Here is a 60,948-nt window from a genome sequence, read left to right as displayed (position 1 = left end):
TTAATGTCGTTTTGCCTGCAGTTGAGGGTTGCTTTGGTCAAACTCACCTCTGAATGTCGTTTTACCTGCAGTTGAGTGTTGTTAAACTCACCGCTGAATGATCACGTGCGTTGTTAAACTCACCGCTGAACGCGCTAAAACTTTGCGGGGACTTTGATATCAGATTGCGAAGAGTTTGAAACATCAAAAACCAGTTGGATGGCCAGATAAAAATGATCTGGGTGCCGCCATTTGACTCGCCCTGGCATAGATAATATTTTGTAGCCCAATGAGAAAAAAGGGAGTAAATAATTAACACAAAATGAACAGCATTAGCTGCTACGTGTGAAAAGAAACCGGCTTTGGATGTATTATGTTCAGGACAAACGTAATAGCACTGCAATAGATTGGAGATATTAGGTTAAGTACCAACGTAATAGCACTGTTTATATTAGGTTAGGGACCAACGTAATAGCACTGCTTATATGTTGGCATGTAACGTAATTGCGATTTGCAAAATAGTTTCCTCAGAACGTATTTCATGTGATACAGGGTTGAAAAAATAGGTATATCAATGGACAATATTTTTTTTTATTTTATTTTTTTTTTGCCCTCAAGTGTTTAACCAGGATTAACACAATACAAATATGTGGTTGCAATAACAATTACAAAATAAAATAATTTTTTTTTGTTAATTAAAGCATTTATTCAATACCCCAAATTAATTATATTATTATTACAGTATAGGTATTAATGTATTGGAGATTAAAATGTAACAAATCATGCCTTGTTTTAAACAAACACTAAAACATGGATGAAAATTATCTTGATAGAATGATTAAACAATCTTTCTCATCTTCACATCTACAGAAGACTTCCCTGCATTGAATTATTATTTTAATTGTCTTAGTTTTCATTGATTTCTCTGTTGTCCTGTCTGCATTTGTTCATTTCCCATTAAAGAAAATATTCACTTTTGCCAGACCAGCTTGAAGATAACTCAGAGTGTCTTTATTGGCTTCTTCAGCTACTGCGGTTCTCCTCATTTCCTCCAGCTCTCGGACCCAGTTTTTTTTCCCAGCCTCTCTCACTCTGGGAATGAAGAAGTCCAGATGCTGAAGAGTGAAGGCCGAGTCTGGCTTTAATGCGATCTGAGACAGATGCTTGATGGTCATGTAAGCTTCAGTTAGAATAATTGACTTTTGTTTTTCTATTTCCTGCAGATTTTTGTCAAGATAATCCATTACATCGAAAAACCTCTTGGACTGTTCTTGAGCTTTTTCATATTCCTTTTTTATGGATGTATAATCCAAAATCATGCACACGGCGCTGATGATGTATTTCTTGTTTTCTTTGACGTGTTTGCTGTGGTGGCACTTCCCTGTGCACACGGTACAGTAACCGTTTTTCATGACTTCACATTTGCTGGGATTCGAACCCCACCAGCAGTCAAACTCATGGCAGTTTTCCTCACAGACGGTGCAGGTCGTCGCCTTCCTGCTCTTCCATGAAGCACTTTCAATGGGAACCTTCTCTTTGACAGTCTTTTTTACTTCAACAGGAAAGTTTTGACACAGTTTAATCTTTTCATTGTTTTGTCTCATTGCTTTCTGGATCTGAATTTTTTCAGACTGTTTTGACTCTTTCTCTTGAATTCGCAGCTGTAAGTTGCAGATGGACGCTTCAAATTGAATGCGCTCTATCAGGACATTTGAAGTCAACTCTAAACTTTTTCTGTTATTTTCATCCAGAGACTGAAGAAAGTCCTTCATGTTGTCCATGCTGTCCTCCCAGGCGTCTCTTTGAGCACGAAGGTAACGTCTCTCAGTGTGACGGGCCTCAGCCTGCCGGTTGTTGAATAAGAAATAAACAGGTTGGCCGCTGTGGTCTCGTCTGCAGGGGATTCTAGCTTTATTAATGGCAAAAATAACATTTTGGGGTGGCAGACCATCAGAGTGACTGATTAAAAAAACTATGTTGTTTACAATGTCTTTTCCAAACAAAGACAGAATTGAACTGATCACATAGTGTTGTCTGTCTGTGAGACGATTCTTTGACGCTTGAATAACAAAACACACGGCATCAACTTCACGAACTCCATCTTTGATCTTAAACAGAGCGGATAAATTCTCAGCAACTTCCAGATCTCTTTCCAGTCCTCTAGTGTCTCCGTAGCCTGGAGTATCAATGATGGTGAGAGATATGGGACTCCTTTTATGAAAGACCTCATACATGGTGATTTCAGAGGTTTGTGATTGTGATTGGTCGCTTGCTTCTTCTTCTTCTGTGATTTCATACCACTCTTCATCCTCAAACTTCACTCCCAGTAAGTAGTTGACCATGGTGTTGATGATGGTGGTTTTGCCAGTACCGGTCTCTCCTACCAAGAGCACAATTCTGTTTGGTTTACTGGTGTCTTTTGTCCCAAAAGTCCACTTTCGGACTTTTCCATTTTCATCGAGCACTTTTCTCTCCGTATTTAGGCAGTGTCGTTTTGGAGGGCTGTGACGGTTTCTGTAAAATATGTCAATTGTTTTATATTTACCACAAGGTCAGCTGTCTTCTCATGTCACTTATGTCACTTTACTTTTAGGTAAAGATGGCCAGAGTTTGTATATTAATTAATTTGACCTGAATAGTTGTAGGGACCACTTTTTATTATTTTTCTCAATTTATATTCTGACTAAAAAAATGAAATAAATTGCATGCTACATACAAAAATTACCATAGAAAGTAATTTCATACAAAACTAAAATGATACCAAAGTATCAAAACATTTGTTTCTGTTCTGGGCAATGACTAAGTCCAGGGAAGTTGCTAGGGTTAGAGAAGATAAGGACTGCTGGCTGAAACAGGTACTGCTCAACATTATATAAATAGAGTGCGACAGTAATGAGTCCTACAGCCAGGAAATTATTAACATTTTTGAACTTCTATTTCCATTGTCCAGAAGTCAATGTTTTTTGTTTGTGTGTTTGGTTACACTCATGAAATAAACTTTGAAGGAAGTTTAAAACCATTTATGTGTCATGAAAAATGTGGTTGCAATGTAGCAAGTTGCCAAATGGGTCTGCAAAGGGTATCAGGGGCATTAAACGTCACCATGCCAAGTGATCTCTTTTGGCTATGACAAACCAAGCCGGCAGTTGGGATAGTTTTTGCAGGGTGTTCTGCATGTTGGCTCTAGTCAGACACTTGTTGGCAGCAGTTCGTCTGAATTAACATGTTTAATCGGCATCCAGGAATAAATCACTTTGATTGGCTGTTCAGCTTAGCAAATTTAGTGCACAAAAACGAAAGTGATGAAACCAAGCAATCCATGAAGTCAGGAGCACATACAGAATGGTCTTATAAATGTACATTTCATCTTTTCTGAACATTCCAATGTCTGAATATTTTAATAGCATGGTCGTACCCTTGTGTAAGGGTGTAATCTAGGATTTAAGTGTAATGTTTTCGACAGACTTATTGCATATTATATGTAATTGGTTTCAAATGTATCACAGATGAAGTTCAAATTAAATGCAATTAAAGTCTGTCAAAAACATTACACTTAATTCACACTTAAGTGTATTGTTAACTGACATTAAAGTATATTTTAGTTCACTTTATTTGCTTGTCAGTACATTCAACAGTGCAGTTTAACTATATTTTTAAGACACTAGAAACAATTATGAAAATATATATAAAGTTCCATTAAAGTCCCCCTTAAATTGTTTAAAAAAAATCACTCTTAAATATCAATTTATTGCTTTTATTTTACTTAATGCACATTATATGTAATTGATTTCAAATGTATCACAGATTAAGTGTGCCGAAAACATTGCATTTAACTCACACTTAAGTGCATTACTTTTAAGTATATTATTTGTGTAATAATTACACTTTTATAAAAGTACACTAAAGTGCACTTTTTTTTTCACAAGGGTTGCAGAACTGCCGCTCATGTGCGAAAAACAACACCAAAACTAGCCAAACGGATGCTCACTGATGGTCAGCTTGGTATGTCAGAGCCTAATGGTATGTGTCCACTGCTGTGGAGAGAGTGAAGCAGAGTGGGCATTTTCAATTCATTCCAATGAGAGACTAGCTTCACGCTTGCGTGGTGGATTGTGGGATTGAGAGCAGTGCGGAGAACACATTGAGAGCAGCAGAGAGCATCCAAAAGTTGAGAATCGCTGTGAGATGTTGGTACCCTGGTAACAAATTTTTGTTCTAAGAACTTTTTCCAAAGATTCTGTTTTGGTTACTAGACCGTTATGTCAGATTGAAAATAATCCAAGAAATTTGAAATGAACATTTGCTTTGAAAGACATTTGTTTAACTGTTTTCCACCCCTTCTTTCTACCAAAAGGTCCATTTTGAGTTCCCAAAGGCTCAGAGGGACTGATAGTGATCAAGGCCTGTAGGCCAAGATGTGTGCACTCCGGGGGTCTATGAATTGTCACACCTTTAGAACAATGGGGAAAGTTATAATTATCTGATTGGTCGGTTTGAATGTCTCACATTTGGGTTAAAGTCACATGGTCAGGCAAAGGATAAAAGAGGATTGTAACTGTTGCTCTGGCTATTTTTATGCTCTGCTCTTTTATGCTCTGGGTCTCTTTCTTTGGGGCTCTCTCTCTCTTTATCTATATTCTCTCTCTGTCTGTCTCTCTATCTGTCTGTTTCTCTGTCTGTCTGTCTCTCTGTCTGTCGTAACATTTTACATATATGCTGGGTACAATTATTAATATAATCATCATCTCATACAACTATTTTGTAACTATTTTAAGTGTAACCATATTCTGTCATTAAACCTTTTCAATTACAAATAATGTGCTAACTAGTTTTGAATTGGTATTGACTTTGAAGTGCTACCTATTGCAAAACAATATTGTCACTCTCTATAGCAACGCTCTCCCACATATTAAGCAATTGTAACTGCGCTTATTTCCGTCGTTGGTATAAGTGGCAGTGGGTGGTAATAGACAAGAAATGTACAGTTTTCTACCATCTTGCTGGCAACGTTTCTTTAGTTATTCGGCAGTCTTGCAGTATGACCCCCTGCAGGAAATTGTCTCGGTTACGTATGTAACCCTTGTTCCCTGAGTAGGGAACGGAGACGTTATGTCGGATGACGACGAATGGGGTTTCGCTTAGAAAGCCTATCAACTTCGAGTATTACAAAACGAGCCAATGGCAAAGAAATGCCATGGGTCTGCGGAATTTGCATAGCGTAACACTGCCTCACCTCGTGGGTATAAAAGGAGGACGCTGGCAACATGCAGATATGTTTCTTCGCTGAGGAGCTAAGACTGAGCTCAGGCGATCCCCGCGGTACAGCGGAAAGTGGCAGGCAGACGTAACGTCTCCGTTCCCTACTCAGGGAACGAGGGTTACATACGAAACCGAGACGTTCCCTATCGTTGTCACTCCGAGTTACGTCGGATGACGACGAATAGGGTTACCAGTCTAATCACGCCACCTTCACAGCTGTCTTCCAGGGCCCTGCGTAAATCTGAGATCCCTGTCGTGAGACTAGCACGGACGAAGGACTCCTATTTAGCACAGGAACACTGAGGTACACTGGGGGGCATATCCCATAGCTTAGAGGAAATATGCAATTATTGCCAACCCAGAGGGTGGGGAGACTTAGAGAATACACATATGACCCGGAGGGATGCATATGGAGAACACTGGGTGTCCAGCCGCAGGTGGAATATTTCAACCCTAGGGGCAGCAAGGTGGCTTGCCAAGGGAAAGACACATGCTCAAAGAGGCTTACAGTGGAAAGACACATGTGGGGGTCGCTCAGGGGAGGGACCATGCACACGGGAGGCACCAAGCCGACGCGCAGGCAATAGACACTGACTTTCGGGGAAGCTCACCTGAGGAGAATATCGCACGTATTCAGTCCGTGGAGTGGAATGGCGAGTAAGGGAAGACACCTGAGTGATTCCAGTACTAGCTGGTTGAAGCGAGTAAATGAGAGGACACTGGCTCCACTCGGAGATTGTAGAATCTGGCGAATGTGTTCGGTGTCGCCCAGCCTGCAGCTCTGCAGATGTCTGCTAGCGAGGGTCCATGCGCTAGAGCCCAAGAGGACGCCACACTCCGGTGGAGTGGAAAGTCACACCAAGGGGGCACGGTCAACCTTGCTGTTGGTATGCCAAATCCGTCCACTATCCAGTGAGACAACCTATGCTTGGAGAGAGCCTTTCCCTTCAGCTTCCCACCATAACAGACAAAGAGCTGGTCAGAGGTCCTGAAACACTGCGTTCTGTCTACATAGGTGCGGAGAGCACGTACTGGACAGAGCAGTGCCAAGGCTGGGTCTGCCTCCTCCAGGGGCAGCGCTTGCAGGTTCACCACCTGGTCCCGTAAGGGAGTGGAAGGAACCTTGGGCACATATCCAGGCCGGGTTCTCAGGATCACGTGAGAGTAAGCCGGCCTGAACTCCAGGCACGCTTCGTCAAACGGAGAATGCGTGCAGGTCCCCTACCCTCTAGATGGAGGCCAGTGCAACCAGGAGCGCTGTCTTCATTGACAGGAACTTAAGCTCCACTGATTGCAGAGGCTCAAAGGGAGCACTCTGCAGGGCAGTTAACACCACTGAGAGGTCCCAAGAGGGAACGAGAGGAGGGCAAGGAGGATTTAGTCTCCTCGCTCCTCTCAGGAACCTGATGATCAAGTCGTGTCTTCCCAAGGACTTACCTTCAACAAAGTCATGCTGTGCAGCAATGGTGGCGACATAGACTTTTAGGGTGGAGGGAGACAGCCTTCGCTCCAACCCATTTTGTAGGAAGGAAAGCACGACACTGATCTAACATCTCCGGGGGTCTTCTCGGTGAGAAGAGCACCAGTTGACGAAGAGGTTCTATCTGTGCGTCCCCGGTACTGGTCCCAATCAGCTGAACCGACTGAGGATGGAGTCGCCAATCTCCCGGGAGGGGCTGAAGCCGTGAGAGCTCGTCGGCTGCACAGTTCAGAGCTCCGGGGATATAAATGGCATGAACGACCTCAGATGCTTCTGACTCCATATGAGGAGGTGGCGGGCGAGTTGCGACATACGGCGGAAGCGTAGAGCACCTTGACGGTTGATGTACGCTACGGTGGCGGTATTGTCTGATCGGACTAGTACGTGTTGATTCTTGAGCACGGCCCGGAAGCGGCGCAGAGCAAGACGTACAGCCAGCAACTCGAGGCAATTGACGTGCCATAGGGGCTGGGGTCCTGTCCAGGAGCCCGCGGCAGCACGTCCATTGCACATGGCGCCCCAGCCCGTGGTGGAGGCATCTGTCGTTACAACAACATGCCGGGAAGCTCGTTCCAGGGGCACTCCGGCCCGTAGAAAACTGAGGTTCGACCACGGGGTGAAGGTCTGACGGCAGGTTGGAGTAACTGGTACTCGGAGGGTGCCGTGTTGCCATGCCCACCTCGGGACTCGGTCACGAAGCCAAAGCTGAAGCGGTGTCATATGAAGCAATCCGAGCGGCGTTGCCGCGGCTGCAGATGCCATATGCCCCAGGAGCCTCTGAAAAAGTTTCAGTGGAACCGCACTGGCACTGGAACTGTCTAAGGCAAGTCAGCAGTGACTGCGCACGCTCGCTCGTAAGCTGCGCGGAAGTGGCGACCGAGTCAATTTCCATACTGAGAAAAGAGATCCTCTGTACGGGGCAAAGTTTGCTCTTCTCCCAGTTGACCCGAAGGCCCAGATGGGCTAGGTGCCGGAGCACTAGGTCCCTGTGTTCGCAACCTGGTCTCGAGAGTGAGCTAGGATCAGCCAGTCATCAAGCTAATTAAGGACGTGAACCCCGTGTTCCCGTAGGGGAACAAGGGCTGCCTCGACGACCTTCATGAAGATGCGAGGAGACAGGGCCAACCCGAATGGGAGAACCGCGTACTGATATGCCTGCCCCTCGAAAGCAAACCGTAGGAATGGTCTGTGTCGAGGGAGAATGGAGACATAAAAGTAGGCGTCCTTCAGGTTGATCGCTTCAAACCAATCCTGGGGCCGCACACATTCGAAAATGCGTTTGGCCGTGAGCATCTTGAACGGCAGCCTGAGAAGAGAGCGGTTCAGCACGCGCAGGGTCCAGGATTGGCCGTAACCCACCGGTTTTCTTCGGGACAATGAAGTACGGGCTGTAGAAGCCGGACCTCATTTCGGCTGGAGGGACAGTCTCGATCGCACCCTTCGCCAGTAGGGTAGCAATCTCTGCTCTCATGATAGGGGCATTGCCAGCGACCAAAGTGGAGCGGACTCCCCTGAAGCGGGGAGGAGACCGCGCAAACTGAATCGCGTAGCCGAGCCTGATCGTCCGAGCGACCCAGCGGGACAGGTTGGGCAGCTCTAGCCCGGCTCCCAACGACTATACCAGCGGGGTCATACGAACCACAGACTTCCCACCGGTGGTGCAGCAAGGCAGAATGACTGGCCCAGACGTGGATGGCGTAGCGACCCGGTGTGGGGGCACAGTCATTAACCGTGCCCTGACAGAGGAGACCAGGGAAGGAAGAACGTTCCATGGGGGTCTGCTCTGCCAGGGGGCTGGCGACAGAGGCGGATGAGAGCGGCGTGGTCTGGGGACGGCGCACACTGTCAACCGGCTCTGGGATAGAGGATGACGAGGGGTGCACGGCTCGGGGGCGGCGCACCGTGTAGTCCGAGAACTCTGTGTGCTCAGGGATGAACATGTCACTTCTTGCTTTAACCACATTAGGGTGCTGCCCACCAGGGGGTGAGCAGTGGGGAGTGGAAAACAAAGGATTCTCCCCCGGCCCTCCACCGGGGGAAGGAGTGGTCCTGCTACCATCTCCTGAGAAGTGACCATCATCCCTGAGCAGCCCGTCTCAGAAGCGCCGCTTGGCCCGGCGTTTAGCGGGGGGCGGGGCAGGAGAGGGCTGTGGCGTCCCCCTGCGGCCTCCTGAGCCAGCCCGGGTGAACGGGCGGGATGGAAGCCGCGGGAGGGCGCCTTCGGCGGAGGGCAGACTTAGGGATCTGAGCGGACGGCGGGACCGTCGGGGCAGAATATGCCTCATTCTGCTCACGGGCGTTTGAGAGCTGTTGTACAGCCCTGAACCGCACCGCCGAAGGGCAGACCTGGGATATGAGGGTGTCGGGCAGACGGGACTGCCGGACATCCTGCACATCTATCACTGCACAGATAAGCAGGAAGCGCGCACTCGCCGGGAGATCACCGTCACACCAACACCAGAGAATCTCGCTCGTCTGTAAGAAGCTGATAGTTCAGAGATGGCTTGTGGAGTGAAGAATTAACTTGGCCCCGAAGCGGAAGCATATCTGCATGTTGCCAGCGTCCTCCCATTTATACCCACGAGGTGAGGCGGTGTTATGCTATGCAAATTCCGCAGACCCATGGCATTTCTTTGCCATTGGCTTGTTTTGTAATACTCGAAGTTGATAGGCTTTCTAAGCGAAACCAAATCCGTCGTCATTCGACGTAACTCGGAGTGACAACGAAAGGGAACCACCCTTACAGTTAAAATGTTCAGTTTTCTTAATGTTTGGTGACTGTTTTTTAAGGTTTGTATGAGGCTCCTGAAACATTATTTCAACTTAATTTTTATTAACGACAATAAAGTCCTCCTCCAAAACTTTACTAATTAATTAGATGAACGTTTTAGTACGGAGCCTGGTAAGTCATCTATAGGAGATAAACAAAAACAAATCTGTGGCCACAGTTTTGCAATCCACCACACAGTTTATAAACTGTACACAGATTCTTAAATTGTTCCCTCGGTTTAACCATCCCTGTGCTCTGATTTGGAAACCGTACCTTTGATTTTTCAATCTGTACCCACAAATTCATAATCTGTGCCCATGCTTTCGCAATTCATTCCCACAGTTTTACAGACTGTACTCATTGATTTGTGGTACGTCCATCATTTTAGAAATCTGTGCTAAAATGTCAACTGATAGTGGGTTTTACCGATAACGATAACGAAGTTGGAACAGACTAGCCGATAACCTATTAATCAACTGATAGTTTATAAAATGGACACTTGATGAAAACAAACAAAATGCTCCAAGTAAACCAGTGCTGAACTTCATTACAAAACTAAAAAACAGTGCTGAACCATGAAAATGTACTGTACTTTTTAAATGAAATATAATATATAACATTTAATGTAAATATTTAAGTATACCTTGATCATTCATGTTAGTTCATAGTGCATTAATGATTACATTAACTAGATTAATCACATTTTATTTGTGATGAATCGCGATTAAAAACAAGTTGTTTTTTTACATTTTAATATATTTTATAATGTAATAATTTCAGTTAATCTCTAAATTAATATAGAAACAAAAATAAAGTATATTTTAAATGTGTTTAATGGCATCTTTCTATGAATGAAGGCCAGTATCACTGATACTACAGCTACTGATGTCTCAATGAAAATGATTTTAAACATTAATTATAGCCATTCAGCATTACAGTGTAATTAAAAGCTGATTTTTTTTTATATTAGGCTTCAAAAATGTATTTTTTAAAACTTAAGTAAACTTATAACAATACTCACATAAACCCACAATTAATGTCATATTTAACTTTGGCCTGTCTAACAGGTAGGAAATATACAGAAACGTCTCGGTTACCAACGTCACCTTGGTTCCCAGAGAGTAGGGAACGAGTATTGCGCACGTTAGCTTACGCTATGGGAAAACTCCTTTTCTCGAGATTATTGAAGCAAAATATTTAAAACGCAGTAAAGCTGCACAGCAGACATATAGCTGAGCGTCTAGCGCGCTCATTGGCTGTGCTGCGGCAACTGCACGAACCTATGACGAGTCGGCTAGGATGCGCGAACCAATCAGGTCGCTTTGTGTTAGAGCGCGTCAGAGCCCGCCAGTATGGGCGTGGCTTATAGCTATATGAGCCCCCATTTTCGCCATAGAATTCAGGTTAAAACGACTGAAGCGATCCCCTGATCGAAGCACAGTGGCACGGCGGGTTACGCAATACTTGTTCCTTACTCTCAGGGAACCGAGGTTACGTTAGTAACCGAGACGTTCCCTTTTGAGAGGTCTCTCGTATTGCGTAAGTTAGCTTACGCTATGGGAACCACTTTCAAAACGCCGTGCATGCTTAAAAACTTCGCCCCAAACTATAGCCTAGGGCCAAGCGCCCGAGGCTCATAGAAGAGTAAAGTTATGAGTCCTAATAGAGGCCGGATCAGTAATGAGCCTCATAGGGAAATATAGGTATGGGCCTTATAAGAGGCCCAGCCGGCCACCGTACAAATATCTTCAATTGGTATTCCACTCGACCATGCCCATGATGAGGCCATGCCTCTTGTGTAATGAGCTCTGATGCCTAAGGGACAATGGAGGCCCTTAGACTCATAAGCCAGCGAGATAGCATCAACTATCCAATGTGACAGTCTCTGCTTCGTGACCGCGAAACCTTTGGTGCAGCTTACGAAGAGCTGTTCTGACTGCCTGAAGGGGCAGTACGCTCCAAATAGACTCTGGGAGCCCTCACAGGGCAAAGTAGATTCTCGTCTCTTTCCTCTTGCCATAGCTGGTTCCTCCAGAAGGGTATATCAAGAGCACTGCGCATTAGCTCTCTCTGATCCGTTCAATGACCTAAGGTAACATTGTGACAGGAGGCAATGCATACAGCGGGTGGCTCGGCCAGTTCTGGGCCAGCGCAGCTTACATCTGCTTACCTCCCTCTCTTTGGAGAAAAATGCTTGGCAACGAGCATTGTCTTCTGAGGCAAAGAGGTCGACCTATGCCTCACCGAAGATGCTCCATATAAGCTGAACCGTTTGCGGGTGAAGAGAACATGATTCTGGATAGCATATCTGCACTCAGAATGCCTGGCACATGCGCCGCTCTCAGCGAGCGCAGGTTGAGCTGAGCCCATAGCAAGAGGTGTTTGGCCATGGTGTGCAGGTTGCTCGACCTGAGCCCACCATGGCGATTTATATAGGAAACCACTGACATGTTGTCCGACCGGACCAAGACGTGGTGACCTTTTATGTATGGGAGGAAAGCTTTTAGTGATAGAGCAACCGATCTCATCTCTAGAGCAGAGTGCCCAACCCTGCTCCTGCCGATCGACTGTCCTGTACAGTTTATATCCAACCCTAATTAAACACACCTGCCTTTAATTTTCAAGTGATCCTGAAGACCGCTAGTTCATAAACGCCAGTGGAGAACTGGCCCCCGACTGAGCCTGGGTTCTCCCAAGGTTTTTTTTTTCTCCATTGGGTCATTTCATGGGGTGTTAGGACACCATTAGGTCACTGGATGGAGTTTTTTCGGTTCCTTGCCACCGTTGCCTTTGGCTTGCTCAGTTGGGGATATTCAAATTAATTAACCAATCATACCATTGATCAGCTCTACCAAACTAGGATGTCTTTTTTTCCAGTAATAAACAAACATTGTTAAGTTGTTTTGATTGATACTGTGAAGCAGCTTTGATACAATCTGTATTGTGAAAAGCGCTATATAAATATATTTGACTTGACTTGACTTGACCTTAATTGGTTGCTTCAGGTGTGTTTGATTAGGGTTGGAGATGAACTGTGCTGGACAGTTGATCGGCAGGAGCAGGGTTGGGCACATCTGCTCTAGACAGTTTGTGTAGGCGCCTCTCCGGGCTCGACCAAAGGCCGGAGATGGGCCTTCCCTCATATAGGGCCCCTCAACCTCTGATGAAAGCATCTGTCGAGATCACTTTCCTCTTCGAAAACACGCCCATACTCACACCAGACTGATACAAGTCGGCTGCTTTCCAAGGGGCCAGGGCTCTGACACAGCCGTGGCTCACTTTGTTGCGCAAGTGGCCAGATCGCCACGCGTGAGCCAATACACAGGGTTTTAACCAGCGCTGGAGAGGACGCATATACAGTAGACCCAGCTGGAGTACTGATGATGCTGAGGCAATGAGACCTGACATCCTCTGAAATATCGTGAGAGGCGTGCAAGCGCCTGCTCTGAACGATGCCGCTAGATGCTGGAAGTGAGCGCGCCCTCTGACGTAAACTTCGCTCTCATCTGTATTGAATTTATGACTGTCCCCAGAAAATATATACTCTGGCTGGGAGACAGTGCGCTTTTTGAAGCATTGATCCTGAGACCTATCTGGGGCTGGGCGATATATCGCATCACATTGTTATGCGCATCTCGTCAGTAAAGCCGGTTCCTTGATTACTACTAAATCGCCTTCACTTGCTTTCAGATGGAGCGGCATTTACTACAAAGAGCCGTAGTTAACTGACAAGCTGAGCCATATCGCATTAATATCGCGGACGTATCGTCAGCGATAATTAATGCGATATGGCTCAACTTGCCAGTTAACTAAGGCTTTTTGTACACAGCAAAAACTCCAGTGTTAAATTAACACTCCTGGAAGTGTATATGAGTCCACAGTCAAGAATGTTAAAGTTAATGAGATAATTAAGTGATTAATTGAGTGATGATTGAGCATTATTGAAGACACCTGGAGAATCACTGAAGGAGAAAATCTAAAATTGTTAGCCACCGTTATGGCAATCATTGTTTGCTTTAGTTGGGCTCTTGACCCTTATATTATTAACTTTAGATTTTGTTTGGCTGTTGTTTCTGAATTATAACTGCCAGATGAACAAAGAAAAAAGTGATCTAATGATGTTGGTTATATTATGACAATCATCATTTGAACTTTGTTTGTGATTTATGCTGTTGGTTACAGCATAACTTTGATTCTGCATAAATATCCAGAATTTTAGATTTAACCAGAATTTTAGGATTTCTTAAAAGTTGTTTTTAAAAAAACTTTCTTTTAGGCACACACAGACGTCAAGATTCAGTCTATGCATCTCAACAATGGTGACGAGCAGAATATTCAACTAGGAAAAGTAAATTGCATAGACAATTCAGATCATAATTTATTCATACCGCAATGCATGATGGGAGCCATTAATGAGTTGTGATTGGTGGCAGCCACTGCAACATGCTTTATTATTGTCACCATTGTTGAGATTCACAGGCTGATTATTGATGTCTGTGTTTCTAAATATATTCAATTGAAAGTGTTTTGATCAGAACAATTTTTATTAAATATTTTGGATTATAAGAAAAATACTGATAACCATATACTGATAAACAAAGCTATTGTTAACAAGTTAAACCAAACTATCTCAATAAGTTTCATTTTTCAGATCACAGCATGATTATGCCAAAATATAACCAACACCATCAGATCACACTTTTCTCTTTTCATTTGACTGTTATAAATCATTTACAGCAGACAAACAAAATTTAAATAGAAAGTATAAGGGTCAAGAGTCCAACTAAAGCAAACACTGATCACCATAACGGTGGCTTACAATTTGTGATTTTCTCCTTCAGTGATTCTGCTTGTTAACATCAGGTGTCTTCAATAATGCTCAATCATCACTAAATTAATCACTTAATTATCTCATTAACTTTAACACTCTTGAGTGTTAATTTAACACTCATATCTGCATCATATCTTCCATCTGAAAGCAGGTGAAGGTGATTTACTACTAATCAAGGAACCGGCTTTACTGACGAGATGCGCATAACGGTCAGGGGATCTCTGGATAATCCGTAATTCGTTTGTAATTATAAAACGAAAATACCGTTTTTCTGTTTTTTATTTCCAAACGAAAAACCAAATAACCGTTTTTGGTGTCAAAATCAAAAAACGAAAAACCAATTAAAAACGGCCCGTTTTTCGTTTTTGGCGATCATTTTATCGTTATTCCTTTTTGAACAAAGAATGAAGAGAGTCTTTGAACTTCAGTCAATTTGTTTTTCGTTTATAAACCAAAAACGGAAGTCACGTGGTATATTCCTTTTTTGGAAGCGAAAGTAACCGGTAACACTTTCAAAATAAAAGTAGGCTAACTATAGTTAGCGAGGTGATTGTAGACTAAAACTGAACTAATATAACGTTTTTTAGTACAACTAAAGTAGCACTGGGTGTGAAAAAAACACTTTAGTTAACTGAAATAAAAATTTAAACTAATAAAATAATAACTCTGGCTGTTAGGGAGAATTAAACATTTGTAAGACCATTGGTGACCTGCAACTTCAGATTAAGACAAGTGAACTCATTTTATATGTAGCTTAGGATAGCAGGTAGCCTATTTATTTAAGTTTCTATTATTGAATTCACATTTTAGTTTTGTAACATATTTATAGCCCTTCTTGCTATGTGGAAGCTCAACCATTAGAGGTCACTCTACCCCCTTCTGTGCACCGACTCTTTCTGTGGGACAACAGGCAACAAGCGTTTGACCTTTTGACTTGTGTTTATATCAAGAGAAGAGAAGGCAAGCACTGCTACCAACAGAAGCATAACCACTGAGTTTGAAGGGTGTGCAGAACTTCACCTGCCTTCCAGCTCCTCTTTCTATGGCACTATAGCTGCTAAACACTCTCAGCTTCCACCATCTACTGTTACCCCTTCTGTGTCAAAACAAAACTCTTCCAGAACAAATCTATAAAGTTGTATACTTTTTCTTTTTCTTTTTCTTTTGCATTTTTCTCCAGTGTAATATAGCCTACTTATTATGTTAGTTAAGTAGATGAAATATTTGTTATGCAGCTTGTAGTTCTGGTTAGTTATGTAGACCTATTGTGTGTGAAACCTAGCATTACTCAGTCAAAAATGGTCTCTAGCTCTGGGACTTTCAGATCTGTTAGTGCTTTTTTGGGGTTTAATTCTGTTTGATGAACCACCAGGAAAAGGCAGTGCTCTGTACTTTTGGTACTTGTGTAAAGTAAAATAAAAGTGTAGTTAAATCATTTAGTTTGTCTCCCTGGTACTCATCTCAGGACCTTCCAGATTTGACCCAATACCTGGAGGATGTGATCCTGTGCACTGTGTGTAGGGTTTAAGGACTGATGATAGTATTAAGACTGGCCCCAGTCACCTACCATCACTCTCTCTTCAAATAAATGCTGGACTGGCAGGACAAAGCAGCACACCACTCCTTCCTCCGGCACCATAAAAGGGCCTTGTTGTCACTTTCAGATATTTACATCATGGTTTATGGTAAGCCACATCTTTGAATTGTGGCACTACTTTTGTGGAATTGGATATTGAAATGTACTTGGATATTAGTGTGTACTAAGACTAATTGTGACTTTGGTGCTACAAGTGCGGCACCCATTGTCACTAGTAATGCTTCTGTTGGAAATAGTGGGACACAAGTGCCACTAAATGGAGTGCAATGGAAACTGTTAAAAGGAGTGACCAGGACACAAATTAGTGGTTGATTTTCCTTTATCACCAGCCGAACAAACAATACTACTATTATGTTTATGGTTAAAATTGAACATTCACCCAAACAAATTTCGTTTTTTTTAGTTGTCACAGGTAGAACTAATCTGTATGCTTTTCCTTAAGTTATTTATTTAAATGTATTGTTGTTATTCTAGTTCTCATGGCTGTGCTGTGTTTATTTAATTTGCTTGACTGTTTCTTCTTTTGATTCTCCCTCAGTTGTTTTCGTTAGCTGTTTATTGCTGTTATTTGGCTGGTTGTCTAGGTTTCACACACAAGTAGGTCTACATAACTAATGAGAACTACAAGCTGCATAACACATATTTAATCTACTTAACTAACATAATAAGTAGGCTATATTACACTGGAGAAAAATGCAAAAGAAAAAGAAAAAGTATACAACTTTATAGATTTGTTCTGGAAGAGTTTTGTTTTGACACAGAAGGGGTAACAGTAGATGGTGGAAGCTGAGAGCGTTTAGCAGCTATAGTGCCATAGAAAGAGGAGCTGGAAGGCAGGTGAAGTTCTGCACACCCTTCAAACTCAGTGGTTATGCTTCTGTTGGTAGCAGTGCTTGCCTTCTCTTCTCTTGATATAAACACAAGTCAAAAGGTCAAACGCTTGTTGCCTGTTGTCCCACAGAAAGAGTCGGTGCACAGAAGAGGGTAGAGTGACCTCTAATGGTTGAGCTTCCACATAGCAAGAAGGGCTATAAATATGTTACAAAACTAAAATGTGAATTAAATAATAGAAACTTATAAATAAATAGGCTACCTGCTATCCTAAGCTACATATAAAATGAGTTCACTTGTCTTAATCTGAAGTTGCAGGTCACCAATGGTCTTACAAATGTTTAATTCTCCCTAACAGCCAGAGTTATTATTTTATTAGTTTAAATTTTTATTTCAGTTAACTAAAATGTTTTTTTTTCACACCCAGTGCTACTTTAGTTGTACTAAAAAACATTATATTAGTTCAGTTTTAGTCTACAATCACCTCGCTAACTATAGTTAGCCTACTTTTATTTTGAAAGTGTTACCGGTTACTTTCGCTTCCAAAAAAGGAATATACCACGTGACTTCCGTTTTTGGTTTATAAACGAAAAACAAATTGACTGAAGTTCAAAGACTCTCTTCATTCTTTGTTCAAAAAGGAATAACGATAAAATGATCGCCAAAAACGAAAAACGGGCCGTTTTTAATTGGTTTTTCGTTTTTTGATTTTGACACCAAACACGGTTATTTGGTTTTTCGTTTTGAAACAAAAAACAGAAAAACGGTATTTTCGTTTTATAATTACAAACAAATTACGGATTATCCAGAGATCCCCTGACCGCATAACAATGTCATGCGATATATCGCCCAGCCCTAGACCTATGCATTCGAGATGGCTGAGGAGCCAGGATCTGTGAGTTATTAACTGTGCCTTCGATTGGGCTATAACCAGCCAATCGTCGAGGTAGTTCAACACTTGCACTCCCCGTTGTCTCAGGGGGGTGAGGCTGTATCTATGTACGTACGGGGTGCTAGGGATAGGCCGAATGGTAGGACTGTGTACTGATAAGCCTGACCTTTAAAGGCAAATCTCAAGAAAGGCCTGTGACGGGGTGTTTTCTGAATGTGAAAATAAGCATCTTTCAGATCCACTAAGAAAAAAAATTCTCTGGGCGAATCTGCGCGAGGATTTGTTTGGTTGTCAGCATTCTGTCAGCATTAAAACACAAGCTTTTGCATCAGCTTGCTATGCTGTAATGCTTAACATAACAATAGAATTGTGTGTATTATGACCCTCTGGGACCCAATGTGTGATCCACCAATCAAAGAGGTTCTGGAATCTCAATCGAATTGTGTTGAAGAACGAATGGAGGCTTATGCTGATTATTATGGCCAACTGAAGGTTTTCATGGAAATGCTTAATGTATTTTGTATTGATATTTTGATTAGAAAAAGTGTTGGGGTAAAATGTTGTCTATTCCACCCCATCCCCCACTGCAATTTATAACCTACAATTTAAGACTGTTAATAATACTTAATATTACACAATAAAACAATATATAAAAAGATTCAGGAGCTTGTTCTGTTCTTTTGTCCGTAGACTACAGATTTCTAAAATGAGGTATGGGCCACAAATCCATCAGAACAGCTGGCAAAACTGTGGGAAAAGATTTGCAAATTATAGATTATGAATTTGTAGGTATGGATTAAAAAAAAAAGTAGATATGGTTTACAAATCTGAGCCCACGGATTGGAAATTCTTGGGTAAGGTTTATTAATCCATGGGCACGGTTTGTTAAAAAGAGGGAACAATTTAAGAATCTTTGAGTACGGTTTAAAAACTGAGGGGACAATTTGCAAAACTGTGGCCACAGATTTTACCTCCTACAGGTGACTTCCCAGTGTTTGTATTATAGTGACATGATACAGTAAAATCCTCAGTGTTAAATGGACACTACTCGATGTCTATATGGGTCCAATCTATAGAGTGTTAAAGTAACACAGAAGGAACAGCAGTTAATGATATAATAAAGTGATTAAAGTTTGACTATATTTCTGTCTTACATATGCAGGATTTATTATTGAGAATTAACAGAGGTTTAGATGTTTTAATGAATGGTTCTTCTGAAGTCACCAATATGGTGATCAATGTTTGCTTTAGTTTAGCAGATGAACAAACCTGCTTTAATGGTATTCAAATGACTGGTTTCATAACTGAATTAAATTATTATTAAATAATTAAAGAAAAAAAAAAACTAAACACATTCTGCTCACATTCAGAAAAATCTGTGTGAGATCTTCCAAAAATGCTTCAACATCTTTTGTGTCAAGAACTCAAGACCAATATGCCACAGGTTTGTGGAAGTCCAAGTCAATTTATAGACATATATAATACATTCTGACATATAAACCCCGTAAATATAAATAAGGACATGGGTATAAAAACCATAAAATAAGCCATATATGCTACTTGTCTCAAACAACTCTGTTGTTCTTATTATATTATTATTGTTGTTTGTTGTTGTAGTGAAATTATTGCCACACTATAATATGTGAAACATTTTCAGAAAACCGAACACATTTAGCCTTGTCAGGCTTTTATTTGTGCTTAATGAATAAAAATGCGGAGCTGCAAACTTGTCTTTATGGCTGCTATATATTTAACCTGCCACAAGATGGCCCTGTTGTCAAGGGTCAAGAGTCCAACTGAAGCAAACACTTATCATCACAATGGTAACAATTTGTGATTATTTCCTTCAGTGATTCTGCTTGTTAACAGTAGATGTTCATCACTAATGTTCAATCACTCAATTAATCACTTAATTATTTCATTAACCCTAACACTTCTTCAGTGTTTAACACTCATGACGGTGGACTCAAGAGCTGAGTTCATTTAAAACTAGTGTTTTTGCTGTGTAGAAACTTCCAGGCAAGCGTTTTGGAGCTAAGTTGGAGCTGTAGGATTACAAATTTATTTAAATGTTTAATTTAGATTTCCAATACAATAGTGTTTTATATTGAGAAAGTTTAGAAATGATGAGACCAGGAAATCTCTGCAAACGTTAGGGGTTCCCAGCGGGATATTCCTGACTGTCCTATCTCAGTACGAGAAGGCTAGGCTTTTTCTGTTCTCGTTGTTTACCGGGTGAAGAGTCATGCTGAGCAAGTTTGAACACCTGTTATTTTATTACTGAGACCATTTGTCTAATCTCAGTACGAGAAGTCTATGCCTTTCCTGTTCTCATGTCTCAGCTCATTTACATGCTTTCTTCATCACAATGTAATCCCTCCCCCTTGAAATGTATATAAACTACATGAGACCAGGAAATCTCTGCAAACGGTAGGGGTTCCCAGCGGGATATTCCTGACTGTCCCATCTCAGTACGAGACGGCTAGGATTTTCCTGTTCTCGTTGTCTCAGCTCATTTACATGCTTTGTTCATCACAATGTAATCCCTCCCCCTTGAAATGTATATATGAACTCAATGTATACTGCCTTAGTTAGACTAGACTTGACTTCACTTGACTTGGGTACGAAGCAGACTACAGCAGATAAAGAATCCTGCTTAAATAAGTCTCTTGGTTTTCGCTTCTGAGTTAATCTACACTGAAGAAGGAAGAAGTTTACAACAGAGCTAAACTCTGCAGAACTCCAGGAGCAGGATTGGGCAACCCTGTCTTTGGCTGCATCCGAAATCGCATACTCTCTTGAATAAGTACTTCTTCTGAAGAAGTGTTTGGGAACCCCTGGCCTAAGTCATTAGCATAGCCTTAATCCTCTTCCATAAATCTATCATGGCCAGTGCCCACAGCTTTTTTTTTTTTTTTTTTTTCAAGGACAGACGGAATACTGGGCGAAAGTCACTATTAATATTTGTGAAGTAAAACATGAACATATTAACATCAATATACTGATGCTTCTTCTGATGGTTTTCTTTGGTGACAATCACAGTTGTGACCAATATTAGTAGCCCACTATGACTGCAGGATTGAAATAAAAATATTTGCACAGTATCACTGAATAAATTTAAATATACACACAGTTTTTGCAATTCATTTTTAGAAGAATATAATTTAGCCTCCTGTAGCACATATTTCAACGTACCTGAAACTCATGGTGATCCCAGGATCGTGTTCAGCTCGCAAAATACCTTCACTCTCCAGTCTGCTTACAGAAAAAAAAAAAAAAGTAATGTTTCTCAGAGTCGGTGTTGATTATCTGCTGAACAATCAACTTTGACAGAAATACTGGTTTAACAAAAGCTGACAGGCTGAAGTATTTTCCAAAGTGTATACAGTGTAGTATCTAAATAGTTGGTTATGTGCCAAGAAAATGTTTATGTACTGCTGTTTCATGCTACTGCAGGTTTTTACCCCAATTTATTCTTACTTTAACTCTTTCCCCCCACCAGTGTTTTGAAAAAAAAAAAATGGCCAGCTACCGCCAACATTTATAATTTTCTCAAAAGTTGCATGGCCCTCAGTGTGACGATCTGAGATCGGACTCAAATGCAAACGAATGCTTAACTTCAATTTATTGAAACAATCATATAGTTCAAGCTACACAGCTGCAGACCAGATTGGAACGGCAGAGAAGAAAATGGTCAGGCAGGGGTCAGAGTCCAGGACAAACAAATCCTAATTGTGAGACGAAAATCAAAGTCAGACAAACAGGACAATCAGGTAAGGAGCAAACAATACCAACAGGGACATCCCAACTCACAATCAGAAACAGGCAGTTGTTCACAGCAGAAATCAGTCCAGAGAGGCAAACGGTAATACAGGAAAATCCAAACTCCAGCACCAGTAACAGTCCAAATGGTCAGAAGCGATAGAACAATCCAAGACCACTGAATGCTGGAGAGGAACAGGGAACCGCAACACAACTGGGCAGAGAAAAACGTGAGATAAAAATAAAACATAACCAAATAAAATATCAAATCTAGACAAGAAAAAACAGGCAGTTAACCAGCAAAAAGCACAAAACACACTGGTAGAGAACAAAGGGAAAGGAAGCATAGATGTAGCTGAGAAATAAAGCAATAAGCGGAGACAGATGAGCACAAACATGCGGATGTGATTGCGAAACACAAACAACTGTGCGCAAATGCAAGTGGAAAAGACAGAAACAAACACTAAGGAGAAAGAAAACAGAAGGAAGATCAAACCCAAATACTGACACTCAGAATATTTTGTTGTATGATTATTTAAACTGCAATATATCAAAAGAAAGAACAGAGCCTTTAGACAAAAAAACGTGGGTGAGTTTTATAAAAAATAAAAAAAAGCAACATTTTGATCAAAAAGCTGAGAAAACCTTGTCTGGATCTGGATCGGATTCAGAACGATGATCAAAACATAGATGGGGTAGATCGAGTCCAACAACTCATCATTTGATCCAGAGATTCAGTTCTCTTTCAGAAGATGTGTAATAGCGCCCCATACCGTATTAGAGTGAAAACACAGTAAGCTGGAAACACATCTGTCAATGGACTACCCAGTTAACACATTTTTGTAAGAATTTTTCTAAGTTCTAATTTTCAAATTTTTCTAAAAACGTTTTCCAAATGTTCTGTTTTGGTAATGGAAACGTTAAAATGTCCAGTTTTCTTGACGTTAGTGGAAATTTTTTTTCAACGTTAGTATGGTTCCTAAAACATTATTTCAACTCAATTTTTTTTAACCTTGTTAAAGAAATGTTGGTTTGTAACATTCAAAAAACATAAAAATGTCCAGGTTCCTTAATGTTAATAGAACGTCATTTAAGGTTAGTATGACACCTGCTATTAACAAGCAGAATCAATGACTACGTTTAGCCTACATGTGCACAAATAATGCGATTATTTCTAATAATCAGAGTGAGGTCTTAATCGCAGATGTATACATGACACGAGAAGAACTCTTCACTCCAGTTTACATGTAAATTTGAATTATTCTGTTTATTCGCCAATAAGTATGATTGTAGGATTATACCACACTCAGACAGTATACATGTTACCAGCCACTGTTTTAATCTACCCACATCGAATCTCAAAATACATTTTTTATGGACGTACTGTATATTATTTGGCACTGTGACGAACATCGCAATGCTGGGTTTGCCTAGCAATACTAAGCAAAGTTTCCCTTTAATAGTGGTCAAATTACTGCATTAAAGTGGTTTAAACAACAGTTTTTTTCTGTATAGTTTTTTGACCGATCTAAATAATTATGTAGTTGAAGCATTAATAAATAAAAAAAAAGTAATACGTTCAGCTGTTGTGACACAAATGTCTGTGTGATCTAAAAATTCTTGAATCTCTTGTGTAGTTGAGATACACTTACATCAACACTCGTTATACAAACCTCAACGATGGTGACAATCAAAACATATTCAACTATAAATAGTAAAAGAATTCAGCTGCATTTATTCGTCGCAATGCATGCTGGGTGCCATGAATGAGCTTTGCATGCAAATTGTTGATGTCTGGGAGAGTCTAAAAGACACTGTAGTTTATAACTTTTTAATAAACAAACAAAATCCGCTTCTGCATTAAAAGTGTTTTCTGAACACACCGATAAAGTAGCCAGAGAAAAACTAGCATGCATCAAATACTAATATGTGGTGATTTCACGAACATTGTTTTGAAAGTGTTTATTTCTAACACTTGCATTACCTTTACATACATTTAAGAGCAAAGTTGTGAACAATAAGTAAAGGACAGGCTACAAAACTTTTCCACATTCCAAGAATGTTCTTTTAAAACAGCAAATACAACCTTATTCATTTAAAGTTTTCATTCTAAATGTTTAAAGGATGTTCCTACACTCTCAGAAAAAAAGGTACGGAAGCTGTCACTGGGGCTGTACCTTTTCAAAAGGTACATTTTAGTACCTAAAGGGTGCATATTGGTACCTTAATGGTACATATTAGCACCTGAAATCAGAGGTGGGTAATCCAGGGGTCAGAAAGTAAAAGTCCTGCCATATGTTTATTCCACCCATCAGCTGATTTCACTAATTAGTTCCATCTCCTGTATGAATTAGCTAATCCAGGTGATTGGAATAAAATACTAATACTACTTTACTTTCTGAACCTGGACTTTACACCTCTGCATAGCAATGCCACATGTCAGCCAAGAGCAAATAAATAAACCAGAACTGGACCTTATCGTAGCCAAAACATATGTGTATATTAAATATGGAGTAATTTCAGCTACAGCCTTAGATTAAATCAACTGGAAGAGAAAAGAAGACATTAAATCTGTGAAGATCAGAGGAGAATAAACAACTCCACAAACAGCATTACCAGCTTCCCTTATTACTAACCGGATTGACTTTATTTCTGTCAGACTTCTACAGAAGTTTTATTGAGAATTAACAGGTTTAACTCTGTTTCATTTGAAGTCGCCATAACAGTGATCAGTGTTTCCATTAGTTGGGCTCTTAACTCTTTTTGTATATTTTGGCTACTGTGACAATGTGTTTGTTAAACACATCAGCAACAGCAAAGGAAGCTAAAGTGAAATAAGATCAGGTGATGATGGTTACCTAGTGATGGTTTAATGATCATCATGAAGTCGACTGATTTACTGAGATTTTTATAATCTAACCATTATCTTGTTCCACTAATATAATCACATCACAAACCCTGTATTACTAGAGCAAGAGGTCCAGCTATGTAACAGTCAGTTTAGACATTTTACCAAAAATGAATTAAAAAAATTTGGCTTACGCTGACACACACAGATATCAAAAATCAGCACATGAATCTCAACAATGGTGACAGTCACAAATATTAAGATTAATTCAGAACATCACTGAAAAGCTACTAATTCACAACAAAAACAACAGAAAAAAATAATAGCAAATATTTAGAATCAAACAAAATTATAGGACAATTCAGCATAATTTATTCATGTTGCAATGCATGCTGGGAGTTTTGTACTATGGTGGTATCCAGCACGCATTGCAGCATAGTACTTTTGATTGTCACCATTGTTGAGATTTATACGCTGATTGTTTATGTCTGTGTGTGTCATTATAAACTGACTTTTTTGTGCTCATGTTCGTTAAGGTCTTCTAACTTATTGTTATATTATTGCCTGATCTCATGCTGCAGTAACACAAGGTATGTGATGTGAAAAAAATAATTGTTAGATTAAAATATCTCAGTGAATCAGTCTGTTTCAGGAAGATTATAAAACCATCAACAGGTAACCATCATCACCTGATCTCATTTCACTTTTGCTTTCTTTGCTGCTCCAAATGTGTTTGACAAACACACTGTCACAGCAGCAAAAAAAAAAACCAAATTATATAATAAGAGTTAAGAGCCCAACTAATGGAAACACAAATCACTGTTATGGTGACTTCAAATGAAAAACAGAGTTAAAACTCTGTTAATTCTCAATAAAAACTTGTGTAGACGTCTGACAGAAATAAAGTCAGTCTGGTTAGTAATAAGTGAAGCTGGTAATGCTGTTTGTGGAGTTGTTTATTATTGGCTACAATAAGGTCCAGTTCTGGTTTATTTCTTTGCTCTTGGCTGACATGTGGCATTGCTATGCAGAGGTGTAAAGTCCAGGTTCAGAAAGTAAAAGTCCTCCTTAGTATTTTGTTCCAATCACTTAACCTGGATTTGCTAATTCAGACAGGAGATATAACTAATTAGTGAAATCAGCTGACTGAGTTCATGGGTGGAATAAACTATGGCAGGACTTTTACTCTTTGACCCCTGAATTACCCACCTCTGATTTTAGGTGCTAATATGTACCATTAAGGTACCAATATGCACCCTTTAGGTACTAAAGTGTACCTTTTGAAAAGGTACAGCCCCAGTGACAGCTTTCGTACCTTTTTTTCTGAGAGTGTAGAATGTTGTTCTGAGAAGTTTTCTCCCAACATTATGGGAACATTTAAAAAAAAAAAAACTTCAACAGGCAATTAATAAATAATGTTTTGTGCTAATCTTTTGAGAACGTTATTAAAGACCAGATAGACAGGCACTGATTGTTTAACTCATTGTCTTGAAGAAGAAATATTAAGGTACTGATCCAGTGACCAGCTAAAGGTAAATTATTTCCAATTTTTTTCTTTCCTGCAGTGCAAAATTGAGCTAAATCGGTTGTGTAAAAATTATGTAAAAATGTGTTTAAGTTAGTGGAAGTGATGGGTTTGTTACCAATTAGCAGCTTACATTTCTGTTTGTTTGTCGCACAAAAACTATTCTAAGACCTCAGAAGACTTTAATGTAAGGCATGAGACATACTGACTTTATGATACTTTTATTGTTCTTTTATGATCAATGTTTTTTTCTTTCTTTATGGAGCTTCAGATACTGCCACTATGGTCACAAAACACTTTTTTATTCCACATTAATAATAACAAAATAATGCTTTGGAACAACATGACGGTGAATAATGATTGAATTTTAATTTGGGGGTAAATTTTACTTATCATGGACATGCAAGTTATAGTGCCACAGTTTTGAGGGAACCAAAAAAAGTTTTAAAGTGGAAAAGTAATAGTAACTCTTTTAAACTGGTTACATCTTGTTAAAAGTGCAACTACTATGAATAGTTTTTGTTTGTGTGTTTGTTTGTTTTATGTAAATGGAATAAGTTACAGTAAGGACTTTTTGTGCATATAAGGAAACAAACTCAACTTTAATACAGAATTCTAGATTTAATAGTTGTACACCTAAAGAAATGAATACTTTTAACAGTTATGATTATCTACGCTCACATCTACACACAATCTAGTGTATAACTTATGTAATTCTACATAAAATATATTACTATTTGTTTTTTGTGACTCCATGAACTCAAACAAAATACAACACTTTACAAACAAAATACAAAAATAAAGGATAAACTGACAACCAACACTAGACAGTAAAGGTCCTAAGAGATTATAGTTTTTTCACTTACATCATATTCTCATCAAATCCAAACTTTGGATTCAGATGACACAAAGCAAGAGTAAATTCACAGATAATTCAGGCAGTGGCCTCACTTACCTCGAGAAAACACCACTGAGACAGGATAAGAGGATGCCTGAAATATTTTTTTCCTCTAAGTAGGTTTTCAATATGAATTGTGGATGTCACCAGAGATTAAAGTGAATATTACAGAAAAGCAAAAATATTTTCAGTCAGAGAAACGACAACGACTTCAATGGGCCCACCAGGGCTACGTCTGTATACTTTATGGATCTTTAGAAGCGTGTTCATGGCATTAGAAGATGCTCAATGAACATGAAATCATAATCATCCTTATACTGAAGGAAATTCTTTAATATTTAATGAACCTGATCTTTAAACTCATAACGCACTACAGATAAGATCACTCCCTGATTGTACAATCTTTATGGTTCTGATAAACGTATAACTTTGATACAGTTTATGCTTTCAGTTTTAGTTTTGGTGCACTGCAAAATACTTGTTGCAATTATTTGTGTAAAGTATGTTTGTCTTATTTTTCAGCTAAAATTTCTAAAAAAGCAACAAAACAAACGTAATACTTTATGTAACCCAGTAGGTTATAACTGTGTTGTTAATAAGTTACTTCAATGTATTAGCTTGTATTTGTTTAATTAAGAGAGAAAATGTGAATTAACCATTCATCTTTGTTTGTGATCATACGTGTATTTGTGCCTTTAAGAGCGCGCGTGCATGAGATACAAGTTTGATAGAGGTGTACATGTGGAAAACGTGGCTTTAACCATCAAGTTAGGTGTTTGATTAGTTATTGGTTTATGTGAATGAAGTCCCGCCCTCACTGGGGTTTTGTGTAATGTGAGTGGTTGTAGGGGAGATGTGGGTTTTTTTTGGTTGACAAGCGCGAGAGGAAGAGAGAGAGACGGAGATTGAGAGAGACGCGTTTGCGGGTACAGAGTGATTTGATTGACGATTTTATAAGTTAAACAACCTTTAACTGTAATGTTAGATCCAAGATGAATCGCTTGTGTGTGCGTCTTTGACTTTGTAGCCAGTGTTTTTATAGTTTTGTTTTGTGTGGCTAACCTGCCGTGTGGGAGCGAATCCGAGTGTTTTCGTTTAGTGATCACTGCGCATATCTGCGCATCTGAACTGATAGTTTACAGCGACAGTTAAACAACCGACTAAAGACTGTTTAACCTGGTTGTTGCCTTTCACAACGAGGGAGACCTTGAGGACCAGATAGCGCCCCAAATACCCGCGTTATTTGGGGTTCCTCTAGCGGCGTGGGAGGCGCATTTCGTCGGCTGACGAGCGAGAGAGAGGACGAGGAGCTGCGTGAGGCCTGCTGCCGGATTCCGGAGTTGCAGTATCATTGCACGTGGAATTGAGGTATCTTTGTTTGATTGATTTTGTGCTCAGGAGAGTGAAGGGGCCAATTTTCGGTTTCCCGGCCACCACGAACACGAGCCATGATTCAGGCCTGCAACGGGGTGGGTTGTGTGAATGACTGTGTGTGTGGGCCCACAGCATTAAATATTATTTAGTGCACAGAAAATAATATGTGTATATTCAGAGTATCGTTTGTATGATCTGAGTGGGTTATTGTGTACATTTCTCCCGTTTGAGGTCATTGGTGCTACCTATACCAAGTATATTTGACCTGGAGAGTAATTCCAGTAGGTCTGGCAACTGATATAGATTGCCTTTAAAGTTTCAGTGTTTAAATTGTGTCAGATTTTATGGCAATGTGATTTTGTGAATATTTCACATTCTGAAATTAATGTGCTGAGCTAGTTATCCTTCAGTTACTTTATTCCAATTAAATCTTTTATTTGTTCTGTACTTTTACTCGTGTGTTATTCCTTTAAAAGTGTTGGTTGACGTCATTAGTCAGGGGGTGAGATATTTAATTCTGAGTAACTCGTAAAAGGAAAGTCTAGATTATTATTCTAATTTTCTAAAAGAGAATTAATTCATTTAGTGACACCAGAGGGGCCTAACTTCAACATCTGTAGGCATTTAGTTATTGAATCTGGAGCGCTGTCCTACTTAGTTACAAGAAAGACAGGTAGGGGGCGCTACATAAAGTGGGGGCTCGTCCGGGATCTCCCTCTGTGAGTCACACAATAGTTGATGCTGAAAGAAGAAAAAGAGGAATTAAGCTCAACACACCCCTGTAATTACATCATAATTAACTGAAAAGTGCCTAAAGTGTCATCATGGCTCTATCAAAAGACCCCAGTCTCCAAGCAGAGTTGGCCAACCGGTGCAAAGATGCTAGCATTGAAGAGACTCATGCTTTAATGCTGTTAAACGTACCCATTCACACCGAAGTGGCCGAAATTGAAGAGGCGATGGAAGCTGTAAAAGCTCTAGGGAGAGTTCGTGTAAGGGACACGAGAGAAGGACCCACTTCACATTACCTGCTGGTGTTGTGTGAGTGCAGACAAGCCATCGACCCAAAGCGCATACCTCTTGAAGTGTCACGGGGAGACAAGAAAGAGCCATGGCCAGTCATAGTAATCCAGACAAAGGAATCGGCTGCTGACACCGCTTCTGCAGGTTTTACAGAAAAGTTTGCGAAGTTCCTGATGGAAGAAGGAAAGTCTCTTAGCGATGTACATGCTTTGATTTCTCCACACAGTGCCACCGACAGTTCCCCTGAGTCAATTATACGCGCCATGGGTGAGGTCCTGGAAAAGACAGTAAAGCACTCGAGTGACAGCAACACCTACCGACGCCTGCGCACCTTTTCAGCCGTAGTTCCAACCCCCATGGGTGAGGAGAATATGGAAAATTGGATTGATCAAGCCAGGCTGCTGATAACTGAGTGTGACTGCTCCGAAAAAGAAAAACGACGCAGAATTGTGGAAAGCCTCAAGGGACCTGCAATGGACATTGTAAGAGCTGTCAGATTCTCTGATCCTGAAGCTAGTGCCTCACAGTATCTGGAAGCGTTGGAGAGCACCTTTGGATCATCTGAGTCTGGTGAGGATTTATACTTCAAATTTCGTCTTATGCGCCAGGGAACAGGGGAGGCCTTGTCTGAATTCCTGAGACGGATGGAGAAGACCCTCAGCAAAGTAGTGGAAAGAGATGGACTGACTCACAGTCTGGTCGATAAAGTACGAGTGGAACAGCTGATTAGAGGGGCTGTGAATTCTGACATGATGTTGCTCCAACTGAGGCTGAGAGAAAGAAAAAATCACCCACCTTCTTTCCTGAGTCTGTTGAAGGAAATCCGTGAGGCGGAGGAGAGTGAATCGGCTCGCCACAGAATGTCTGCAAAAGCTAAGGCCATACAATTCCATGAAGAGGAAAGAGCCAGCACGTTTGTTATCCAGGAACTCAAGGCCGAGCTTCAAGAATTGAGAACCCAAATAAGGGGAGTTGAGCCAAAAGCCATGTCTACTTCATCATTAGTGATTGAAACTAAAGAAAAACCATTCAAGAAGACTGAAAAAACTGATGATTCAGAAGTACAAGAGTTAAAGAAACAGGTCCAACACTTACAGCAGCAGTTGGCAGTTCTGAGTGTCAGTTCTACTCAATACTCACCTCATGTTCCAGAGCAGCGGCCAAAACCATCCCAGTCTGTTTCCATGTCGTTAAGATACCAGTCAGCCCGAACAAGAGATGACTACTTCTGCTACAAGTGTGGAGAAGATGGCCATATTGCCACAAAGTGTCAAGCGCCACCAAATTCTGATCAAGTGATTCAGAAGCTGATTCGTTCTTTGAGGCAGGTAAAGGGTGGAAAGCCTGAGACGGCTGACAATAGAACTACTCAAAACCAAGCCTGTTTCTCCAAAAAGAGCCAGACCACCATCCATGAATCCAGCCGTCTTCCTAAAGGACTAGTAGGACCGGCATCCACTGTAAAAGTGAAGCTTAATGATCGTGTATGTCAAGCACTGTTAGACAGCGGATCACAAGTGACGATTGTGTTTGAAAGCTGGTATTCCAAGAATCTGCCTGATGTGCCCATTCACCCGTTGACTGGATTATCCATATGGGGCCTCAGTTCTTCCAGTTACCCGTACAAGGGATATATCATAGTGGATGTCACATTTCCCGCCTCTGTCACTGGTGTGGAGGAGCCGTTCTCCATCCTGGCTCTTGTATGTCCTGAACCCCAGGGTCCTTCCCAATTGCCAGTCATTATTGGTACCAATGCCAGTTTCTTCACCCGCCTTGCGGCCCTTAGCCAGGATACAGAAGGATCCAGTGTTGCACGTGCTTTGAGAATCCAGACTCGACACCCTGCAATCCATCTGTCACAGCCGAAAAAGCCGGACCCTCTTCCTGATTCACCTGAAGGAGAAGTTCGATGGATAGGACCTGGCGATTGCGTAGTTCCCCCGAGGGGAGAAGTGTGTGCTGTCTGTAAACTGGAGACTGACAAGCCGTTAAGAAAAGAGATTTTTGTGGTGGACACGCCTGAGGACGCTAGTTTTCCAGCTGGAACATTCATAACCCCAGTGGTACTACCATCATCCGCCGTAGAAGGACAACGCATCCAGGTGATGATCCATAATGTAACATCAAAAAATATCTCCATTCCGGTGGGAACAGTAATTGCCAATGTATATCCAAATGACACACTCACTGCCAGGACTGATGAACAGAGCTCCCAAGCAATAGACCCAAGTTTGTTTAAGTTTGGTGAGTCGTCCATTTCTGAGGCCTGGGAACGGAGACTGCGCCACAAGTTGGCCACCAGAGGTGATGTGTTTTCTGTTGAAGAATGGGATGTTGGATTAGCTCGTGGAGTGGAGCATCCCATCAGACTGAAAGACCCAAAACCGTTCCGTGAACGCTCCAGACGCATCGCTCCTGCAGACATCGAGGATGTACGACGTCACATCAAAGACTTGTTAGCAGCGGGAATAATTACAGAGTCAAGGAGTCCGTACGCATCGCCCATTGTGGTAGCACGGAAGAATTGCCCCACTGATTGAGTGGGGCAATCAGAATGTGCATCGATTATCGCACTCTAAATGCTCGTACTATCCCTGATCAGTACACTACTCCCAGGATCGACGATGCCTTGGACAGTTTGGCTGGTAGTAAATGGTTTTCCGTGCTGGACCTCCGCAGTGGGTACTATCAGATAGCCATGGCGGAGGAAGATAAAGAAAAGACAGCGTTTATCTGTCCCCTGGGATTCTTCCAGTTTGAACGGATGCCTCAAGGGATCACTGGAGCTCCAGCCACCTTCCAGCGGCTCATGGAGAAAGCTGTTGGTGACATGCATCTCCTCCAAGTAATAGTATACCTGGATGACATCATTGTGTTCGGACGCACCCTTGAAGAACACGAAGAGAGGCTGTTAAAAGTCCTGGACCGTCTGAGAGAATGTGGCCTGAAAGTGTCAATAGATAAGTGCCAGTTCTGCCAGCCTCAAGTTCGGTATGTGGGCCACATTGTATCAGCTGCTGGAGTATCACCAGACCCAGCCAAGGTTGAAGCCGTAACACGCTGGAAAAGGCCCACTGACCTAAAGACATTGAGGTCGTTCCTGGGGTTTTGTGGATTTTACCGGAGGTTCATAAATGATTACTCCTCCATTGTAAGGCCTTTAACAAAGCTCACTAAAGGTTACCCGCCAACATCTGGGCAAAAAAGCAAGTCAAGTGATGGGAAGATTTACTTCAGAGTATCGGAACCCTTTGGAGAGCGTTGGGACGACACTTGTACAGCAGCGTTCCATAAAATCATTTACTGTCTCACCCATGACCCAGTACTTGCTTTCGCGGATCCTGCCAAGCCTTATGTACTGCATGTAGACGCTAGTCTGAGTGGACTGGGGGCCGTTTTGAATCAGGAGCATTCTGGAGGAATGAGGCCCGTGGCCTACGCAAGCCGGAAACTGAGTGCATCAGAACAACGGTACCCCATACATCAGCTAGAGTTCTTGGCACTCAAGTGGGCGGTAGTGGATAAGTTTCACGACTACCTATATGGAGCCCAGTTCGTGGTAAAGACCGACAACAATCCCCTGACCTATGTGTTGTCAAGTGCCAAGCTGAGTGCGACGGGTCATCGTTGGTTAGCTGCCTTAGCTACCTATAACTTCAGCTTGCAATACAAACCAGGAAGTGCCAACATCGATGCGGATGTATTGTCTCGCTACCCCTGTGAATCAACTGCTTGCTCTGAATGGAAGGAGATACCCAAGTCAGGAGTAAGAGCCATCTGTCAGTTAGCAGTGGTTGCTGAAAGTGGAAGCTCATCATCCAGACTGGTGGATCCGTTGGGTGTGTTACCTGAGGGTATTCCCGAAGCTTTCTCTTGTCCCACAGCTTTGGGGCTTAGTCAAATGGAACAGTTGAGTACTACTGAGTTGAGGAAAGCTCAAGAGGAAGACCAGGTAGTTGGTGTAGTAAAGCGAGAAGTGGAGTCAGGAAGGATTCTTACTGGTGCTAGGAGTTCTGATGCCACCCTTGCTTTGTTACAACGGCAGGGAGACAAGTTAAAGATCCAGAGTCAACTTCTGTACAGGGTTACCAAAAGTTCCTGTGGTAGAGAAAAGACGCAACTCGTCTTACCCGAGAAGTACTGGGCTACGGTGTTACAATCATTGCACGACGACTCTGGTCACTTGGGAGAAGAAAAAACTACGGAACTTGTGAAAGACCGTTTCTATTGGCCTAGAATGTCTGCATACATAGAGCAGTATGTCAAGGATTGTGGCCGGTGTGTAATGAGAAAGACGTTGCCCAAGAGAGTGGCCCCACTGAATCACATACACAGCAGTGGGCCATTTGATTTAGTGTGCATAGATTTCCTGTCCATTGAACCTGACTCAAGAGGGATTGGAAATGGACTCATTGTAACAGACCACTTCACCCGCTATGCTCAAGCGTTCACCACCAAAGACCAGAAAGCTCTGACTGTGGCTAAAATACTGTGTGACAAATTCTTCATTCACTATGGTTTACCCTCTCGCATCCATTCAGATCAGGGTAGAGATTTTGAGAGTGGTCTCATAAAAGAGCTACTAAGCATGCTGGGAATCCGAAAATCCAGAACGTCTCCCTATCATCCACAAGGAGACCCACAGCCAGAAAGGTTCAACCGAACACTTCTTTCCATGCTTGGTACGCTGAATCCCGCAGAGAAAAACAGATGGAGTCAGCACATTAACAGATTAGTACACGCTTACAACTGTACTAAGAACGAAGCAACTGGGTTTTCCCCATATTATCTTCTGTTCGGAAGAGAGGCTTGTCTGCCAGTGGATGTGTGTTTCGGGACTTCGCCTGATGGAAAGGAAGCGGGTAGCCATCGACAGTATGTGGAGAAAATGAAATCAGAGTTACAGAGAGCATATCAGTTAGCCACCGAAACTGCCCAGAAAAGTCAACAAAGGAACAAACGGTTGTACGACAAGCGAGTGAAACACCAGAGCTTGACTGTGGGAGATCGTGTGCTGATAAGAAATCTGGCCATGACTGGAAAGAACAAACTTGGAGACAAGTGGAATTCTGTTCCTTACCTGGTGGTGGAAAAGCTAGAGAACTTACCAGTGTATCGCCTGAAACCTGAGTCCTGAATGGGAAGTGTAAGAACATTACACCGAGACCATCTCTTGCCAGTTGGGGATCGTGTGAGGTTGACAGATGCTGGAGAACCTACAAGAGTTGTTGCTCCGGCGGAGACCAGGACAAGATCTAGGGAGAGAAAACGGAGAAGAGGATTAGGAGAAAGAAATGTAGTGCCGACAGGGTGTGAGTTGAGAAACTCCTCTGAAAGTGAAGAGGATGACGTGTGTTATTACTACTCGGATAGAGTGGAGAGACAGCACAGTCCAGAGTGTGTTACACTGGAGGACGCTACAGTGGAGGATGAACCGGTTAACTGTGGATGGGAGGTGGATAGACCTTTTGACGACATGGCAGAGCCGATGATCATGGAAGAAGGCCCTGGAGAGTTTCCCGATCGAAGTTCAGAGACTAGGGGAGATCCTGGTTTAGAAGGGGGAGAGATGGAAAGAATTAACGCTACTAAAGAGGTAGTAGAGACAGTTCATTCCCGCCCAAAAAGGGAGATACGACCCGTAGTCAAGTTGAGCTATGATTCTCTGGGACAGCCCACTAACAGACCCTTAACTCTGATTCATAGAGGGATGGTCATAAATGTAGAGGGTGGGGAAGGTTCAGAAAGGAAACCCTGTAACACCATGTGGTGTCACCCTATGGCACAATGTGTTCGTTGTACTCAGTTAAACCCTTCTACTGAGCCTAAAGTCACCATTAAGGGGTTGAGAAGTAATCTCATGGGGTCATGAGATGTTTAGAAGGGGGAGCATGTAACCCAGTAGGTTATAACTGTGTTGTTAATAAGTTACTTCAATTTATTAGCTTGTATTTGTTTAATTAAGAGAGAAAATGTGAATTAACCATTCATCTTTGTTTGTGATCATACGTGTATTTGTGCCTTTAAGAGCGCGCGTGCATGAGATACAAGTTTGATAGAGGTGTACATGTGGAAAACGTGGCTTTAACCATCAAGTTAGGTGTTTGATTAGTTATTGGTTTATGTGAATTAAGTCCCGCCCTCACTGGGGTTTTGTGTAATGTGAGTGGTTGTAGGGGAGATGTGGGTTTTTTTTGGTTGACAAGCGCGAGAGGAAGAGAGAGAGACGGAGATTGAGAGAGACGCGTTTGCGGGTACAGAGTGATTTGATTGACGATTTTATAAGTTAAACAACCTTTAACTGTAATGTTAGATCCAAGATGAATCGCTTGTGTGTGCGTCTTTGACTTTGTAGCCAGTGTTTTTATAGTTTTGTTTTGTGTGGCTAACCTGCCGTGTGGGAGCGAATCCGAGTGTTTTCGTTTAGTGATCACTGCGCATATCTGCGCATCTGAACTGATAGTTTACAGCGACAGTTAAACAACCGACTAAAGACTGTTTAACCTGGTTGTTGCCTTTCACAACGAGGGAGACCTTGAGGACCAGATAGCGCCCCAAATACCCGCGTTATTTGGGGTTCCTCTGGCGGCGTGGGAGGCGCATTTCGTCGGCTGACGAGGGAGAGAGAGGACGAGGAGCTGCGTGAGGCCTGCTGCCGGATTCCGGAGTTGCAGTATCATTGCACGGAGAATTGAGGTATCTTTGTTTGATTGATTTTGTGCTTAGGAGAGTGAAGGGGCCAATTTTCGGTTTCCCGGCCACCACGAACACGAGCCACGATTCAGGCCTGCAACGGGGTGGGTTGTGTGAATGACTGTGTGTGTGGGCCCACCGCATTAAATATTATTCAGTGCACTGAAAATAATATGTGTATATTCAGAGTATCGTTTGTATGATCTGAGTGGGTTATTGTGTACATTTCTCCCGTTTGAGGTCATTGGTGCTACCTATACCAAGTATATTTGACCTGGAGACTAATTCCAGTAGGTCTGGCAACTGATATAGATTGCCTTTAAAGTTTCAGTGTTTAAATTGTGTCAGATTTTATGGCAATGTGATTTTGTGAATATTTCACATTCTGAAATTAATGTGCTGAGCTAGTTATCCTTCAGTTACTTTATTCCAATTAAATCTTTTATTTGTTCTGTACTTTTACTCGTGTGTTATTCCTTTAAAAGTGTTGGTTGACGTCACTAGTCAGGGGGTGAGAGATTTAATTCTGAGTAACTCGTAAAAGGAAAGTATAGTTTATTATTCTAATTTTCTAAAAGAGAATTAATTCATTTAGTGACACCAGAGGGGCCTAACTTCAACATCTGTAGGCATTTAGTTATTGAATCTGGAGCGCTGTCCTACTTAGTTACAAGAAAGACAGGTAGGGGGCGCTACATTTAATTAAAATGAGAGGTAAAATCAGTAAGCTCAAAAAGATAAACTGTGCACCGGTAAAATACCCACTACAGTATAATGAAACATTTGCAAAAAATATATATATAAATATATATACACTCACCTAAAGGATTATTAGGAACACCATACTAATACTGTGTTTGACCCCTTTCACCTTCAGAACTGCCTTAATTCTATGTGGCATTGTTACACCCCGTCTAGGGGGAAAGGGACAACATGAAAGAGTCAACGAAAAGCGAAGAATTGGAACAAAAGTAATTTATTTTCTTACTTTGGGACTTACGATTCAGGAGCTGACAAAGCCAAAACAACAAACAAAACAACCTTAAATTTGAACCTCTTTCCTAATCCTTAACGAATGATTGAAGATACAATCAATAAACCTATCTCCCTAACCAAAAACAGAGATTAAACAGTTTACAATAAAGAAAATAATGGCATCACGCTCCCAACTTTCCCAAAAATCAATCAGTATTTACAATATATACAGCCAGGCAAACAAACTGAAAAGGGCAGTCCAAATAAGTGTCGGTAAACAGGCAAAGGGTCAAATAAACCAATGAGGATATTCAGATACAAACAGCTTTCAAAACAAATAAACAAACAGTACTCACAGTCTCAATACTCGTAACACTCAAACACTCTTATCAGTTTCAAATCACAAAGTCTCTCTTTTAAATCAAACAAACAAACAAACGAACAAACAGCTACTCAGTCTCAAAACTCTTAACACTCAAATCACAAACTCTCTCTCTGCTCAAAACACAATATCTCCAGACTTCCTGTAAAGGAAGTGATGATGTCTCTTTTTAAAACAAGCTGCACCAATCAGGATCAAGCAGCAATCATCATGCAGGAACAAATCAGATGGGTGTTCCAATCATCCGTCAGGAACCAATCAGACGTTCCTAAACAGACACACTGAGAGACTGACAAAGCAACAGAGATAACAAAATACAAATCATAGGGTCGTAACACCCCCACACATATGAGTAAACATGGTTACAAGTTTACAAATGAAATCTGGACAAAGAGTCTGCAATTACATTTTCAACACCTTTCTTGTACTTAATGTGCAAATTAAAACTTTGACAAATGAGTGCCCAACGCATAAGTCTCTGGTTTTTATTACACATACGCTGCAAAAAGACAAGTGGATTATGATCTGTAAATACATCAACGGGTTGTGAACTGGAACCAACATAAACTTCAAAATGTTGAAGAGCTAACAAAAGAGCTAATGCTTCTTTTTCTATGGTACTGTAATTGAGTTGATGGCGATTAAATTTCTTTGAGTAGAAACATATCGGATGGTCAATTCTTTGGTCATCTTCCTGCAGTAAGACACTACCGGCACCCGTACCACTAGCATCTACTTCAAGTTTAAAAGGTCTAGAGAAGTCTGGGGCAGCCAAAACAGGAGCATTGCACAACAAATTTTTCAAAGACTCAAAGGCAAGTTCACACTCAGAATTCCAGTTAAAAGACACAGCTTTACGAAGGTTGTCTGTGAGAGGTTTGACAACGTCAGAAAAGTTTTTACAGAAATTTCTTTAGTAGCCAGCCATTCCAAGGAACCGTATGAGGTCCCTTTTAGATTTGGGCACAGGAAACTCAACAATGGACTGAACTTTAGCTTCTAAAGGGCGGACGGAACCATGACCAACCTTTTTACCCAAGTATGTGACAGTGGCATGACAAAATTCACATTTTTCCAAATTAAGAGTAAGATTAGCAGCTTGCAATCTTAAGAACACTACTTCTAGGGTTTGTAAATGACTACTCCATGTATCGGAGTAACACACTATATCATCGAGGTAAGCCTCACAATTGTTCACATTGGCTAGAACTTTATGCATTAAACGTTGGAAGGTAGCTGGAGCGTTTTTGAGGCCGAAAGCTAAAACGTTATATTGCAGAAAGGCATCTGGGGTGGCAAAGGCTGAGATCTCAGAAGCACGCTCGGTAAGCGGCACCTGCCAATACCCTTTAAGCAAGTCCAACTTAGTTACAAACTTAGCGCTTCCAATGCGATCAATACAATCCTCCATTCTGGGAAGAGGGTAAGAATCTGACTTTATTAACTGATTAACTCTCCGGTAATCCGTACAAAAACGTGATGTCCCATCAGGTTTTGGAACTATTAAACAAGGAGAACACCATGGACTAGAGCTTGGCGCAGCCAGACTATTTTCAATGAGATACTGGGTTTCTTGTTTCATTATCTCACGCATTACAGGATTGACACGACAAGCGTTTTGCTTAATTGGACGATGATCACCAACATCAATGTCATGTTTCAACACATTAGTCACAGTAGGTACATCTGAGAAAAGTGTAGAGTATCTATTAATTAACTGTATCAGTTCACTTTGGGAAGATCTGGATAAATGTGAAAGTTTCGAACTGAGACTTACAAGAGTTTTCGAATTTTGCAAACGAACACCAGAAAGGCAAGCACTTCCTAAGTATAGATCATCAATAGAAGGAGAGTATTCAGAAGGAACCACATCCACAGAAGTTACAACAGCAGGAGTAGACACTGGAGAATCGGCAGAATCTTTAAAGTTAGATCGAGAAACATACAGTTTAAGCATGTTTATGTGGCATATGCGAGTCTTTCGCTTTCTTTCAGGAGTTTGTACTACGTAGTCAGTATTACTTAACTTTTCCTCAATCACATACGGCCCCGCAAACTTTGCTTGTAGAGCTGAGCCAGACAAAGGCAGCAATACAAGAACTTGATCACCAACCTTGAATGAGCGTTGAACAGACTTTTTGTCATATCTGTTTTTCATACAAGACTGGGAGTTTGTTAGTGACTGTTGTGCTAATTGCCACACTGAATGTAAACGTTCACAAAATGAACTCACATGATCTAGCACATTCAAACAAGGAGTAACCGACTGACTTTCAGAGAGTAACTGTTCTTGTAACACCTTTAATGGACCTCGGAGACAATGTCCAAAAACTAACTCGGCTGGACTGAATCCAAGTGATTCTTGTACCGTATTGCGAACAGCAAACAACAGAAGAGGAACCTCCTCGTCCCACTCTTTCTTATACTGGAGACAGTAAGTTCTAATCATGGTCTTAGGAGTCTGATGAAATCCTTCAAGCACACCTTGAGACTGAGGATGATAGGCACTAGATACGCAATGTTGAATGTTCAGCTCTTTCATTACCTTACGGAATACTCTAGACATGAAATTAGATCCTTGATCAGACTGAATAAACTTAGGTAGACCAAATGTTGCACAGAATTTTACAATTGTTTTACAATTGTAGGGGTCTTCAACACACGTAGTGGAATGGCTTCTGGAAACCTAGTAGCAGAGCACATCAAAGTTAATAAGTACGAGTGACCAGACTTAGTTCTTGGTAAAGGACCAACACAATCAATCACAAGCTTCTCGAATGGTTCATTCATCACTGGGATAGGCTTTAAGGGGGCTGGTGAAATAACCTGATTCGGTTTTCCAGCAACTTGACAATCATGGCAAGAACGACAATACTTGGACACAGTGGATTTCATACCGGGCCAGAAAAAATGTTTCAAGAGATTAGTATAGGTTTTCTTGATACCTAGATGGCCAGAAAGTTCATGATCATGAGCCACACTCAGCACATAGTCTCTGTAAGACTTTGGAAGGACTACCTGAAAAACAGCATTCCAGTCATGCTTCAAGTTCTCAGGACTCCATTTACGCATGAGCACACCGTCATCTAAAAAATAAGCAAACGCGTGATCGGGTAGTTCGGACTTATCAGTCACTGCAGAAATAAGTGAAGTCAAAGTATCATCAGCATTTTGTGCCTCTACTAACTGTTTTCTGTCAAAAGGAAAGTCAAGTCTAGGTTCAAAACTCAAATTCTCTGAACGAGCATCTACAGAATCCTCAACACCTGGAAAATCTAAACTCATGAACGAGTTAGAGAGATCAATCTCGTTTTCAAACTTACGAGCTTGCGCTCGAGTCACAACACAAGAATGGAATACACTAGGAAATTCCTGAGTCAACACATCATTTTCTGATGCACAAGGTACATCAGTGACCTCGGGAAGGCAAGAAACTTTACTTCCGGCTAAATCATTCCCCAGAATAAGAGAGATTCCTTTCAGTGGTAACTGAGTACGTACGGCCACTTTAACTAAACCATTCACAATGTCAGAACGTAAATATACAGAATGCAAGGGAACTCTGACTACACCAAGTTCTATTCCCTGAACTAAAACATCTGAATTACAGCTAGACTGTGAAGAAAATGGGAGCACATTTGCCAGAATAAATGACTGCGCGGCACCCGTATCTCGCAAGATACGTACTGGTTTGGGTTCGGAGTCCAACTCAGAAAACGACACTGTCCCTTCACATACAAAAGGTTCAAAGGAGGGATCAATAGATAGCAGAGAATCGGAAGAGTGAGTACGCACAAACGCTACACTTTTTCTCTGATTTTTCCGCTGCAGCACAGGACAAGCAGCAATCAAATGACCCTTCTCATGGCAATAGAAACATTCCCGCAACATCATTGAATAATCAGAAGTCTGATCTTTTTGAGCAACCACTGCATTTCTAGAACTGTGATGGCGATCTACAGTAGTGTGATGTGAAGATTGTGGGGGCGGAAAATAAACTTTGTGCGTGAGTACAAACTCATCAGCAAAGACAGCCGCCTCTGACAGTGACAAAACCTTTTGTTCATTCAAATAAACTACAATCTTTTCCGAAATGCAGTTTTTGAATTCTTCCATTAAAATTAGTTCTTTCAATTGCTCAAAAGTTGTAACTTTACAGGCAGTACACCATTTTTCAAAAAGTGTGGTTTTCTCACGTGCAAATTCAACAAATGTTTGACTGGGGGTTTTCACATGTTTTCTAAACTTCTGTCGATAAGCCTCCGGAACTAATTCATACGCTCTTAACACGGCCAATTTAACCATGGTCTAAACTTTGCTCAAGTGTCAATGCGGAACATACTTCTTGCGCCTTACCAACAAGTTTGCATTGTAACAATAAAGGCAAAATATTTCTAGGCCACTTTAATGTGGCAGCGATGCGCTCGAAAACAGTGAAATAGGTGTCAACTTCACTCTCTCTAAATATAGGAACTAGTGAAATTTGCCTACTAACATCGAATTCATGACTTACCGGCGACGCATGCAACGCTGTAGGGAGAGGAGAGGAGCTGTCTGCTGGGCTTAGCACAGGGGTATTTCCCCACAACCCAGAAGGTGGATGCCGGGCCTGCTCGAGTTTTAGCTCAAGCTCCAGCTCTTTCCACCGGATGTCTCGTTTTGTCTCAAGCTCAAAAGCTCGGACATGTAACATCTGATTTTGGTATTGTTGTTGACTTAATTCCACTTTCAGTTCTTTCAACCGGATCGCCAACAATTGATCTTTCGGTGCAGGAGGACTACCGGGATCCATGCGAGCCCCATCATCAAATTTGAACTCCGCCTCGACAGTATCCAAATCCTCAGACCGTGCTGAAGATGCCACACCCGTAACCTCACTTTCAACACCAGGCAAGATCTTTTGCTTTACAAGCTCCATATGCAGTACCTCCTTAATCTCTCTCTTAAGCACATTTCTCGGTACAACTATATCAAAGAAATCAGCGATTAACAAAAAATCGTCTTTACGACATTTTTCAAATGTCTCCTCTGTAGGAGTGATCGTGAATTTATCGAGCTCAAATTCTGATGCCATGCCAATCTCTATATTTCCTCCCACACAAAAAGAAAAACCCCAGGCAAACACTAGCAAAACAAATTCGGCTAATAGAACATATCTAGCCAAGGGACGAGCCCCCAATTTCATGTTACACCCCGTCTAGGGGGAAAGGGGCAACATGAAAGAGTCAATGAAAAGCGAAGAATTGGAACAAAAGTAATTTATTTTCTTACTTTGGGACTTACGATTCAGGAGCTGACAAGGCCAAAACAACAAACAAAACAACCTTAAATTTGAACCTCTTTCCTAATCCTTAACCCAAAAGAAAAAAAAAATAAGATACAATCAAAAAACCTATCTCCCTAACCAAAAACAGAGATTAAACAGTTTACAATAAAGAAAATAATGGCGTCACGCTCCCAACTTTCCCAAAAATCAATCAGTATTTACAATATATACAGCCAGGCAAACAAACTGAAAAGGGCAGTCCAAATCAGTGTCGGTAAACAGGCAAAGGGTCAAATAAACCAATGAGGATATTCAGATACAAACAGCTTTCAAAAACAAATAAACAAACAGTACTCACAGTCTCAATACTCGTAACACTCAAACACTCTTAACAGTCTCAAATCACAAACTCTCTCTTTTAAATCAAACAAACAAACAAACAAACGAACAAACGGCTACTCAGTCTCAAAACTCTTAACACTCAAATCACAAACTCTCTCTCTGCTCAAAACACAATATCTCCAGACTTCCTGTAAAGGAAGTGATGATGTCTCTTTTTAAAACAAGCTGCACCAATCAGGATCGAGCAGCAATCATCGCGCAGGAACCAATCAGATGGGCGTTCCAATCATCCGTCAGGAACCAATCAGATGGGCGTTCCAATCATCCGTCAGGAACCAATCAGACGTTCCTAAACAGACACACTGAGAGACTGACAAAGCAACAGAGATAACAAAATACAAATCATAGGGTCGTAACAGGCATTGATTCAACAAGGTGCTGAAAGCATTCTTTAGAAATGTTGGCCAATATTGATAGGATAGCATCTTGCAGTTGATGGAGATTTGTGGGATGCACATCCAGGGCACGAAGCTCCCGTTCCACCACATCCCAAAGATGCTCTATTGGGTTGAGATCTGGTGACTGTGGGGGCCATTTTAGTACAGTGAACTCATTGTCATGTTCAAGAAACCAATTTGAAATGATTCGAGCTTTGTGACATGGTGCATTATCCTGTTGGAAGTAGCCATCAGAGGATGGGTACATGGTGGCCATAAAGGGATGGACATGGTCAGAAACAGGTAGGCCGTGGCATTTAAACGATGCCCAATTGGCACTAAGGGGCCTAAAGTGTGCCAAGAAAACATCCCCCACACCATTACACCACCACCACCAGCCTGCACAGTGGTAACAAGGCATGATGGATCCATGTTCTCATTCTGTTTACGCCAAATTCTGAAAATCTGAATGTCTCAACAGAAACCGAGACTCATCAGACCAGGCAACATTTTTCCAGTCTTCAACTGTCCAATTTTGGTGAGCTCTTGCAAATTGTAGCCTCTTTTTCCTATTTGTAGTGGAGATGAGTTGTACCCGGTGGGGTCTTCTGCTTTTGTAGCCCATCCGCCTCAAGGTTGTGCGTGTTGAGGCTTCACAAATGCTTTGCTGCATACCTCGGTTGTAACGAGTGGTTATTTCAGTCAAAGTTGCTCTTCTATCAGCTTGAATCAGTCGGCCCATTCTCCTCTGACCTCTAGCATCAACAAGGCATTTTCACCCACAGGACTGTCGCATACTGGATGTTTTTCCCTTTTCACACCATTCTTTGTAAACCCTAGAAATGGTTGTGCGTAAAAATCCCAGTAACTGAGCAGATTGTGAAATATTCAGACCGGCCCGTCTGGCACCAACAACCATGCCACGCTCAAAATTGCTTAAATCACCTTTCTTTCCCATTCTGACATTCAGTTTGGAGTTCAGGAGATTGTCTTGACCAGTACCACACCCCTAAATGCATTGAAGCAACTGCCATGTGATTGGTTGATTAGATAATTGCATTAATGAGAAATTGAACAGGTGTTCCTAATAATCCTTTAGGTGAGTGTATATATATATATAGGTTGATTTCTATCGAGTCTGATTTCGGGTATTTCCATAGCAGCACACCACGCTCCTGTGGACGGCCAGTCCTTGGGTAGAAGCAACTTGTCCGTCCGCTTCCTGAAAGGGACAAGAAGGCTCAACCCACCTCGTTCTCTTAGGAGCCCTCTTGGGACCTATCCACAGCCCTCAAAGGCCCTCCGTTGCGAGCCGCTAAAAACTCCTGCCATAATGTGTCACTGTCTAAATGTACCTTTTGGACTCTCAAAGTGAGTGTGAAATAAAAGCATGTTACCAACTGGTTTCATTTTGTATACATTGAGTTGTATTTATATAGGTGTTTTTTGTTTGTTTGTTTTTTAATTAGTGTTATTTCACCCAAAAATGACAATGTCATTATTTACTCACCCTCATGTCGTTCCAAATCTGTAAGACTTTAGTTCATCTTCGTGACACAAATCTGAGAGCTTTCTGTCCCTCTATTGACAGCTATGCAACTACCACTTTGACGCTTCAAAAAGTTCATAAAGAGATTGTAAAACTAATCCATATGAATTGAGCGATTTAGTCCATATTTTCTGAAGAGACTAGATCGATATGATGAACAGATTTAATTTATGTCTTTATTCACGTATACATATTGATCAACATACACATCAGTTGTGGTAAATGGAAGCTCATGTTCACTTGACATGCAAGAACCAATGAAGTTCACTCTCGTGTGTTACACAGCACGCTTCAGCTTCTGACAAATTAGTTGACTTTACTAGAAAATTGCGTGGAAACCCGTTCCACTAATCCATTTTAGTTTTTACACAGAGTGAAACTAAACTGGTTAAGTTGTAACAGAATCTTAAGTGGGTGCAGTACACAAATCAAGCTTACATTAGTAGACTTTACTAGAAATCATTAGTTAACATTATTAAATTGTTTTAGTATAGGTTTACTATTACTATTAATCTATTCACAGAATGAGTTAAACATAAAACGTGTATAATATTACCAAATTATTTTAAGTAGTGATAAATGTTGTATTTAAGTAATGTCTTATAATTTGAAGAAATTAAACAACAACATTTCAATGTGTTTTTTTTTTATTGACCAAAAACAGGTAACACTTCAATGTCACTTCGTTAGCAAACCTTTTTGCTTGTTAACAACTTTAAATTGTTTTACAGGAACATGAACACAGTATTCAACAACTACCCTTTTGAATGACTACAGACACGCATTAAAGCTTCTCAAAATTCCTTTGAGAAAATCAAATTGTAAGTTGACAGGCAGGAAATGGCGGGTCAGACAAGCAAAACACAGAGAGAGATTGAGAGCAGGAAAGACAGTATTGACCCCCCCATCCACTCCAATATTTACTGTTTTAACAAGCTGCATAGTTTTGTATATAGGCATGATAGAAATAGAGTAAGATTTCATGGTTTTATTATGTTGCATGCATCTCACATTGGAATTATAATACAATTATATATTACATCTTTATGCTTTACAGTCAACAAATCCAGGGTGGAGAGTGCACAGGAGAGAAGCACATTTTTTTAACACATTTTATGAAATCTGAAATTATTTGTAATGTAAACTATTACTAATAAATTGTAGAATATGTACTAATAAATGTGCTGGGGAGGGTTACAGTAAGATCTTTTGCTACTAAGTTTCAATGGTTTAAGCTCCTACACTCAGGTTTAATCATACACAAGGAATATCAAATAATCAAATAATTATGGTGTCATGGTCCTTTGAGATAACCTTTGAGAAAATACATTACTAACAAAGCATGCTTTGAAGAAGTCTGTGGGGTTGTCACCAAGGACAATCAGGCGCCCTCTGAGCACCAGTGACCTATCAGTTGGCTTTTGAGTCTGTTGGGTAGTAAAATTAAAAAAACAAGTTACATAGCTATACTAACAAGAAATGATCTACAAGAATGCAGAACCAACAAAGCACAATTTTGATTGTCAATAGAGTATTAAAATTAATATATATTTGTGACATGTTTTTATTACTTATTTTATTAGCAAATGTAGCTATAATGGATATGGACCAACCGTGGTTTGTTGTGAAAGCTGTGTTGTGTGTCCAACATTCACTCATAGGCTGCGTTTACACTTGGCATTAACATGCGATGACCGTGATCCTATCAAGCATATCGGATCATTAGCCAATCAGGACATGGCGAGTTTACATTTGTCCACATTAAGCGAGTAACCCCAGAGTGCAGTCTGGACGATGGGGCGGGGTGACACTTTTAGGCGGGGCGACACGTGTCGCTCCGCCCACACCCAATTTTATTGGTTTATAATACAGAAATCTTATTGGCATGGACGCTTCAGGCATGAGCATGCACATTCCTAAATATACAAGTCTATGGGGGAGTTTATGAATGATCTACAACGCTGTTAGGCCGTCATTTATTAAGTGATAACAATGGCGATTTCAGTAACAATCAATTGGATAATGTTTTGATGAACTTACGAATCATGTTAGATGAAGTTACTGTCAAAATGTATTCATATAGCGCTCAATTCACATCGTTTCAAAGCAGCTTTACAAAAAGTCATATTATAAGCTTTAATATTGAGCAGTTTTATGGCTTGGCGATATCACAAAATATGTTGCTAATAAATGATAGGCTACACTGTTTTATTTAGACTAGATATACTATATTAATTTACCCTGCAGATAACTCAGTGCCACTTTTGGTGGACAATGAGCATGACTGCATTAACTGGCAAATGAAAGGAGAGATAATTTCTATATAGGCTGATTTAGACAATATTTTTCCGCATGTCATGCAGGGCTCCGTAATTTTACATCAATCGTTTATGCTTCTTCATCAGTGCATAAACACAAACTCGGGATTTTACACAAATGATGATAATTCCCTGTATTTCAGTAAAACATCAGAGTGTGTTTTATTTTATTTTAAAGCAAAACAACGGTGTAAGAATAAGACAATAACAGGCTACCAAATAGCATACAAGCCCTGGCCATTGGGTTTTGTGCGTACAATGGGAATAGTCCGTGCAGCGCTGCAATGTGAAAATAAATAAATAAATATATATATATTTTTACTAAAACAGATGTTATTATGTCGATCTATAGCAAATATTATAATGTATGTGTTCAAGAGCGTATTTAAGCAATAGGCCTAGTACATGTTCAAATCACTTCTCTGCTGGGTATTTTATTTATTTTATTATATTATAATTGCACAGATTTACAGCAAGGTTTTTTTTTATGGTTATGCAGCTAGCTTATATGTGAGTGTTAATATTTGAAACCATTTTTATTCAGTAGCCTACATATACGATGATTAAAACTTGAACACGCAATGCGAGGGTGGATGAATAAACAATTGGATTTTTAATTCCTGATGTCACAGTCACAGATAGACAGTCGTACATGTTAACCGGTTGACACTTATTAGAAAAGGTGAATCTTTAAAAACTATAACATAGGGCTTTACAGAACCAATAAGCCCTTATTGGATGAACAGGTAAACAACCAGGAAACATGTTTGCCATTAAACATTTTATTTGCACTTTGTAACAAATAATGCAAGCATTATACAACAAAAAACAGTCGTGCTTTAGAATTTAAAATCAGCTGCTTACATTCTTACAGTGAATTATCATAATTTGCGTAAAATCCAGAGTTTGCGCTGATCCACCGATCCTGATAGAAATATGAAGAAGCCAAGTGAATGACGCGCTAATGTAAAACATCTCCCTGAAGTACAGGTGTCGTCACCAAGCGTACGTTTTTTTAAACAATAACTTCATCTATTCTGTGTCTTAAGTATAATAAAGTATTAGCCAATGCGCATGCTCAGACCTGAATCGTCTACACCAATAAGATTGCGGTATTATAAACCAATTAAATTGGGTGTGGGCGGAGCGACACGTGTCGCCCCGCCGCATCGTCCAGACTGCACTCTGGGGTACTACGATTAAAGCCTGGTTCACACGGGACGATTTTAAAATTGTCGGCCGATTTTCCAAACCTGAGAGACCCCACACACGGCGATAAAAAATCACGGGTCTAACAGTTTTTGTCGTACAGTGTGTGGTGCGCAGCCACACGGCAAAATCAACACATCACACACGAACTGATTTGACTCCTGAGCATTCCCAGGTCAGACGGAAAATCTCACAAAATCCCTCGAGACCAAACGTGACTTCAGAGTAAACAATCATGGCGGACGAAGAGGATGCAGTGGCGATAGTTTGTAGTTTGTTTTTAACCGGAAAAAAACATTATCAAAAGAAAAGGCGATGGTCAAAGAAGTGGAGACAACGCGAGCATGGACGGCTGTTTTGATTTTGTTTCCCGGTGCTTCCTCTGCGCCTCGTCACCTCGCTTTCTGATTGGCTACACGCCACAGTCCACAGGCTGCGTGCTGTTTGTCCCCGGGGGGCACCACACACGAGGAGAAATCGAGCCAAAAAAATCCAACATGCTGGATATCCCCGATTTGAGATCGGAACGGTCCCGACGTCCTTCCGAGCAGACGAGAGCACTCTTAACACACCACACACGGCAGGAATATCTGATCAGATTATATTACGATAATCGGAGCACCCTTAAGATTGTCGGAAGGGGTAAATCGGGGCTAAAATCGGCCTAATTATCCTGCCGTGTGAACCAGGCTTAAGTAGCCTCTGTATCTGGATAACCGATAGGATTTCTGTTTCCTGCATAATATTTAAATTAGGTCTGTGGCTCGACACCAGATTTAGAATAAAGATGATGTGACGGTATAAATATTATAGGTTGAGAGTTCTTTAAATAAATCCTGCAATAATGGGGTTGCGGTTCCTATGGGCGGCGCTGGTGGCGCTATAGGCTACTGTGTGCATGTGGTCTGCAGCAGAGTTGAAGAGAACTGCTGGGTGAGTCGTTTCTGTGATAGCTCCGCACTAAAAGTTAAAAATATATCATTTCATCTCGAATGGTTGACAATTACTTGCGGGATTACTCATAATAGACACTGATTGAATTGTAAAGAGTGTTTTCTGATCATATTTATGAGTATTTTGATAGTTTTATGTCTGTTTGGATGCATTCTATGATTTTCCTAATTGCGTAATTTTTACTTAGGTAAAGTTGGTTTTATATTCGCACATTCGCGGACTTCCGCGTTCAATAACTCGTGAACTAAACGTTGTAACCTGTGTTGTGCAAGTTACTTCCAAACTGTAATACATTATATATTACTTGTTACTGTTATTTAAAAGTAATTCATTACCTTACAATATTACTGTCTCAGAATTGTAATGCGTTACATTACTCCTGTATTACTTTTGAGTTACTTTCACCAAAATAACTATACTGAAGTAGAACTTAACATTCTAAAATGACTAGGGCTGTAATGATATGCGATATGAAACCGAAATCGCGACACTCAGATCCACGAACCTGCAGAATGGCGACACACCCTTTCCAACTCCAAGCGTTATCCATACCGTCCAGATCCAATGCTACCACATCTTTAAATTACTATTAGTATTATTTGAAGTTAACATAACATTATAAAATACGTAGACCTACACCACAAAACTAGTTGAGGATAAATTATTTAAAATTTGGGAATTCCAGCGTTATGGACATGACATTTGCAGACTTGCAGTTAACTTATATAATTATATAAATTCTCAGAAAATGCATTAATACCAAAATATTGAAACGTCTGTTTATCCATAGTCTCCTCCCAGAAAGGAGTCCAGACATTAGAAAAATATCAGTCTACACATGCTTTTTATATTTAATATTAGGGAAATCGACAGTCATGTGTGACAAAAAAAAATCTTTAACTTTTAGGAGGCAACGATTAACCCTACAACCCTAACCCTTGTTGTAATTCTGTGAATTACACTGCGCAAATCTAATGAAGAAGGGTTGGCTCTCCACAGAACATAAAATATTCATTTTATTTTATTTTTCGTTCGCATTTATGAGGAAAAAATAATGTTACAGACGTGACAGTTCTCCGTTACGGACGCGACCGCTCTGAAGCGGCACTAAAAGACTGCTTTAAAACTTTCACAGACACCTTACACAGAAGACACGAAGCCTTTCTTTAAAGTGAATTTCGTTTTGTTTTAATTGTACGGACCTGAAAAATATATCTATATTGAAATGTCTACTTGTAAACAGAACAATTCAAAACGAAAGAAAACAGACTGCTCTCTGCTTATGAAATGAAATGTGCATTTCTCTCTGGTGCATTCACTACTGCGAAGATCGCGAGTCAGCATCGTCAACTTCATCTTGACTTTATTAATAAACAATCAACATGTCTCCTTGCTATATTTGACATATTCATAATCATTGCTTTTGCCGGTTCTTTGTGACAGCTTTTAGGTGCTTTATCGGCAGCGCCGCCGCCCTTACATGAACGCGTCACCACCGCATCAAAAACATGATTGCGTGATGAAAACATGAAAAATACCACATAAACATAGCCTAACTGTTTAGAAAGAAAACACAGAACGAATAGCCTAATGCTCATACGTCCATCTCGCGAATGTAGTCTTCTTCATGCCATCTTCACCATTAGCTGCTTTTCCACTGGCCAGCGCGAGCACAGAGGCCGAAATCATACCTCACGGCACTCCTGTAAAAAATAAATCGCTATACAAATATATCAGACGCTGCCATTTAGTCTTTAATTACAGACTTGGACCTCACACGCGGCTATTGACTGACCACGAACAGTTAATTTAGCCTACTTGCATCTTTCATTCGTAATGTCTGGCGGTCTTGCTGGGTTTTTTTTGTTTGTTTGTTTTACAATTAAAACTAAAAGTCTGTTGTAACGCAAGCCTTACCGAACATGTACCGAGTAAAATATTACTGAAAATTGATTAGTAATGCCTTACACTACTGCGTTACAGCAAAACGTAATATGTTACTGTAATGCATTACTTTTGTAACGCGTTACTCCCAACACTGGTTGTAACTAGTAGGGCTGGGCGATATATCGCATCACATTGTTATGCGCATCTCGTCAGTGAAGCCGGTTCCTTGATTAGTAGTAAATCGCCTTCACCTGCTTTCAGATGGAGCGGCACTTTCTACAAAGAGCCGTAGTTCACTGACAAGCTGAGCCATATCACATTAATATCGCGGACATATCGCCAGCCATAATTAATGCAATATGGCTCAGCTTGTCAGTTAACTATGGCTCTTTGTACACAGCAAAAACTCCCGTGTTAAATTAACACTCCTGCGAGTGTATATGTGTCCACACTCAAAAGTGTTAAAGTTAATGAGATAATTAAAGGGACACTTCACCCATTTGCATTAAGCTTTGTATTGTTAGAAACCCAGTCATATATTATAATGATCGTGGATTTTTCCTTTATTTTTCCCTGAGATGGGAGAAATAAGGATTTAAGTGTTTTACTTTCTGCTTATTATGACGTAAAAATCGTAATTTTGCGTCATAATAAGCAGGAAGTCATATTTCATTGAAAAGCGTCAGATTGCCAACACGAGCGTGTAGAACGACATGACCAGTCCGCCTCAACTCGAGCCAGTGCGGGCTCCTCGTCCGTGACAGGCAGGTCATGGTCTCGCGTTCTACCCGCTCGTGTCGGCAATCCGACTGAAATATCCAGCTCCAGATTGCCAGTACTGCGGGCACCAGTAGGTTGAGGAAGCTCAGGAGGAACTATTGTTGTTACTATTGTATTGTTGAACTTTTATTGTTAACATAATTATTTTTGTTGATATCATTATTGAAATAAATGGTTCACATTTACGTTGTTTTCCTTATTAGTGTTTTATTCCACGTGTATGTTAGATAAATTTGGACGACCAACATTCCATCAGTGGAACTAATGTTACTAACCTACTGTAACCTTACATGATAATAGATTACAAAAATGGTCATGCCTACATATTTTTATTCTTATTTTGCAAATCCAAATTGCATTACAATGTTCGGACTGAACATTCAACATAAATAGAAACGAGGAGTAATTCAATAATGATTTCGGCAACAAACTAGATTTTTTTTCTGTGAAATGAATTTCAAACTCTGGCGGCACCCAGCCTTGTAGACGGTAGAGTGCTTTCTCTGAATCTGATAGGCGGCGGATACCTCCTCAGCGTTGTTCTGGATTAGTGGGAGTGGCTTGCAGAGCTGTGCAATGTGGTGCATTGTGGGAGTTGTGGTTTTCAGTACAAATGCGCCCTAAAGTTACTTTCTGTCTGTACTCGGTCAAGAAGGCACCAAATTCAAAAATGTTATTATATTTCGACTACGTATATGACCCACTTTCAATAAAGATGAATGTTCCCACGGGTGAAATGCTCCTTTAAGTGATTAATTGAGTGATGATTGAGCATTATTGAAGACACCTAAAGCAGAATCACTGATGGAGAAAATGTATCTGAGTTATAACTGCCAGATGAACAAAGAAAAAAAGTGATCTAATGGTGTTGGTTATATTATGATAATCATCATTTGAACTTTATGTTTGTGATTTATGCTGTTGGTTACAGCATAACTGTGATTCTGCATAAATATCCAGAATTTTAGACATAATATAAAGGAATATCTTAAAAGTTGTTTTAAAAAAAAAAAACTTTCTTTTAGGCACACAGACGTCAAGATTCAGTCTATGCATCTCAACAATGGTGACGAGCAGAATATTCAATTAGGAAAAGTAAATTACATAGACAATTCAGATTATAATTTATTCATACCGCAATACATGATGGGAGCCATTAATGAGTTGTGATTGGTTGCAGCCACTGCAACATGCATTATCACCATTGTTGAGATTCACAGGCTGATTACTGATGTCTGTGTTTCTAAATAAATTCATTTGAAAGTGTTTTGATCAGAACAATGTTTATTAAATAGTTTTGATTATAAGAAAAATACTAATAACCATATGCTGTAGCATCACAAATAAGTTTCATTTTTCAGATCGCAGCATGATTATGCCAAAACATAACCAATACTATCAGATCACACTTTTCTCTGTTCATTTGACTGTTATAAATCAATAACAGCAGACTAACAAATTTTAAATTGAAAGTATAAGGGTCAAGAGTCCAACTAAAGCAAACACTGATGGCTTACAATTTGTGATATTCTCCTTCAGTGATTCTGCTTGTTAACATCAGGTGTCTTCAATAATGCTCAATCATTACTAAATTAATCACTTAATTATCTCATTAACTTTAACACTCTTAAAGTTAATTCCAGGGGTGTTAATTCCAGGGGTGGTAAAAGTACTCAAAAATTATACTCGAGTAAAAGTATATATACCTAAATAAAAAATGACTCCAGTAAAAGTGGAAAGTCCTCCATTCAAACATCACTTGAGTAAAAGTACAAAAGTATCCGATTTAAAACGTACTTAAGTACCGAAAGTAAAAAGTAAATATTCAAACTGTAAATATTAATAATTAAACAGATCAATTGTTTTGGGAGTGATATGCAATGTTTTAATTGAACAAATTATTCGACACTGCAATTAAGAATTTGTCAGATTTGCAATCAGTCAAGAGACAATGAAGCACCTTGCATCAATTCTAAACAATTTCATTAAGTTTAGTGACAGCATATTATGGTGCAATGACTGGTAGGCCATTCTTTGATACAAATTTTACAATTTCAATTCAATTATTGTGGTTTGATTCCGATCTTGATTCAATATAGATTCATTTTGATAAATATTTGGTACAGTAGATACATGTTAATTTTTAAATTAAGAAAATCTCACCTAATTCTGTAAACATAGGCTACAGAGAGCCCTGTCAGCTGGTATTATTAAATGTTAAAAATACATGTGATTTTTATTATAATAACAACTTTATAATATTTTAATGATATAAGTAAAAAAATATAACAAATAAATAGTGCACATATTTAGCAAAATACTAATTTATACTAATATTAAATATATTATAAAATACTAATTTTTCTAGCAAACTAACGTGCTATGGTCATTAAATGTTTTTTTTTTTGTTTTTTTCTGAGGTAGCCTAAATGTCTAACATATTATAGCTGTTTTACTGACCTCTTTCTGCGGTTGAAAAACACTGATTTATTGATAATATGTATAAGGTATATACATTTCGGTAAGTAAGTTGTACTGTATCTTTCAACATAGGCTACCTATTATTGTTAATTTGTGTTTATTTACAATTGACTAGTAGTAAAGAGATTAACGACACCCCATAGCAGGCGCTAGCTATCGGTCACGTCACATTTAAAAGCTCCAAAACGGTATGTATTGTTTGAATTTCTTAATAAAATTGACAGAATCTGAGAGCTGAGAATTTATTTCATATCAAAAGTAACCCACTCTGTCCTGTCTGTCGGTGTCAATGTCCTCTTTGCTTCGCGATTTTTCTCTGCGTGAGAAAATGGATGTGTCGTGAGAGCGTGTGGAAAGTGTCGATTGCGTGAGCCTGAATGAGTGAGAGTTGGCAGCTCTGCAATAGACATGTTCCATAACATTAGCTGCATCAAACAGAAGATGTGCAAGATACAGTGTAAGCGGAAATCTCTGGGTCATTGCTGGGCAGAGCTGCACCTTCACCTGTTTCTGCGGTCATCTTCCACAATGGCGAACTGACTGCTATGTGAGCGTATGCTGGCAAAGAGCTTGTGCGTTCTTTTTTCAAAATAAAACCAAGTTTTTCATTGGTTTGGAAAGCCAGTGTATTAACTACTTGGAGCGGGCATGGGTTAATGTAACGGAGTAAAAAGTAAACTTTGTCTTTAGTATTGTAGTGGAGTAAGAGTAAAAGTAGATGCAAATAAAACATACTCAAGTAAAGTACAGATCCCCGAAAAAAATACCTAAGTAAAGTAACGAAGTATTTTTACTTCGTTACTTACCACCACTGGTTAATTCAACACTCATATCTGCATCATATCTTCCACGAGATGCGCACAACAATGTCATGCGATATATCGCCCAGCCCTAGTTTGAGGTTTCATTCAATGTTTTATTTGAAGTCACCAGAATCGTGATTAATGGCTCCTTTATTTGGGCTCTTGACCCTTTACTCTTCTTTTACTTTTTGTTTGGCTGCTGTAACGGTATTTTAATCAAATACATCTGTTATGGTGAGAGAAAATGTGATCAGATGGTTCTTGATGTCATAATCAGCAAGTACTGACCTGCTCATGTTTTTGAGAATATGGATGGTGAGCATTTATTTATATACTGTTGGTTATAACAGTCTTGTACAACTACATCAAGCTATCTAAAAGTGCAGAATGCCTTCTTAAAAAAAAGTTCAGAAAGATTTAAGCTACAGCAGCAACTAGTCAAACACTGATATCAAGAATCAGCATATGAATCTCAACAATGGTGACAAACGAAAAGCTTCATGCCGCAATGCATGCTGGGAGTCATGGATGAGCTTTGTACTATGCTGGCACCCAGTAAGCAAGAGTGTCCGAACAGTAGCTAAACAGTAGCAGGAAGTGACGTTGATCAACACCAGTGTAAGACAGATTGTTAGTCTTACGTCGACAGCTATGAATGCTATGAGAAGATGAAACTATAAAGCTTCGCCTCAAACCCCGGTGAATATATCGTTTAAGACGTAGCAAGCTAGCGTCACAACAGAGTTCGTAAGAGTCTTTAGCTAAACGATAACTGTTCTGTTTTAAATTCAAAAGTTGGCGTGCAGTGTACCTTAGGGCATCGGTTCCCAACAGTGGGGCATCGGCCCACAAGGGGGCCTCAGCGAGCTTTTTGGGGGGTCGCGTCCTATTTTGAAAAGTGTTGAACAGTGAGAATTAAAGCAGCAGTCCGTAACTTTTTTGTGTTCAAAATTTACTTAATTTATATAATGAGCGTGTACATCATGAATCCATTTTCCAAACCGTGTTTTTGTCGAGTACATCCATTCAACAGAATGTAAATTAGTAAGCCTAACACATTTGTATCAAATAGATGCAAAATAATATAAACGAGTGACTCGATTAACTTATTTTTATCAAATACTTATTACTAACCAGACTGACTTTATTTCTTTCAGACGTCTACAAAAGTTTTATTGAGAATTAACAGGGGTTTAACTCTGTTTTCCATTTTAAGTCACCATAACAGTGATTAGTGTTTCCATTAGTTGGGCTCTTAACTCTTCTTACATCTATTGTCTTTTTTGGTTGCTGTGGCAGTGTGTTTGTTAAACACATTTGGGGCAGCAAAGTAAGCTAAAGTGAAATGAGATCAGCTGCTGATGGTTACCTGTTGATGGTTTTATAATCATCATGAAACAGACTGATTCACTGAGGTATTTTAATCTAACAATTATATTGTCATGTTTTTTACACAACACATACCTTGTGTTACTGCAGCATGAGATCAAGCAATATTATAACAATAAGTTAGATAACTTGAACGAACATCAGCACAAAAAAATCAGTTTATGACACACACAGACATCAACAATCAGCGTATGAATCTCAACAATGAGGGATTTTGCGCGTTTTCATTATCTAATTGATTAAACGTCTAAAACGTTTTGCTTTATACAGTTTATTTCTGGACCCCTGATACGAGATAACATCCTCTTAAAAATGCTGTCAGTGTTTCCCAAATTAGTCCTGGTGAAACTTCAGGGGTGTAATTTTTCTGATATTTGTTTTCCAATTGTGTAAGCATGAAATCGTAAAATTTAGGATCATTGACAAGTCGAGGATTCATTCTCCACACAGGACATGAATGTGTTAACTTTTTAAGGAGATTATTAAGTTCAAATGTGACAGGAGCATTATCTGAAATTAGTATATCATGGATCTTATTATTCAAGACATTGGAAATTAATTTGTTTTCTACCAGAAAGTAATCAATGCGTGTGTATACATTATGAACTTGTGAGTGAAAGGTATAATCTCTCGTGGTGGGATGAAAAAGTCTCCATATATCCACTAAATTAGAGTTATTAATAAATGCATTTAAAAAGTTTCTTGAATTAGAGTGTAGTTAAATTAATATAATTATTATTAAACTCAACGCGTTTAATTACACGTTAAGCAAATTGCCGAATACACTCAAATGAGATCGACTCAGACGTCAATAAATGCATGCGCAAATTATAATATACAAAGAGCCGTAGTTAACTGACAAGCTGAGCCATATCGCATTAATTATCGCTGGCGATACGTCCGCGATATTAATGCGATATGGCTCAGCTTGTCAGTGAACTACGGCTCTTTGTAGTAAATGCCGCTCCATCTGAAAGCAGGTGAAGGCGATTTACTACTAATCAAGGAACCGGCTTTACTGACGAGATGCGCATAACAATATCGTGCGATATATCGCCCAGCCCTACTTCGAGCCATTAGACATTATTGTACTTATTATTACCAGTGTATTTCTGTCATACATCTACACACAATTTTATTTATATTCAACAGAGGTTTAGATGGTAATGGTTTATGGAATGTTTCGTTTCATGTCACCATTATGGCGATCAGTGTTTGCTTTAGTTGGGCTCTGGACTCTTTGCTTTTTAACATTAGTTTTTCTATGGCTGCTCCAACTCTGTGTTTATAAAACACACGTGTTACGGCAAGAGAAACTATGACATGGGCTGTGTTTCCCGAAAGCATCATAAGCCTAATTTGATTGTACAGACCTTTTGTTGCAATCGTCCAACGATCAAGTTAGGCTTAAAATGCTTTTGGGAAACAGTAACACATGTGCAAAACGTCAGTGCAATATAAGTAAGATCGTGTGTAGATGTATGACAGAAATACACTGGTAATAGTAAGTACAATAATGTCTAATGGCTCGAAGTCAGTATTTCTTGTGTTACTCTTTTTTCTGTTCTTGTTGTTTCTCTTTCCTTCAATGATTCTTCTTATTAACATCAGGTGTCACCACTAATGGCCAATCATCACTTAATTAATCACTTAATTATCTCATTAACTTCAACACTGCTTCAGTGTTCATTTTTAACACCCTGTAGTTGGACCTATAGGTACACCAAGAGTGTACATATGTACACTGGGGATTTTGCTGTGCTGGATTACCCACCTCTGCCCATTTCCCAAGGGTCAGGGACCACGCCCTTAGCTAGTGCTGGACCCTGAACCACCTAAGCAGCTCTGACGCAGAATTTTTACTCTTTGACCCCTGAATTACCCACCTCTGGAAATGGGCAGTGTTTCGCTGGACAGAACCGCTGCTTTCCCTCAGGTTCCGCCTTTTGTTGGAACTGAGCAGGTGCGGGAGGCGGCTTGGATGCTGCTGAGTCGACGACGACTTAAGGCGGGCATACACTGTGCGATGTCTGTGCGATTTCAGCAAGGTACCTACTCACACTGAACCGAATCAGAATCAGAATCAGAAAGAGCTTTATTGCCAAGTGTGCTTGCACACACAAGGAATTTGTTTTGGTACTGAGGCTTCCAGTGGACATATACAAATATACAAATACAACATGAAACATAATACTACAAATTATAAGAATAAAAAATAAAAAATATAAATATATGAGAATACAACTATCACAGTTGGGTTTAGTCAGAATAGACATTTTCAGATTTACAGATTATGAACCTATTTACAGTGTTTTGAATATTATAAATAAATAAATCTACATATAAGTATCACCTGAGTTGTAGGATATTGCACTAAACAGTGGGAGTATTGCACTTACAGGCATATGCCTTGGGAGGAGTGTTAACTGTTCAGGAGGGAAATGGCCTGTGGGAAGAAACTGTTCCTGTGCCGAGATGTTCTTGTGGCCAGTGATCTGAGTCTCCGTCTTGACGGTAACAGTTCGAACAGGTGGTGTCCAGTAGGGCTGGGCGATATATCGCACGATATTGTTATGCGCATCTCGTCAGTAAAGCCGGTTCCTTGATTAGTAGTAAATCACCATCACCTGCTTTCAGATGGAGCGGCATTTACTCTACAGCACAAACTCCAGTGTTAAATTAACACTCAAGAGTGTTAAAGTTAATGAGATAATTAAGTGATTAATTTAGTGATGATTGAGCATTATTGAAGACACCTGATGTTAACAAGCAGAATCACTGAAGGAGAAAATCTCAAATTGTAAGCAACCGTTATGGCGATAAGTGTTTGCTTTAGTTGGGCTCTCAACCTTTATACATTCACTTTAAATTTGTTTATCTGCTGTTATTTATTTATAACAGTCAAATGAACAAAGAAAAGTGTGATCTGATAGTGTTGGTTGTGTTCTAGCATAATCATGCTGTGATCTGAAAAATGAATCTTATTGAGATAATTTGGTTTAATTTATTTGCAACAGCTTTGTGATATTAGAGCATATATGAGAATAGGTATGTTGCTTCTAATCTAAAATATTTAATAAACATTATTCTGATCAAAACACTTTCAAATAAATTATTTTAGAAACACAGACATCAATGATCAGCCTGTGAATCTCAACAATGGTGACAATAATAAAGCATGTTGCAGTGGCTGCCACCAATCACAACTCATTAATGGCTCCCATCATGCATTGCGATATGAATAAATTATGATCTAAATTTTCTATGTAATTTACTTTTCCTAATTGAATATTCTGCTAGTCACCATTGTTGAGATGCATAGACTGAATCTTGAAGTCTGTGTATGCCTATAAGAACGATTTTTTTTTAGAAACAACTTTTAAGAAATCCTTTTTATTATAGCTAAAATTCTGGATATTTATTCAGAATCACAGTTATGCTGTAACCAACAACATAAATCAAAATCATAAAGTTCAAATGATGACGGTCATAATATAACCAACACAATTAAATCACATTTTTCTTTGTTCATCTGGCAGTTATAACTCAGATACATCAGCCAAAGAAAACTAAAGTTAAAAATATAAGGGTCAAGAGCCCAACTAAAGCCACCGATGACCGCCATAACGGTGGCTTACAATTTGAGATTTTCTCCTTCAGTGATTCTGCTTGTTAACATCAGGTGTCTTCAATAATGCTCAATCATCACTCAATTAATCAATTAATTATCTCATTAATTTCAACACTCTTGAGTGGACTCATATACACTCCCAGGAGTGTTAATTTAACACTGGAGTTTTTGCTGTGTACAAAGAGCCGTAGTTAACTGACAAGCTGAGCCATATGCATTAATTACCGCTGGCGATATGTCCGCGATATTAATGCGATATGGCTCAGCTTGTCAGTGAACTACGGCTCTTTGTAGTAAATGCCGCTCCATCTGAAAGCAGGTGAAGGTGATTTACTACTAATCAAGGAACCGGCTTTACTGACGAGATGCGCATAACAATATCGTGCGATATATCGCACAGCCCTAGTGTCCAGGGTGAGTGGAGTCTGTGATGATTTTACCTGCTCTCTTCCTCACTCTGGAAGAGTACAGGTCCTGGAGGTTTGGCAGGGGGGCACCAATGATCCTCTCCGCAGTCCGGACTGTCCGTTGTAGTCTCCTGATGTCTGATTTGGTAGCTGAACCAAACCAGACAGTGATGGAAGCGCACAAGACAGACTCAATGACGGCTGAGTAGAACTGAATCAGCAGATCCTGTGGCAGGTTGAACTTCCTCAGCTGGAGAAAGGAAGTACAGTCTCTGCTGGGCCTTTTTCACAGTGGAGTCAATGTGATTGTCCCACTTCAGGTCCTGAGAGATGATAGTGCCCAGGAACCTGAATGACTCCACTGCTTCCACAG

General features: G+C 40.3%; 1 protein-coding gene across 1 annotated transcript; it reads right to left on the bottom strand.

Moving 5' to 3' along the window:
* Positions 1-890: 890 nt before the first annotated feature.
* LOC143737813 (uncharacterized) lies at positions 891-11,878 on the bottom strand. The gene is made up of 2 exons (XM_077229680.1): positions 11,733-11,878; positions 891-2,493 (listed from the first exon to the last, which is right to left on the bottom strand). Exons 1-2 carry the CDS (start codon positions 11,876-11,878, stop codon positions 927-929), a joined length of 1,713 nt encoding a protein of 570 aa, XP_077085795.1. The 3' UTR covers positions 891-926.
* Between the last annotated feature and the right edge of the window lie 49,070 nt (positions 11,879-60,948).

The sequence above is a fragment of the Siphateles boraxobius genome, unplaced genomic scaffold (assembly GCF_051911475.1).
Source record: "Siphateles boraxobius isolate OS27281-9 unplaced genomic scaffold, OSU_SipBor_1 130, whole genome shotgun sequence".
Lineage (NCBI taxonomy): Eukaryota > Metazoa > Chordata > Actinopteri > Cypriniformes > Leuciscidae > Siphateles > Siphateles boraxobius.
Note: the sequence above shows the minus strand (reverse complement) of the source record. Positions and strands in the feature narration are given on the sequence as shown.

Bases quoted from the DNA above. Each gene is read 5' to 3' on its own strand.
- LOC143737813 (XM_077229680.1), bottom strand. From the start codon at position 11,878: ATGGCCAAACACCTCTTGCTATGGGCTCAGCTCAACCTGCGCTCGCTG. The intron at 2,494-11,732 runs GTGAGGCATAGG...CATATTTTACAG, and splicing joins GCTTATATGGAGCATCTTCG to AAACCGTCACAGCCCTCCAA.